Source organism: Gigantopelta aegis, chromosome 6 (assembly GCF_016097555.1).
Source record: "Gigantopelta aegis isolate Gae_Host chromosome 6, Gae_host_genome, whole genome shotgun sequence".
Lineage (NCBI taxonomy): Eukaryota > Metazoa > Mollusca > Gastropoda > Neomphalida > Peltospiridae > Gigantopelta > Gigantopelta aegis.
This window is the reverse complement of record NC_054704.1, coordinates 26,941,091-27,001,919: the sequence shown is the minus strand read 5'-3', so window position 1 is coordinate 27,001,919 and position 60,829 is coordinate 26,941,091. Positions and strand designations below refer to the sequence as shown.

The following is a 60,829-nucleotide window of genomic DNA, read 5'->3' as shown; positions in this document are numbered from 1 at the left end:
GTATTCTTAATTCGATATAAGGACCCCCCCCTCCCCAGCCGATGGTCGCAATAGCGGAGTTTCACTGCCCCCCCCCCCCCCAAACTTTGAAACTGGTGGGTCACAATATGAACAATATGAACTCGCATTTAATAAGTCCCCCCCCCCCCCCCCCCCCCGTTGCTGCCATCTCCCGACGCCTATGCTGTAATACATACCACTGACGCATGTGTGGGTATTTTGGTTCACAAAAATTAGAGGGTACCGATTATGGCCTAACGTCAACGAATTTTTATTTTTATTTTTAGGGTAGTGTCCCTCAAACACTGGTGACAAATGAGTAGTGCATCCCAATTTTTTTCCTGTGACCAGTTAGTTTCAAGGAAATATTAGGGCTTCTAAAAAATATAATGTAGCGTGTGTGCGTGTGCGTGTGTGTGCGTGCGTGCATATATATATATATATATATATATATATATATATATATATATATATATATATATATATATATATATATATAGATATATATAACTGTTATAATAGTTATAAATCAATGTAAAATATTTATAATCAACTCTGTTCGTATTAAAACAGTATGATGTACGAGTTACATTCTCTATACTACCCTTCCGATGCCTATGGTACTTTATAGATGACCCCCTATCTGTCCGTCGTAGCATATCGTTATCGCACCTACACCCATCATGGTCTATTAAACGTTATTAAAAAACGAAACCCAAAAAATCAACAACAACAAAACAAAAACAAACCCGAATCATACTACTCAGAACAGTTATGCGTATATAGATGCATGAACATCTATATCGGGTTTGACATAATGTACAAATTGTCCCTCATACCACTGATAACCATTCAGGCATCAAACCATTAAAACGAATGCTCAATTAACCGATGATATATAATTTATTTATTCCAATAAGCCTCTTTGGGGTATGCCGATATCACCCATGCCATTGGGGTATGCCGATATTATCCATTCCATTGGGGTATGCCGATATCACCCATGCCATTGGGGTATGCCGATATTATCCATGCCATTGGGGTATGCCGATATCACCCATGCCATTGGGGTATGCCGATATCATCCATGCCATTTACAAATGTATACTACCAAGCATTTGGTAGCCATATTGTATTTAAGACTAAAAAAAGGTATAGAGTTTGATGGGCACCAAAAAACAATTGTTCGCGTAACTCGGCAATCTTGGATTTATTAGGTAAAAAATCGCTTACACAAGCTTATCTGGAAAACCAAATATATATTACAGTTTCTTGCTTTAAAAAAAAGAAGAAAAAAAGAAGAAAAAAAAAAAGTACATTTAATGTATTATGAATGTCTAAGAAAGCCGAAGGAAGGAATTGTTTTATTTAATGACGCACTCAACACATTTTATTTACGGTTATATAAGAAAACCGAAGTATCTTAATGTGACCAAGTGGCACACGCCACAATTATGATGATACTGGATTTCTAGAAATACATTTTAGAAATACCGTCATGGTGTATATAACAGATTAAGAACATCTTGCTAACATGAACATTTACCCGTCTCAGATAAGATTTCACAATGTTTAGTTGTGGGATACTGAACCAAAATGCAGATAATTATTATACACTCAGTCATAAATTTAACATGGTTAGAAGTGAAAAGTTTACTATTTCAAACAAGAAACTAAATTTGTAACAAACTCTACACTAGTACCTATAACAAAACAAGCGATTATAACTTTTAAAATTATAGATTACAGGAGTGTTTAACCATTTGGAGAAAAGGTATTTTAATCATACAAAGTACAGTCCAAATTAACGTTGAAACTATACCAAGTTAAGAACAATAATACTTTCCATGGATGTTGTAAGGTGTAGGAAAATGATCCCCAAGGCTGTCACTATTCTAAGGTAAAAGTATGTTCTCTACTGAAAAACTAAATCAGTATTCTACAGAAAAGTGACCGGGGGTCAGTATTGTACGGGGGTCAAAATACCAGGGAGTTTGGGTGGTAGTAATTTTGCTATTTTGTTTTTATAATCAAAACTAAAGTATCTCAATAGGGAAGAGGGTGGGTGGAGATAGTAATTAAAAAAAAAATATATTATATTGTCACAACTGGCAGTAGGATTTTTCTAGGGAGTGAGTGCAACACTTAGAAATGTGTTATATATATATGGTTAAATCTTCCACAGAAATACCAAGCTGACCACTAACAAGAAATAAATACATTATATTCATCTGCTAATCACTGGATTTTTTTTTTTTGGGGGGGGGGGGAGGCACTTCGGATTTTTGGGGGGCCTCCCAATCATGACTCCTCCCTTCCCCCATATTTTATATGTGCCTGTCGCCCCATAATACGACTGTGTGGGTGTCTCTTCCCAATGTGGGTGCCCCACCCCCTCTAATATAAAGTCCTGACTACCCAAATGCCAGCGACCGGCCTTAGTGTAGTGGTTAAATAGGTACTGCGTTCGCATCCTGGTACAGGCTCCTACCCAGAATGACTCAATGGATATAATGCCACTACGCCGACTTCTTTTTTACTAATCACTAACAATTAATCGCTAACCTGCTGTTCTGGATAAGCAGTGATGATAGCTGGAGTGTGTTCCCAGGAAAGCGTGCTAAAACCGTAAGGGGATATAAGCAAGAAAATAACTATAATCAAACAAACAATGCCTTCTCACCAACCCCAACGTTATCGGTCCTGATAAACAAATAATTAAACAAACAAACAAACAAACAAACAAAAACAATCGAACACTTACCTCATTTGATAGGCCTAGGCTATATCCATTCAACATTTGCAGAAAATATTGCAACTGAATAGTAGTAGTAGTAGACATTTGAAATAAATATGCTTATAAATGTCAAAAAGCGATTCTGTTCGCACATTTCTGAAGTTATACTATACTTAGAAGAATGTACGTAGTATCGCTTTGACATCAATAAGAATATTAAAACGTCAACGTATTGTTGACGTCACGTCAAAGGAAGTTGGCGTTTATATGGTAACGTCTTCGGTAATTTTCGTAAAATGGCGAAATACCATAGACGCGCAGCTCCAGCTCCCCACTCCCTGGATCCGCTGCTGACAAAGAATAAAGGTAGCGCAGAACTATGCATGCACAATAATAATCCATTGTTAGTCACCGGCAGGACTGATGATGCAAAAAATATAAAATACATTAAAAAAAAATATTCATGCATTAAAAAAGCCAGTTGTTTGTCAAATCCAACATGTATTAATCTGTGGGTCATCCTTATTGGATGTTTTAATAATATAAATTTGAAGGGAAAAAAATAGGAGTAAATTAAATTATTGAGACGCGTTTTTGTTGTTTTTTTTTTTGGGCGGATTACTTGGGGGGGGGGATTGTGGGTATTTTTATTCAAGGTATAATATTGCACTTCAAAAGTAAAATGACTTGGACATTTTGAGGGCACTTGAACAATTTTTGGGGGGACGCGTCCCCCTGGTCCCCCTTGGATCATTATTTTATTCAAGGTATAATATTGCACTTCAAAAGAAAAATGAATATTTTCATCATTATACAACTTTGAGACGGCCGCTTTAAATGAATGTAGCTTAAAGTTGCAACCTCGGGATGCATATGCATTTTTAACCAATTAGAATAAACAATGCTTTTCGTCGACACCGGCGAGAGTCTGTCATTTTTTAGTAAATATACAACACAATAGAGTAGATTTAGGAAATAAAATAAAAAAAAATAAAAATCGGTCTCTGGTCAGATCAAAGTTCCAGCTATTTTTTATTATTACTTTATTTATTTTTATTTTTTTTACAATTTTTTTTATTTTGTAAAGCATGCAGTTGTACGTCATAGAAAGAAAAGCTCGGCAAAAATCGACTTATTACACGCTGGGATAATAATAATAATAATAATAATAATAATAATAATAAAAAAACATACTTACGCGCGAGGGTCAAATTCGGCGCGCGCGCTGACCAGAGACCACAAATTTATTTTATTTGGCTTTAGTATAATTTTAAAGGAATTCCTAATTTAGATGTTTCCTCAGCTATTTGAGCTTGGAATATCACTCAAAACATTTTATTTACGGTTATATGGCGTCAGACATATGGTTAAGGACCACACAGATTTTGAGAGGAAACCCGCTGTCGCCACTACATGGGCTATTCTTTCCGATTAGCAGCAAGGGATCTTTTATTTGCGCTTCCCACAGGCAGGATAGCACAAACCATGGCCTTTGTTGAACCAGTTATGGATCACTGGTCGGTGCAAGTGATTTACACCTACCCATTGAGCCTTGCGGAGCACTCACTCAGGGTTTGGAGTCGGTATCTGGATTAAAAATTCCATGCCTCGACTGAGATCCGAACCCAGTACCTACCAGCCTGTAGACCGATGGCCTAACCACTATGCCACCGAGGCCGGTGTGTTATGTAACAAAGACGGTGGCTTCCATTACGGTTGTATTTATGGAATTCATATCTGTACGTAATATTTAGATCCTTGCTAAGTGTGGTATCGGAAGTACAAAGAAGGCTGTAGGTAACTACATATCAAAAGGGTAGAAGCGGTCAGAACGATCAGAAACTGTAGAAACGGCCTTGAGTATTATATTATAGGTAGTAGTGCATATTTTACTTACTACAATTTTTATTTGAATGTTGAAGTATATATTTAAGTAAAATACATAATATATTTATAAACATATTTTTACTTTATGTAGGCCTATTTATAAACATATTTTTAATTTATGTAGGCCTATTTATAAACATATTTTTAAATTTATGTAGGCCTATTTATAAACATACTTCAAATCAATGTGCGCAAGAACCGTTTATCCTACTGTCTGTGTTTTGATTTGTTTTAACTGTTCATGTTGCACATACATGTACATGGTATTATATAGTTCTGTCTCTGTGATGTTTATTTGTATCTGTTGTGAAATATATAAATATCAAATTATAAATAAAACAGAACTTTAAGTTTACGTTCAGTTCACGGTCTGTTTCCTTATTCAGACTCATTTTCTAGTGAGAACAGAAGCCGCCAAGGCAGTGCGTTCTCACGTACTTTGACAGTCACTGACACCATTCCCCAAGGTTTATATAGGCCTACCTTTACTGTTTCACGTGAAATGGAACTGAACATATTACACACACCGGGACGACCAGAAATACAGGGGATTTGCACACACACACATACATACACACACACACGCACACACACGCACATGTATATATATATAAAAACCGGGTGAATGGGGTACGGAGTGCATAGCCCCTCCAACTTGAGAATGAAAATGTAGGCCTACGTGGGATGTTTTTCGTTTTGTTATATTATGCGTGTAAGGGTGTGTGTGTGGCGGTGGTTGGGGCACAGATCAAATATTTTTAAAATAACAAATTAATAATTGTAAGTGAAACAATGTGACGCCAAATAGGAGGGCAATTTAAGTGCAATGAGCTTCACATGGGTTTTTTTAACTTACAGTTTTGAATCTGTTTCTATTTTAACAATATTTGACATATGGGCCTAAACTGACATATGGGCAAATATCTATATATAATATAGTAATGGGTGTGAAATATCAAAGAAAGTTACAGTCCGAAGTCGAAGTCTTTTTATTCCATATTCAATAGGGTTATCGTTTTTTATGGGCCACCTGATATGCCATGCACTCGCGCTCACACGCACACAACACACACACACACACACACACACACACACACACACATTTAAATATTTATCATAGCGTTTAAAAAATAAAATCCCGATTTTACGTTTTATTATGCAGAATAAACTAACTCATATGTGAGACCCTTTAACTGTTTACGGGAGACGTAAAACAATTAATTATACAAACAATTGAAATGTTATATTTTAAAATTACATTTATGACACATATTTGTAAATACAGTATGTGTATTTTTTTTTTTATTCCAATATATATTTAATTGTAAATCGCACTGAAGTCGTAAAAGTGGTTGTCATAGTGATGTCGAGGCAATACTTGTGTTCAAGAAGTTTTTATTTCTAGTTTTATTTCTACAGTAAGAAGCCATGACCGAAATATTGGTTAGGTGGCTAAACGATGAACTTTCGTTATCAACTGTTGTTGGTAAGTGATAATGATTAACAGACGGACATATTTTCAGTTACACTTTAAGCCATCGACATTCTGTGTGAGGCAATTATACCTTTTATCGTATAGCACCTAATGGCGCATGCTTGGTTATAATGTGTGGTTACAGGATGATTGCATCCATTTTTTTTTCTGTGCATCCTGCTCACACATCCAAAATAAATATTATTCATAATTGGGCCTCACTACATTCCCATTAAGCCTACTAGTATTTTGCAATTCAGCATATACACATATCGTCAACGTCCCTAACTGCATTATGCTTCCAACTCTTGTTCACTTTGTTTTCTCGTGCACTGTTCGCACAATTAACATTTGATTTGTTGTCTGCTTGTCATTCATTTGTGAGGTTTTTCTTCACAGTTCTAGAACATTTTCAATAACAATAAAGTTCAAACAAGTAAGTATCTAAATACAAAACTTTACAAACCCCCCAAAACATTAATGTTACTAAGTCGTTTTTGTTTATTCCTAAAATTACTGATATTTGGTCCACTTGACTCGTAGAAATTGACTAAAAATGGAGGAAGATAAATTAACATTTGGTTCATGTGACATGACCCACACGTGCCAGATCATCAAAGCCAAATCATTTAACTTGTATGATTTTTAAGCCTCCAGATGTTAGAATTTGTTTTTAATTATTATACAATTCGATCTGCAAAAGGTATGCTACATTTTTGTGCCTCTACTGTAGTGAATAGTATTCATAATCCATTAATAACAATTGTAAATAATTTTGAGTGTATAAATTGTGTTAATTAAGAATTAATTAATTTTAAAAATTATATTTTACATACTATTCACTGGTATGAACGTAATGCCTATCAGTATTGACATCAAGTGTTAGTAAAATGCGGACCGGACCAGAATGCTTGACAAATTGAATTTTTCCTTTTAAAAAAATATTAAATAAAGTGTCCGTTAAGAAACATATTTTTTTATGTAGTGGCCTTAAAAATGGAAAATGACAAATCGCAGATGTGCGGTACGATACTTTTTTGCAAACACATGCGCTTGAACGCAGTTAGAAACGTTGCACTCTTTCATTTACCGGAGGGCGTTTCACTTTAATTTACTATAATGGATTCATTTTACGTCCACATTGTTGATTTTTTTAACGTAAATTGATTGCAATCTATTTTGTTTCATGTATCGTAGCTGAAAAATGTAGAATATTATTTCCGTAAATATCGTATTGATGTTTTGTTGTTAGATAAACACAGTTTGGGACTTCGATGGTAGCTGTTTTGGTAGCAAAGGTATCAAAATATAAGCATATGCATGATGACTGTACATTAAGAACTGCTTACTACATGGATTCACCAATTGCAAGGCTATCTCTGAGTGAACAAAACATTTCACCAAATTAACTATTAAATTTTAAAAATAGCAGAAACAGTTATTTTCCAACAGAGCATCAATCATTACATGTAATTATTTTACCAAATAAAAATAAAATGTGCCAAGTGTTTTTAAAATTCACAACTGACAAACTTAGCAAGTGGTAGTGCTAGCCCTGAATTTAGTAATTGAAGGAATATACATTTATCAAAATGAAATTAGTCTTCCAAAATAATCTTAAAATTATTCCATGTATTTCAGTCAGACTTTAAAGTTTGATACCAAAAAAACAAAACAAAAAAACAACAACAACATTTTCTGTTTACATGAACACAGGAAAATTAAAATATTTAAGCATGTGTATAATATATATTTTTTATATCCTAGACTTCTGCATTGGGTCCAAAATACATAGATTAATTTTATAATTTCAGACCAACAGAATTTTGCCCGACATTTCTCAACTGGTTACTTGATTGGTGAGACCTTGAATAAGTATCAACTGCAAGATGACTTTCATCAGTTCTCTCAGAGCAAGTAAGACTATACTACTGTGAATCCCCTCATTTCTGTCCCTCCATTCATCAATTCATCCATTCTTCCTTCCCTTCTTTTTTCTATGTCTTAACACATAATTTACCACTTCACACCACATGATACTAATTATTATTCATCAGTTGTTGCAATCATCGTGTCAGGTCTTCGATGATGGGGCAAATTTGAAAAATTTACAAGCAATCAGGTGAAGTAATAAAAACATCTTTGCTGTGATCACTCTATCATCGTTTCTGCAGTGAAATAGCAAATTTTAATCTTGAAAATATTTTGCGTATTGTAGAAATGCTAATATTTAACCAAATCCTGTAATGACAGTATTTAATAACTTATAACAACGTAATTGACATAATTGCAATGTAAATTTTAGGACAGCTGATTCGAAGCTCAACAATTTTACGAGAGTGGAGCCAACTTTACATCTGCTGGGTATTCCGTTTGACACAAATCTTGCCCGAGATATTATGACCGAGCGACATGGAGTGGCTACAAGAATTATGTATCAGCTGTATATTGCACTCAACAACAAGAAGAAGTCGAATCTCACAGGGGTGGCTATGGAAACTATGCGACCTGCAGCTCCTGCTAAACTGAATGCAGTGGAAACAGAAATATATCGAGAGGTGATAAATTGTGATCTTAATTCTATACCTGATTAGCAAGGGATCTTTTATATGCACTTCCTGTATTAGGACAGCACATACCATAACCTTTGATGTATCAATTGTGGGGCACTGGTTGGGATGGTAAAATAACTACAGGGTGTATTGAAAATTATTTGTCCTGTTACCCATTTTACTTCAGGAAAGTGCCCTACCACTGAGCTATATCCAAGCTTAAAATATATCTTAGCTTAAAATTCACATTTGAAGTCATCAATGTTAACATCACGTATCAACATTGCATTCTTTGTATCTTATTACTGTACAGTTAAATATCACTGATTTGTTGATGAAAATGATTGATTTGGAAGAGAGGTAATTTTGAAATGTATATCTTTATAAATATTGCCCTACGTAACTTACATATATAAGTTGTTTGTTCATTTAATATTTAAATCTGTGTTTATCAAATAAATAATAAGTTTTGGATTTGATGTTTAAGCTAATCTAAAAATATTATTAATGCTTTGGTGAAAAATTTGGTGAAACATGTCACAATTTATTTATTAGTAGTGTGTGTGTGTGTGTGTGAAGGAAATCTATATGCCATGCATAAATATTTTATTATTTTAGTTTCATTTTCTACCCGTTTCATATGGTGCATACTTATTAAATTGTTCACAGGTATATCTTGGTATATAGAATATTACTATTAGTTATATGAGAGAGAGGGCAGTGGAAGAAGACTCCTTTCTCCGAGGTTGGCTCCATGTCAGATATAACAGAATAGTATATAACATAAAGGAATAATGTTTTAACTCGGCCAATAAAGTTGAAGAGAGAATTTCTTAATGTTATTTACCATATTTATTATCATACATGTATTTATTTGTAGCGATTAAAACAAGCCACTCCAAGACAAACTGATTTGGACCTTGATGCACTAGTGTCAAAATTTCACCAGCGACAAATAGAAATGGAGAAGACGGCTTTCAAGGAACGATTCTTTGAGCAGGAACGTGTATTACAGCAGCAACAGATGCAGAGGAAGTCGCTGCTGGAGAGGTCAAAGTACTTGAGAGAAAAACAGAGTGAGATGGTTGCCAAGATACAGTGAGTTCATATATGTGATGAAAATTAGGAGTTAATTTTTAGTCCCTTACCGATCAAGCCAGAGTGGACTATAGATTTTTGTCACCATCTGACTGTCTGTCCCAAAGTACTTTTCCAGACATTTTTTTTCCACAATGCCATAAGATATTGAGCTGACATTTAGTGTATATATTTATCACATTGAGTTACATACCATGTTTGACTTTCTTGACAGTTGGCCCATTTTTGACAGAGTTATGGCCAGATCAAGTCAAGTTTGACGTTCATGGTCATTTATTCAAGGGATGTAATTGTTGAAAATTAATTGTATCCATTTTTGACAGAGTTGCGGCCCTTGAACTTAAAGAAATATGAAAATATGTGGGGCCTGGTAGAGTGCATGCATTGCTTTAGCAGTATTCTCAAAAAGTTTTAAAAAGTTTTTAATATAAGATATCTGTAAAGTAAAATATAAGGAAGAAGGAAGGAAATGTTTTATTTAACGACGCACTCAACATATTTTATTTATGGTTATATGGCTTCAGACATATGGTTAAGGACCACACAGATATAGAAAGACGAAACCCACTTTTCAATTAGCAGCAAGGGATCTTTTATATGCACCATCCCACAGACAGGATAGTACATACCACAGCCTTTGTTACACCAGCTGTGGAACACTGGCTGGAACGAGAAATAGCCCAATGGGGCCACCACTGGGCTACGTCCTGCCCCTGTGAAATATAAAATCTGCATGTTATGTCTACCTATTTTGGGGGCAATGTTAGGTCAAAATACCTATGAACGAAACAGAGAGATGGTTGCTAAGATAGTGAATTTGAATGAAACAGAAAATGGTCTTTGTATGTTACTGGGGCAAATTTACTTTCACACAGTTAAATATTTAAACTAGTCATAGTGTTTGGAAACTCACAAAACATAATATTAATTAACCATAATAATTTCAAATATATTAACACCAGCTGGGGTTTTTTAAAAACAATTAAGATATTTAGATTGTTGCTTAGATGATTAATTAAAAAATTTTTTTTTAATAATTAATCTATCAATTTGTAATAAAAATGCATAACTTTAAAAAAAACCTATTCTTTGAAATCACTAGCAAGCAATATTTCAGGACTGGTAACATGTATATCAAAGGCTTTTGTATGTCCAATGTCATTCATAGCAAACATAAAAAAAGTTCATGCTGCTAAAAGAAAATAATAATGTCTCTGGCTGCATACTTCAACATTATGAGCATATACGAGCATGAATATGAGCATACTAATATTAAACCATAACACACACCCTTCTAATTACTATGTCGGTTGAATTGAATCGACAACAGTATTTTATTCTATTTTCACTCCATTATTATGTTTCAGGGCAGCTACTGTACACATTCCTTCCCCACCTGCTGACAAGACTGACAAAGCACTACAGAAGAAAAGAAGGGAAAAGAAAAAGAAAGAAGCACAGGTTTGTGTTATGTTGTTTGGGTGGCAGATGGGACCAAAATTCTAAAATGCAAATAATAAACAAACAAACAAATCTCAAATGGAGAATATGTCGTGACACCATAATTCCACAGTTAATTAAAAACTAATTATTTTGTTGACATTGTGATTTGTTTTCATATTCCAGGATGCCATGGAGAATATTGCTAAATTTGAAGAAAAGATGAAAACCATGTTGATTCCTTCAAAGTCCGAGGGAGATATTATGTAAGTTTTTTTAAATTTAAGTAAGATTTACAAATTCATGTCCTTTGTAAAATTTAGTCAGTGGTTTGTGGTTATATAGGTATGTGCATTGTTATCCTCTAAGCACTGTAAAAGATTACAATAGGAAGCACAAACTAATATATATATTTTTTTGAACTGCATAGAAAAACCCCCAAACCTGATGCTTTAGATGTTATTAAAATTAAATACAATATTATTAGAATAATGACAGTATTGTAAGATACTGAAAATAGAAAGCATGAAGTAATAAATATTTTATTAGTTTTATTTTTGTTACTAATTAAATACATGTAATTCTAATAATAAATGTTTGTGAAACTTTCAGATTTATTTCTTTTGCCGTTATAACTATTTAAAAAAAATTATTATGGCATTTATCACAATTTACTCCCAATGTTTTGCTTCTTTGACTTTTCCCATTTTGGGATTTTCTTATAGTGTATTTTTATTTAAATTTTATTTGTACCATGACATGATTGATGATTATTAATGACAAACATTTTTTAAACTTTAAAATATCAGTTTTTATAATTATTTAAAACCTCCAGAAAAAACCCCTATTGTTTTTGCCGCAATTTACTCCCAATGTTTTGTTTCATTAACGTTTCCCATTTTAGGATTTTCTTACAGTATTTTTTATTTAAATTAAATGTTTCAGTGACTATGTTGATTTGAGTTACACCATGACGAAGGATGATGAGGAGAAGCATCGTCAGCTGCTGCGCGAGATCCAGATGTCATCAAACAGCGAGTACATCGGCAAGATCCGCAAACGACTGCAGGAAGACTCGGCTGCCCGTGAGGAGAGAGAGAAACGACGACGGAAAGTTTTAGTTGATCAGATGTTGGCTCACGAGAATCAAGAGGTACATGAAGCATTATGTTTAAATTCTTACTACTTCTTACTACAGGTATATATGGAAAATAGTTTATAACGGTGTGGATCAATTTTGAAAAAGACTAAAATGTTTGCTGGCATGTCTATATATACACAGGTATATCAGCACCTAGAAGTGGCACCTATAGATCCTGACCAATAAAAATCATGAAATTTTACCCATTTTAAAATGTAGTAAAGACCAGATGAAATATGTTTGTGACATCAAAATTGAACTAAAATTAGTTAATTTTATATAAAAAGTATTAGTATAAATAATTAGGACTTTTGTATCATAAAAATTACAAATAGAGATTATTATACGAACTTGTGTGTTGTACTGATTTTACAAAACGAGTGTCAGGATTCTTGTATTGCTCGAGCAAGAGTGAGGTAATACATGAATCCTGACGGGCAATTCCACGGTAACTGACGCAACATTCAGACAATTTTTAACATCTTGATTATTTTATTTCTTTAAAAGTATTCAATAAAATTCTTAAGACACTTTTTGATTGCACTAAATATGACGTGCCAAAGTCATGTCAAAAGAATATTTCATTGCATACAATCCCAATGCAACTATAATCACAAATGAAGTGTGGGTAACAGACAACAAAAAAGTCACTTGTATTTGACATGTCTTTGAACTTGCCAAAATTCTTTGAATCTGAAGCATCAAGTTTTTAGATACATACAGTAATCTCTGATGACAAGAACAAGAGACCAATGTTTTCTACAAGGAATTTTTGACTAACTAAAAAAAAGGGTAACTGATATTTTCTATCAGAGCTAAGACTGTGGAAGCTGCATTATGTTACTATGTGACTTCCTAAAATTACATCATTTGTTGTGTATGTGAAATCATTATGACACACATGTTTCATACTGGTTATATTTCCCTGTATACATGTATCTTGAACTAAGTGAATAATAACGGTCATTATAGCCTTCTAAAATGTGTTAATATTTTATGCTGGTTATTATTTCATGATTTATAGTAATTTAGCAGCAACTATGTTGAAGAGAATCATTAAGATCCAGGATACAGTTTTAGGGTTAAGATAAAAAAAATATATAATGTTTGTTAAAAATTTTTTTATCATCTGTTACTTATCTCAAAGATTAAGGTTAGATGGAAAATTATGCAGTTTTCAGCATTATAAAATGACTAATTTCCTATTATTTTGCAAACACTATTGAATCATCCTCTATAAAACATTTTGACCATTGCCGTAGATTCATCTGATAAATAAGTATGTAATAAAGTTTAATCTGTGACCCAGGAAGCGCACCGTGAGGAGATGATGGTGAACCGGTTGATGCGACAGTCTCAACAAGAGCGGCGGATTGCCGTCCAGCTACTGCAGGTTCGTCGTGAGAAGGAGACCATCTGTCGGAACCGGATGCTCCGGGAGAAACAGTACGAGCAGAGGAGACTGCAGGACTTTGAGGATGCACTCAACAGAGAGGCTGTAAGTTTCTATACCAAAACTACATTCATTCATTTCAATTTATTTTCATGTTTATATCCAATTATGGTTCAAGCATGCTGTCCTGGGCACACACCTCAGCTATCTGGACTGTTTGTTCAGGACAGTGGGTTAGTTGTTAATGGTTAGTGAGAGAGAAGAGGGTGCTCATACACCTACTCACTGAATCATTAAAACTCGCTCTCGGTGGGAGCCGGTCCCAGGCTGCGAACCCTGTACCTACCAGCCTTATGTCTGATGGTTTAACCATGACGCCACCAAGGCTGGTACCAAAACTACAATACAAATATCCTAAAACTGTGCAAATGGCCACTACCGCAGACGAGCCTTCCATAAACCTCTGCATAGGACAGTCATTTCAAGAAGATTTATTTATTTGCTTTTCAGAATCACGAGTTTACTAAAACGTAAAGTTTCACCTGTGAACTGATTCAGAGGTGACATGTGATAAACAATATCTAGTGTTCACATAGAAAAAACAAAAAAAACCCATACAAATAGAAATCTTTTACTTAGCTGGATGATTGTATTTTCCAAACCCCTCATTTGATTTTAATTTGTTTTTAATTGATACAGGAATTGGCTCAGCTGGCGAAGGAGCAGTATCGTCTACAGATTGAGAAGGAACAGCAGCTTCATGATGAGATTGCTGCCCAGAGAGCACAGGCCAAGTACAAAAAACATTATGACAACTGCTACGAGGTTGTCAACGAAATCGTCAATTTTTCTGTCAACGTGGGCGAATACCGGGAACTCACAAACAAGTGTGTTATTTCTCTTCAGTAATATTTATATTCTCTGTATTAATTCAGAATGCTTGAAAAACAAATAATCAGTTATTCCCCATATTTGTCTATTTTCATAATGGTGTAAGTCTGAAGAAAATAATCTTTAGTATTAATTAAGTTACCTATTTGAAAGAATTAGATCTAGCCATTGTAAAATTTCCACTTTACATATTCCAGTTTGTATAAAAATTAATACAGTTGGAGTGCTCGGAGTTTACTTAAATTAATTTAACCCGAATTTTAAAATATTAGGATCATGCAATGCTCTACATCTGGTTTAACAGAAGGTTAGAGTGAAGAAAGGTTAGATATGGGTGCGGCATATGTTTGATGCTAGGAAAATGCACACATATGTTGACAGATGTCCTTTACATAGAGGTACAAAAAGAATATACTGTGAAAGACCTCAAAACCAGACTCCCTATAAACCGAAGTTCCGTCAAAAACTAGATGTTTTTCACTGTCACTTTTGAAATATCGGTACACAACTTAGCCTCTCTAAACCAGGTAGCCCTTAAAAATGGGCTTTTTAATTGGTCCTCTTGGTATTGGTTTTTCAGGGGTTTCAGTGCACCTAATACATAGATTTATAGATGCATGGGTGTTTAATTCAATGGAAATTTTGTTTTCAAAATATTGATGAGCAATATTTCTAGTCAATTGATTATTGATTAGCAACTACAGATTAATGCTTTCAAATTGTGTAGTGATTTCTAAAACTTGTATAGCAAATCACAATGTAATACTGAACAAAATGTTCCCTGTAATTGTGTGTCTTTTATAGAAGATCAAATTGGGGTTTTTAAAAATTGAATACCAAATTTATTTGACTGATATTACAGATTGTTACCACCCAAACTGGTGCGTGAATGGACCGCCCTGTTTGTGAAGGGATTGCCGTTGTATGAACAGGTGAAAGAAGAATCCACTGAGCCGACCCCAGAACAGATCCTGGAGGAAGAAAGACAACAGTTGTTGGATGAAGAAGACTTCATGGAATACAAGGTTTGTGGATTTGTCTTAATTACTAATAGGGAGGTTTTGAGTACATTATGGGTACAGTTGTCTTAATATGGAGGTTTTGAGTACAAAGTGGTTAATATTATAAACATCTTCACAAGGAGATTTTGATTGCAAGATAGAAACAATATTCTTAATAAGGAGATTTTTGAGTACACAGTGAGTATGATTGTCTTAATAGAGAAATGGTTAGTATAAGGTGAGTCTTGATTGTCTTAATAGAGAAATGGTTAATATAAGGTGAGTCTTGATTGTCTTAATAGAGAAATCGTGAGTCCAAGGTCTGTGGTTGTCTTAATAATACAGCTTCCATCTGAGATGCATTGGGTCACATGACTGATTTCTTATCAGTGACTACATTGGGAGTTCTCTTGTTCCATTCAGTTCTATTTGACTGGTATATCAAAGTCTGTGGTGTGTGCTGTCATTTAAAGGACCCATTGCTGTTGAAGTGTTTGTATGCTATAAACTATTTGGCTGATGTTTTGCAATATAGCTGTTGGTTAATTCACTGTAGATGTCTACACAAGGCCTGTGGGCGGGGAGAAGGGGCATGACACTAACTGACTTTTAATAAAGTACATGTGTTATAATTAAAAAACCATAGTTTGATACCAGACCCGCAGTTGTGTGCTTTAATAGTATTGATAATTAAATGTTTTTTATTAAGTATAAAAGTATTTTTAAAAATAAACATGATTGCTAAAGACAAATATGAGCAAGCTGCAGTACTTCAGCAAAAAATAATATTATTGTATGTTTAAAATTGTGTTTTATTTGGTGAAACTCAAAACCTATGATATTGTGTCATGTATTGTGTTGATGATACCTGTATGTTAAATGTTGGTTGTTGTTTTTTAGAACATGACGGGTGAATGGCAGCCTCGAGAAGGCAGTGATATAACCGGTCCTCCTCCTGATAATGCAGTACTAGGACACATCATACAGAGACTGTTTGACTTGGTTCATCCACCTTCGGTGAGTTCGCATATGATTTTCACATATTATTTTGTGATAAACAGGCCAATATGCAGGTTTTGTATTATGGAATGATGATAGCAAAAATTCACAGATTTTATATTGGAAATGGGAAGAGTAGGTATTGTATAAATTAAAACAGTTTTTTTTGTTTTGTTTGACAAAACCATTTTTTAATTTGAGTATTTTAAATTTATGAACATATGTGTATTAAAAGTTTTAATATGTTCAAATAACTGATGGCAATGTATTTTATTGCAGCCTCCACCAGAGCCACCAGAGTTTCCTCCGTTCCCTATTAGAGCATGTATTCTTGGCAAAGTGTTTGGTGGGAAATCACAATGTGCACGGAAACTGGCTGATGGTAATTTAATTATTTATTATTTAAAATTTAGTTACTTCATTAATCTGCCTTAACTTTTATCTGTTGTTATAATTTTATTGTTGACTTTTCCAGATTTTTTTTTTTTTTAAATGGGGTACAATGTTCCCAGTCTGAAGGTAATTTAATTTTTGTATTTGGTTACTTCATTAATCCATCTTAACTTTCCATCTATTGTTATAATTCTATTGTTAACTTTTCCAGATTTTTTTTTTTAAATGGGATACAATGTTCCCAGTCTCAAGTTACCTTTAGAAAATGTTGGTTTGCCTCTTTGATCCATTACAGTATATTTTTTTTAATTTAAAAATCATGATGGAAAAAAAAAAGAGAAGAATATAGTGTCACTAAAAACATGAGTTGGGGCAGATTTATGAGTTGGTTGGGTAACAACAAACACTGTTTTTGACTGTTTGCTCAAATGTTTTAAAGTTTGTTAGTCCCCTACCATCCAACAAGAGGGGCTATAGGTTTCATCTCTGTCTTTCTGTCTGTCTGTCCATCCGTCTGTCTGCCCATCCATCCGTCTGTCCCGCATATATTTTTCCGGATTTAAAAAACAAATACCTTGAGATATTGAGCTGAAATTTTGTGTATACCTTTATCATCTACTGTTACAGATCAAGTTATTGTTGACAGAGTTATGGCCCTTGAACATAGAAGATATGATTTTTTTTTTTTTCAAGACTTGTTTTGCAATGCCTGAAGATACTGAGATGAAATTTTGTATATACCTTTATCATGTACTGTTACTGATCAATTTTAACTTTCATGGTGATTTACCCAGTTTTCACAGAAGTATGGCCCTTGAATTTAGGAGATATGAAAATAAATTGGCTTCAGTAGGGGACATGTATTGCTTTTAAACAGTACTCTCAGAATGCTTGTTCATCTAGGGTTTTTCTTGTTCTTTCAGCTCATCGTCTGGAGGTTCTTATAGTTGATGACCTCATTGATGAAGCCGTGTTGGCACACAAGAATGGGGAAATCGAAGTATGTTTAATCTCATTAACACTTCATATATAATCTTACAGCACTGAAATATGCCTTCAAACTGGTTAAGTATTGGCCATGTCCAGTTCTGCTTTGTTAATATGGTTACAATATACCATAAATCAGGAAAAATTGGGGGTTAAGATGCTCATTTGAGACATAATACGGAAGAATCTTTCACTAACCTAGTTTTACACAGAAATTGTCATCCTATGTTTAGTAGGACCCCACCTTGAACAATTTTGCATTGTTAATATGGTTGCCATATACCAATGGGATTTTTTGGTATTTATATTTATAACCGTAGTTTTGCTATTTATATATTATATATATATATATATTTTTTAATTTATGGAACAAATATGCCTATAATAATAATTTCTTCATAATTTATTAACAGGAAATTAAGCCAGTGGTAGAACAACCCACAGAGAAACCATCAGAGCAGACTGGAGTGGAAGGTATGCTGTGTTATATAGCTTATAGTTTTAGCATGTTAAATAAATTGCAATCTTTGCCCAACTGTTAAAATTCAGTCCCATTACAAGCTATCCTAAAACAGTAATGAATAAGTCAGAGGTATATTAAACAACCCTATTGACTTCTGTCATATAATAATTGTGGGAACTATTTTTTCTCTATCTGAATTTAGTATTTTGTAACCTAACTTTAAAATTTGTCTTCAAGAGTGAATTTTCTTTGTATGAACAAAATTCAGGTTCTTGTACATAGTATTTGATGCTTGAAATATGTACCTTATTATTCTGATAAATATTTTAGTGCTGATAGTACACATGCTGAATATAAATCTGCTTCTGCACCACAAAGAAATAATTGAGACTATAAAGGAATTACATTATATATAATACAGTTTGTTTTGTTTATCGACACCATTAAAGCACATTGGTGTATTAATCATCAGCTGTTGGATGTCAAACATTTGGTAATTCTGACATATAGTTACTACATTTTTCCATCAGCAGCAAGGGATGTTTTATATGCAACTTTACCACAGACAGGACAGTACATACCATGGCCTATTGTATATCAGTCATGGGACACTGTTTGTGATGAGAAAATACCCAGGCAGCGAATGGGTCCACTAAAGGGGTTTGATCCTGTGACTAAAGAACCTCGGTCCAGCACTCTACCAACTGAGCTATATCCCATCCATCACACTGTGTATCTGCTGTTCACACTTAAGAGGCAGTTTCTTACACATTGTAACTGAGCTACTGGAACCTTTCAGTCTGTGACCCTTCATCTTGCTACTTTTGAATGTAAATCTGCTTCTTCTTCACCAGCAGCTCTCATTTCAGACTTAAGTGCTCAATCAACTGTTGCCTGTATGCTTGTTATGGAGTTCACCTGTTCAGATTTATTAATTTAGTAGAGTTCTATAAATTGGTTATTTTGTAATTTCCATTTTCCTATTTACACAATCTACAAATATGAGATCTTTGTTACTTGCTTGTGCACCAGCATCAGTTAACACATTTTATATCAGAGCTCATCTCCTTGCCTATGAAGCATTTGTTTTGTGTATATAACTGAACTGGTGCCTGCTTATGATTCTCGACTTCTTCATACTATTAATATGGCAGTAGCAGACATATTTGTGCTGTTTACAAGCTTTCAATCTAAATCAACAATCTAATATTGTTGTATATATCTGGGACTCTTAGGACTCTTTCTTCTCGGTGTATTACTGCTTCTGTGACTGTTGGACTGTTTGTCTGAGAAATGACACTTGCACACATAAAATATTTGCTGTTTGCACTCTGTAGAAGCTTTTCTTCCAAATTAATAGCAAGCAAAACATTATCCACTGAGACTTCAATGCCATTCACATCACAGTCTAAAACTGCTTCTGCACCAGGAGCACTGTCTCAGACTCTCAAGTCATATCAGTTTTGCCTGCTGCACGTTTCTTCTGGTATAATCAATCACACCTCAGTGGCAATTCTTAACCAGCTACTGAGACTCCTGTGCCTGTTTCACCACAGCCTACAGCTGTTGAAGCTTCTGAAACAACCCCCACACCAACTGCTAATGGTGAGATATGTAACATATGAAGATGGCAATAATGTTTCATGAACATCGGATGATGTTCCAAATAAAATACTATACATGTATTTGTATAGCATTGTATGAGCTACAGAGGCATATAATAATTGTGCTTTTTTGTATTTTGTGGCTTTCCTCTGTTCAAATGCAAACAAAGTATGGCTAGGAGAACATCATGTGGCAACTGTAAAGGCATCATATATCAAAGCAACCATTTAAATTCATTATGGCATACAGATAATCACATATGAGATAAAATTCACATATATCAAATGTAATTTTATGGAACCTATCCATGTGATTAAAAATTTGTTGAATGTTTTTTGTTTTGATAAACCTAAGTTTCATTCAGAGCAATGAATCCAGTACCCACATTTCTCTGCATGAATGGCTACAGTGTATAATGTAGTTTTTGTTTTGGTTGAAGGTAACTTGATTTTCAAATATTTTATTACAATATAATCAGATGTCCTTTAAAGACTTGACTTTGTAAATGATGCTTGACATGAATGACTTGCTTGAGCAGATTTCACTGTGAATATCTTTGTACATTGTCAATCCTTTGTAATTTGTTAATTATATTTATTTCTGTTCATATTTAAACTGGAAATATATATTACTGTCATGACATGTACATATTATGGAGAAGGCCAAGTAAGTTGTATAACTTGTGCCTAATCCATTTGTTTGTTTAAAAAGCAATAAAATATGTTTCAATCAATTTGTTAATTAGTCAAGCAAGATACGTCTGGAGAAGCTGCTGCAGGAGCAGCAGGTGCAGCCAGTGCAGCAGCAGGTGCAGAAGCAACAACAACAACAGCAGCAGCAACAACAGCAGCAGATGGGGCTTCGGGCACTGAGCAACCTGCAGCTGCTCCACCAACAGCAGACGGTTCCCAGGAGGAGACCAAAGTGAAAGATGATGTTGTATCTGTACCATCGGAGGAATCTTCATCCAAGAGAAGTCTCAAAGGGAAGGCTGCTGGACCTCCAAAGCCAGAGGTTTGTAACATTTGGAAGCATCTGTCCAAAACTCTTTTGGCTGAAATAAAGCTGTTTGAGGTCAACTTTAAATTTAAAAAAATTATTTACTGTAATATGAATGACTCAAAAAGCAATGTCATTTATATAAGTTATTCTTTTAATGTTTTTCATGCTTTTTAATAAATTAATATATTATAAAATATTTTTTAAAAAGATCATTTGTTTCAGATGTTTGACTGACCTATTATTGAGGAGTTACAGCCAAATCACATTTGTTTTAAGGATAGCCACACACTGTATGGTTACATAATAAACAATATGCAAGTCTGTCAAATTCTGCCTTCTGGGGGTTTGTGCAACCAGTATCAATTATTATTTTTAAGATATTGCTTCATGCTGTACATTCTTGCTTGTAGCCAACACTGAGAGCAAAACTTGGCCTGAAAGCTATGAGAAATTTGAAGAAAGGCAAACCTGTTGATGATCAAGTAATGGTGGATATTTTGGTTGAGGCAATCAGGTGAGATGATACATCTGTTATCAGTCATTACAGTAAGACATCTACATGTTGCATCATCATATTAGGTTTCAAATTCAATAAAAATCAATTAATTTGGACAAAACTAACGACACAGAGTAGTTTTCCGGTAATAAATTTTTCATTTACTTTGAAGGCAATGTCAGATTATGTTCATATTTAATATGTTTAATTTGTTTAAATAAATCAAAGCAGTTGTTTTTATTTGAATTTTTCTTCATTTCAAAGTGCACACAGAAAAAAATATTAATCCACTTGCTTATATTCAGACTATTCGACCATAACTGCTGTGAGCATAACAACTGGCTTAATAATGTTGGAGACTATTTATAAAATGAGATGTATACATAATTTAAGTGTTTTCTCCTCTTGTTTATTACTAGGAAAATACCAGAAGGCACTGGATGGGTGATTGACGGTTTTCCCCAGACCTACAACCAGGCCAAACTGCTGGAGAAGGCCCTCAGTGGGTTTGACGCGACAGACCGGGAGATGAAGAAGATGTTCAAGAAGGCTTCAAACCTCGTTCCTGACCCACGACCTCCACCTCCACCAGCAGACCCCAAGAGTGGAATCGATATTGTCATTTACTTCGACGTGCCGGACGAACTGTGCTTGAAGCGGGCTGCTGGACGATACCGTATGTGTACCTCTATGTATAGTTTGGTTAATCATGATGCTCTGCCATGGCATACCAAGCATGTCTGTTATCTGCCTTTTATATTCATAAATTTCTCAGACCTTGCCATTAAAAGAAATTGAGGGAGCCATTTAAGATATGACCATATTGATGCCATATAAATTCTCATGCAAAGAGGAGCCAAAAATTACTCTTCTCGAACTAGTCTCGGGTGAGTGATGGGGAGTGAGAATGATAGCTCCCTTTAAACACAGATCTGGTTTCCAACTTGGAACCTTATTTAGGAAATCCTAACTACAATCATGGCACTACCATATATATCTCCATATTGCCATGATTATCTTTTCTCCGAGAGACATTTGCTTGTCAAAGTAATGGATGGTTTGACACCTCCAGAAACTCTGGACCCATGGGTTAATGTAGTCGATTACTGATCCCCTGAAATATCTTACTATAATTGATGTTGATGTTTGAAATCTTGTCTGTCTATGCATTCTTATTGACTTCAGACAACTGTCTCCTCTGATAGTCTTTATATTGGAAACTTCAATGTGACATGCAATTATTACCGTGACTATTTTTGTCTCCCTTGAGAAGGAAGTTACTGAAGATTGTATAAAAGTGTTATTTTCACTGATGATTACTGAATCAAGTTCTTATAGTACTTGTGTAGATGTTTAGTTCTATTTTAGCCAAATTCATGCATACACCATAAATTAAAGAACATCAGTAGTTTCATGCACCACATACATCAGAGGTCAAGGTCCTATTTTCCATGAAACTTAAACTATTCTAAGATTCCCAGAGCATCCTATAATAATTTTACACATTTAATGTAGTCACAGCTATAATATAAAAATACATTTAAATTGGCAATCTTTTATGAGATGATAGCCATCTTTTCATGATTATATTTTACATGTTACAGATACAGTTGTATCAGAAGAGTCTTACCATGAAGAGTTTAAACCGCCACCAGAGGGCAGTGCGACTGGTATTGGTAAGCAGGAGATGGTAGTGCCAGTTCAGGATGTAGCACACGACATGGAACAGATACAACACAGGTATGCGGTAGCTATAGTACTGTCGGAAATAGAATAAAAGTGATTTTCGTCGATTATTTCTTACATATTAAACTGACAAGTAAATATTTTGTAAATATCAATTTAATGATAGTCTACCTAATTTAGCATTTACTTGTTTGGGCTCTCATTGATGTTCGAGGTGGTGTTTACTCTTGAAATTAAAAAACAAATGTCAGTAAACAGGTGATTTGTGCACTTTATTGGAACTTTATTCCATAACACATTTTGGTCAACATGTGTCAATTTCATTGCTGTTACAATATGTGAGGGACTGTTTCTGATGATGTTTTACCCCTATCCCTCTCCAAAACAAAATATGTGTAGTCATTTATAAGTAACTTTTCAGCACAACTGTCAAGAACCATTCTGAGTGATCCATTATACCGGTATTAAAGGTGCCATCTCAATGTTGCACAATGACAGCTATTGCAAATTATTACTTTTTTTTTATAAAATTTCGATTTAACATTTAAAGAAGATACCTTTAACAATATGCCCATAAAAGATTATAGGAAATAATTTTATCTACTGGTAGAAAATACATTTTTATTGGAGAATCTTTATCACAAACAGACGCTCTCATATAACTATGATATAGCACCTTTAAATGGTTGCAAGATTGTGTAAATTTGTAATGTACTTATATTGAATTTATATTCAATAAATATGCTTATCATAATTAATAATTTATGCTGCAATTCAAAATAATCAGTTAACTTGCAGTTTTAAATTAAAAGTTTGTTTAAGGGTAAATGAAATTGACACATATCGATCAAAATGTGTCTATTCCAATAAAGGTCACAAATCACCTGTTTACCGACATCTTTATTTTAATTTCAAGAGTAAACACTACCTTGTACATCAATGAGAACATCAAACAAGTAAATGCTAAATTAGGTAGAGTATCATTAAATAGGTATTTACAAAACATTTACATGTCAGTTTAATATGAAAGAAATAATAGACGAAAATCAGTTTTATTCTATTTCCGACAGTACTTTAGTTCATGAGTTGGTCAACTACACTGCAGTCATTATAAATCACTGATTATAAATCATTATTAATGCTGACACAACACATGTAAATTTGAAGCAACCCTAAACTGTTTAAATATGTTCTATGGATCGCTGATTTGAAAGAAAAATCTATTATCTTTTTTTTTAAAATTGGTTCACTGTAATCTATCCATTTTTGTAAACATTTGTTGAAAAACAGGAAAAAACTTCTAAAAAGAAATTATGACTGAAGAAAATTTAATCTGAATAAATTTTCTTTTAAAATCACAAATCTTAGTACAGAAAGTTAAATAATATAAAATTCACAGTATTAAGTAAAATTATATTCATGTCAGTTATTTTTAACATTATTTGGATCATTTAGAATGTAATATGTTTGGGGCTCTTTTTTCTAGATTGACAGGTTTTCATGATTCCTGGTCGAAGTTAAAGAAATGGTTCACACGTTTTGGCACCTTGACAACTGTTGATGCGACACAAGATACTGATGTTGTTTTTCTTGAAGTAGAAACAATTCTTGAAGAAACAATTCACAAGGTAAACATGATTTGTAAGAGAAAGGAAAATGCTGACCTTATTAGTTGAGGTATTCTGTCACTCTAGCACCCAAATGCTTTCTTGGCTGAGTCATTTATATACCACAAGCAGTGTTAACTCCTTATAACCTCGCAAACTTTTGTTTATCCCAAAGACATATAATATGTAAACTTTTGGTGATGCATTATGGATCTTCTGAGTGTCTGTTGCTATGGTGCCCCATAGTTACTGTGGCTTAGTACACAATGATCAATTTTAAGGAGCACTGGCTTTTGAAACTGTATTTTTATCTTTGGCACAAACATCTTGACACTAGAACAATAATTTATAATTCCGTTATCAGGGTTTCTGCCAGAGGGTATGGAGGGTCAAATTATGTATCCTAAAATCTTAAAAATTAATTAATATATTTTTATAATTTTTAGATAGATGATAGAGACCTGCTATTTAAAATCTGTCAAAGTACATGAAATGTAGTGTCCAATTTTAAAACATTTCAAACCCATAGCCACGTAGTAGGTGCACTTATAGTCTGTTTTGTTTTGGTTATATACCCTCAAATAATTCTTTTGCAGAAAGCCTGGTTATGACTGTTTTGTTAATAAACATTTTCCAAAGTGAAAGTAGTTTGGCAGTATACATGTACATGTACAACTAGATAGTCATATATTATGTTTATTTGGGTGCATACACATTCATGACATTTTTACAAAGCTGAAGTACACTGCATTACAAATGTATTCGGTTCCATATTTACAGCTGCAACATAAGGACGAGGAAAGTGTTCCTGCCACAGAGGAGACTGAAACTCAGCTCATAGAAGAGCCACCACCAGAACCGGTAAGCAAACTCATGTGTTTAGTAAAGAACTGTTTTATGAACCAGGGCTCATATTTTCGAAGCTATCTTAGCCACTACGAAATCATAAAACCATTGTAAGATATGACATCACTATGGTAATGTGTCCTCTAGTGTCATCATAGCCTACAATCGTTTTACTATTTCATAGTGCTAAGATAGCTTCAAAAATCCCTAGCCTGCATTAACTATGTGAAATAGATTGTTTCCCATTCAAAGCAGAACTTCATGGCTGGTCAAACAGGGTGTGACTCATTGGTACACCATCCACCTAATGTGTGATTGGCCAACTGAGACATGGTTATAGTAGGACCAGCGAATGCGACTGCTTACCAGACTAGGTTTTGCACCTAGTGTTAGGTGAACTTGATTTGTTAGAAGTCATTGGTACCAGTCAACTTGTTTGTGAGCGCTTGCCCTCCTGAACATACAACTGAACCCACCTTCGCATTGGAGAGACCCACTGAGATTTTTCCATTCCAAACTGCTCAATTGCTGTAATGCAGGGCCATACCCTCCAGAGGGGCGTGGGGGGGGGGGGGGGGGCAGGGCAGAGGGTGCATTTGCCCCCTGAGAATTTCACTTTTTTTTTTCTCTCCAGAAAACAGCATACACATCTCAGGGTTTAATTTTTATAGTGTTTCATTTGTTTATAAAAAGTAGTGCCCGCTCTAGGATTTTGATCAGGGTACTGCTCTGTAAATGTGGTTGTTCTATTGGACAATGCATATATTAGATCTCATGCTGCTAAATGTAAAGAGCAGCCCATGTTGTGGCAGTGGGTTACCTGTTTTTCCTTTACACCTATAGTCCGTCCCACAGGAATCACTTTTGTTTTCATACTATGTAATTTACTACAAGTTATTTATTTCCAAGCCGATTGATTTGTAAATTGCACACACAAATTGTATTTCTTTGTTATTTCCAAAACACTTTTAATTTTCTATTTACGTCAAACCAAACTGAAATTATTTACAAAAAACATTTTAATAGAATGATGGGATGGTCTATAAAGTGGCATCTTAACGGTTACTGATAAACCAGTAAAACCATTACAGTGTTATAAAGCGAAAAAATATGTTTGGGTTAGATTATTGTTGTATTATAAATGTTCTTTTTAACAAGAATGGCTTATATGGGGGAAAATATGAACTTTTTACTTAGCCTAACCACATTTTTAATTTTTAATATATTAATACTTATGATTAACATATGTTCAAACAAGTGCATCTCATCTTTGATAATATTACTTCAGTTAATTATAGACATTTTACATTAATATTATACCTGTAGTCAAATGGAGCAATGCATGTTGCCAGACATCCATGTTTGGCTGGTAGCCATTTTGTATTTACCATACAAGAGTGGTAGATTAGATCAAGATGCTGGTCCCCATCCACCTGGAGACTGAGTTGCTTACAGATTTTATGTTTCACTTACACAGGTGCCTGAGGTACCAGAGCCACCAAAAGAGGAACCTCCAGCAGAAACAAAATCACCACGAAGTCGTTCTGGTAACTATATAGTTAAAAATAGTTTCATTGAGACCTTCTTAAAGGAAACATGACACGAGACCATATTATAGCTCATTTTAAAAGCAAAATGATATAAAAATAATATACAAATAACTTTATAACAATAAAATATGTGTAGTTAACTTAAAATGAAGAAATTATGCTAATCAGTATCAAAGTACGATTTATGCATATTTATTCGTGAGCGTTCGGAAAAAAAGGGAAGTGACGTCAGAGCCGCTGTACTCTTCCATTGTTGTTAACTGTTTATATATGGAGTAAGGGGCTTACGATCTTTTCAGTCCAACAGTGCCGTACTGCGCGGCCTTTGGGTGTAAAAATAAACAGTTTAAACGATCGGGATTGTCTTTTTATAGTTTTCCAAAGGATTGTATCCGAAGAAAGACCCATGTATTTTATCGCAAAAGAAAGATTGGACACCAACACCGCATAGTACTTTGGTGTCGGCCTATTTACAGCCGGAGCCCGAATGTTACCCGGAGACAAAAACAGTACTCGGTTGCGAATGCCGAGGTGTACATTGTACATATTTGGCACAAAGATACACCTCAGCATGATGTATTTATATATGTTAAAACAAAAATGTAGAAATTTTTATTTATTTATTTTTTGGGGAAAAAAAAGATTTTTCATGTTAGGGCTGTAGGCCTACATAACAAAATCTGTATTCACTGTCCGAAGAAGGAAACTTCAATAAGTAATTAAATATGGCATATACAAACATGGGATTTGGCATGAGGATACATCTCAGTACGATGTATTTAAATATGTTTTTAAAAAAACCGTGTAGAAAACAATAATAATTTTAAATAATGTTTTTAATCACAAAAACGTTCCTCATCGCCCGAAGCCCCAAAGTAACACGAAGTTCAATACAAAATAAACCACTACTGTCGGTGTCGAAATAACTATTATGTTTCATCCACGGGCTGACTTGAGAAGAAAAAAAAAATTATCACTTGGGTATCGTGAGTGGTCGTTTTTACTCTAACGCACCCTACCAATAGGCCTAATAATATGCTACTTTTTTTATGAGAGAAAAATACTATAACCCCATTTCGTTCTATTGATGCAAATAGAAATATATTTAGTTTAAAAGTTGATTATACTCTCAAGTCATTTATGTTGTTTTACAAGTCAGGTTAATGAAAGTGAAGCGCCTTGTCGTAAATTAGAGCGTTTGTTTACACTGTGCATACAGATTTCATTATGTACAGCCCGAACATAAAAAATGCGATATTTTCTAAAAAAAACAAACAAAAAAATGTTTGTCCTACATTTATATTTTTTACATATTTAAATACATCATATCGAGGTGTATCTTTATGCTAAATATGAACAGTATACACCTCGGCATTAGCATCCGAGTTTTGGTTTTGTCTCCGGGTTACTTTCGGGCTCCGGGCTGTAAATTGGTCGACCGGTCTGTTCTGGCACCATCGGTTTCTCCACCCTCCGACTCGCTATCCGTTTTTTCTTGAGTATCACTGTTGTAAGTAAATGTGTGTCTTTCTTCATTTACTAACAGCTCATATTGATACGGCAAAACGGTTTGCGAACGAACACTCATTGTTTTGGTAAGCTGTGCAAGTCTTAGATTCTTTATGAGTGGTACGGACTAATGCTTTTAAGTGTAAGGCTTCAGATCAAGCGACGCATCTCTGACGTCACGGACCTCGTGATTGCCCTGCTTATTAAAGATCGGCAATTTCCGCTAAGAGCTCGTATCTGGGGTTTTCTTATGGAGATATTTTAAGTAATTAATTTTTTTTTTTTTTTTTTTTTAGGTGATTCAATTTATAATTAATTGTACATGGTTGGTGCCAAATATAGGTTACATGACATGTTTCCTTTAAGTTTCAAAGAGATCTGGGCCTTAATAATTATAATAATAATAATAGATATAACAACTTGTCAATGCACCCCAGAACATACTTTATGACCCTGCCCACCCCATAACATACTTATTACCCTGTCCACCCTAGAACATACTTATGACCCTGCCCATCCCAGAACATACTTATGACTCTTGGACATCCCAGAACATATTTATGATCCTGCCCATATCAGAACATACATATGACCCATGGACATCCCAGAACATACATATGACCCATGGACACCCCAGAACATACTTTATGAACCTGCTCACTCCGGAACATACTTATGACCCTGCTTACCCCATAACATACTTATTACCCTGCCCACCCCAGAACATACTTATTACCCTGTCCACCCCAGAACATACTTATTACCCTGTCCACCCTAGAACATACTTATGTCCCTGCTCACCCTATAACATACTTATGACCCTACCCGCCCCAGAACATACTTATTACCCTGTCCATCCCAGAACATACTTATGACTCTTGGACATCCCAGAACATATTTATGATCCTGCCCATATCAGAACATACATATGACCCATGGACATCCCAGAACATACATATGACCCATGGACACCCCAGAACATACTTTATGAACCTGCTCACTCCGGAACATACTTATGACCCTGCTCACCCCATAACATACTTATTACCCTGCCACCCCAGAACATACTTATTACCCTGTCCACCCCAGAACATACTTATTACCCTGTCCACCCTAGAACATACTTATGTCCCTGCTCACCCTATAACATACTTATGACCCTACCCACCCCAGAACATACTTATTACCCTGTCCACCCTAGAACATACTTATGACCCTGCCCACCCCAGAACATACTTATTGCCCTGTCCACCCTAGAACATACTTATGACCCTGCCCATCCCAGAACATACTTATGACTCTTGGACATCCCAGAACATATTTATGACCCTGCCCATACCAGAAAATACATATGACCCTGCCCACCCCAGAACATACTTATTACCCTGTCCACCCTAGAGCATACTTATGACCCTGCTCACCCCATAACATACTTATGACACTGCCCATACCAGAATATACTTATTACCCTGCCAATCCCAGAACATACTTATGATCCTGCTCACTCCAGAACATACTTATGACCCTGCTCACCCCAGAACATGCTTATGACCCTGCTTATCGCAGAGCTTACTTATGATCCTGCTCACCCCAGAACATACATGTACTTAAGACCCTGCTCACCCCAGAACATACTTGTATGTTTAATATTCACAGGTTCAGGAAGGAAAGGTTCTAGAGGGTCATCAAAAGGTGAGAAAGAAAGCAGACGGAAAAGTGAATCCCCTAAACAGGCTGGAAGCAAAAAAGGAGACAAAAAGAGCAGTCGAAGTAATTTTTTTAAATTTTAATTTCACAAGTTTACAATTCAGACAACTGTTCTAATTTGGATTTTCACATTTTTATATCTGCATAAATTAGCTTAGAAAATATTGTAATATCTCAACACAAATGTCTGATGTATTGAAAATGTCTTTAGTATAGGTTTTCCAAAGCTAATGGAAACCCTACTGTAACAGTTACATGTATACTGTATGTTTATAACTCATGTACTATGAATATAAAATAATTTAAAGTCATCTCGTCTTAATTCTATAATGGTTTTGATGGTTTTTTGATACTTATGTTATGTATATTTTGCACATCTCTTTACATTGTGATTTAAATTTTATATTGATGTTGATTGTCAATTCATTTATATTTTCTCCATGTTTGAAACCCAATAGCTGAGATGTTGTTAAACATTCATTCATTCATTCATTCATTCATTCATTCATTCATTCATTCATTCATTCATTCATTCATTCATTCATTCATCCATCCATCCATCCATCCATCCATCCATCCATCCTTTCGTTCGTTCGTTCGTTCGTTCGTTCGTTCGTTCGTTCGTTCGTTCATTCATTCATTCATTCATTCATTCATTCATTCATTCATTCATTCATTCATTCATTCATTCATTCATTCATTCATTCATACTGTAATATTTTTTTAATTATTGCAGGCTCCTCACCTAAGTCACCTAAATCTTCTAAGAGGGGCCGGTCACCTAAGAAATCGAAAACTCCTGAACCAGAACCCGAGCCTGAGCCTGAGGTTCCTGCAGGACCTCCACCTCCAGAACCAGGCTCCGAGGAATGGGAGTTTGTCGATCAGCCTATTGAAGATGTGAGTCTTTACAGACCATTACATACCACACATAAACACAGCCTGTCAGGGGAATAGGCTGGGAGGGCATTATGCATGCACACACATATCCAGCTGCTGAAATATGTAGACATTTAGATAACCATTTTTAAATTTACATTTTAGTAAAGCTTCATCTGTCAAACAGGTTTTAAATTTTTTATAATTTATTTTTTGCTAACCCCTCCCTCTTGTAATAACCCCATATGGTCATATAGATTAGAATTTGTTAATTAGCATGAGATTGGGTCAGGTTTTAGCTATTGCGTCAAGATAATTGGAGTGAAATGCTAACCTATTGAAGAAGTGAATATGTAGCTGCTACTGTGTTTGAAGATTACTTTTTTTTTATTCAGCCTTCCAAAAAGTTACAAGTTAGTAGATTTGGAATTTATCAGTTGGCCTATTGAACAGGTGTATTTGTATTTTTGGTATAAAGGGGCTATATGTAGCCCAGTGGTAAAGCATTCGCTTGATGCACAATTGGTCTAGGAGCGATCCCCATCATTAGGCCCTTTGGGCTATTTCTTGTTGCAGCCAGTGCACCACTTCTGACATATCAAAGGCTATGGTATGTGCTATCTTGTCGGTGGGATGGTGGGATTGCGACTAATGGCAAAAAAAGCAGGTGTCGTCTCTAAGACTATATGTCAAAATTACCAAATGTTTGACATCCAATAGCAGATTATTAATAAATCAATGTGCTATAGTGGTGTCATTAAACAAAACAAACTTTAACTTTGGTATCAAATAGTAGGAATTTATTTATTGATGATGTGTATTATGAGCTATCATGTGATCAACAAATAAAAATTTGTTGATTGGATTATTGAATATTTTTAGTTCCTGAGAAAAAAAAAAAAGCCTGAGAATTTGTCCATCTCTCTAACTATTAAAATATTGTATGTGAAAGTGTTCATTTGGGACTGAATATCAAAGATTTGCAATAAATCTGTTTTTCAGGACTTGTCAAAGATTTTATTATCTTATTGGGAATGCGTAGAAAAGACTTACGTCAACAACAGCAAACATGTATTCCGATCAATCCGACATGAACGGGAGGACATCTATCGCTATTTTTATCAGATCAGGTAATGTACCACAGAAGCAGTAGAATGTTGCAGTTCAGTATTCACGTTAATTTTGTATTTGATCAAATATTACAACATTCAAGCACATTTTAGACTTTATTTCCCAGTAAATAAATATATATGAAACCATTTGAATTACACCCAACTTGGCATCACTACTGATTACAATATGTCATTTAATTTAGCATTTGGTATTTATATGACAGTGCTGGATAAAAAAACACTATGTAATTTGGTGCTTACTTTGTCTACCCCTCCCTTAGCATCTGAAGACAAATGTCTCTTACTCCCCTATACCCTCATGTGCCCATTTAATTTAACACAATGGGTTTTTTTTATATAAAAATGTAATTTATATTTTATTATTTGGAATGTTTGTTTCACAATTAATCTATAGTATATATATAATTTTATGAACTATCATTTTTTTTCAGGAAAGATTTCTTGGGATATCTTAGAAGACCAGACCACAAACAAGAATTTGTTACCCAATGGCAGATGGTAGGCATTCTGTAAAACATTATACCACCAAAAATACGCTCACAAAGATCTTTTATTGGTGTATTTCAGGGGTGGGGAAAAATTAAATTGTCAATCGGTCCCGCTTGATGTTGTCATTAACGGGGGGGGGAGGAGAATAGGGGAGAGGGAGGGGAAAAAAAGATTTTACATTAGTGATTCGAGTGAAAAAAACAAACCCCACAAATTGTATATATTTTACATAATGGAATAAATAATATAAAAAAAGGAATAAAAGTTATGAATTTAAATCCCATATATGTATAAAAAGTACGAGTATTCAGTACTGTGTCCTGAAAATTAATAAAAGATCGCACCGTTGAAGCGTTTGACAGTCTGAGCCAGCACATGTTTAGACAAAGAGATTAATAATGTCATCACTGATTGGACGAAATTTGACCTCTACTGGCTCTTGAGATAACCAGTACATGTAGCTGTTCTGCTTACTCCCACTTTTGGAAACCTTTTGTTAATTTTAAAATCCTTTATAATTATTGGATAGACTACATTGAACAGTCAACAATAAATACATTTATAGATTATTTCAGTATATTTTATGCTATTTCAAGCAGTTTGTATTGCACAAAAGTCTCTTGCTTAGGACAGGGACCCTCGACCCAACAAAGCTCCATACATAGGTGTTGACAGGTGTTGATTGTAACCAGTTGCAAACTCTAGGTCCTTTGTTTTAATTGGAGTGTAATACCTTAATGGCTCTCTCACCAAGAATGGTGTTATTGTTAACGTCCGTTTAATCTCTTGACCGGCTCAGCAACTTTGACAAAATTAATGTCTAGCCTAGTGGCTGTGGATTGACACTACTGTAAATCCGACTTCAGTGACTGACGATATATACTTAGGCACTTTAAAATCACAGACGTCTGAAACACAAGCCATATTGACCACTATTTATTTATTATTTTAAATCATGCATGAGATACCGATGTCTGGGCAGGCCGGTCCACTTGACAGATAAGAATTTGTGCCAATAATAGAAATGGACAGGTGCTTCGGACCGACAAGAATGACAAAAGTGGGACCTGCAAACACACGTTTTTAGAAAATACTTTCAGCCTCAGAGATCGAGAATCGCTCTCAGCCCGGGAGAAAAGGGCTTTTCCCCACCCCTGGTGTATTTATAATGTTCAGTATTTATCAGAAATAGAACCGTAGGTAACATGGTTCCAGTGGTAAAGTGCTAGCTTGGTGTGTGGTCTGTTTGGGATCTATCCCCGTTAGTGGGCCCATTGGGCTATTTCTTGCTCCAGCCAGTGCACCACGACTGGTACATCAAAGGCCGTGGTATATGCTATCTTGTCTATGGGATGGTGTATATAAAAGATCCCTTGCTGCTAATCAAAAAGAGTAGCCCATGAAGTGGCAACAGCGTGTTTCTTCTTTCAATATCTCTCAATATCTATGTGGTCTTAACCATATGTCCGACGCCATATACATGTAACCATAAATAAAATGTGTTGAGTGTGTTGTTTAATAAAACATTTCCTTCCTTTCCTTCGTTACATAAAAATAGAATATAATGTTCAAAAGACCACCTCAATTTAAAGGGACACGCCCTAGTTACGGCTAGTTGTTAACCATTACGGCATTGTTTTTCGCTATTAAACCCATTTTTTCACAAATAAAATTGCACTCTACTTACATTTTATTATTTAGAATACACATTTCCATTCACCTGAAGTGCTTTTTGGTAATCCTGGTAATCCTGATGTTTGTAAAACCACGAAATGCATTTTTTTTATTTCTTAAAAAGCCGCGTGCACTCGAGAAAAAAACGTTAAGCAAGCGAGGTCCAATCTATTTTTAGAGGGAATCTTCCTGTGTAAACATCACAGACGTTGGTATACCACGTGACCGTTATCATTTTGGTTTGGTTTGTTTTCTCGTGCACGGTTCGCGCAATCAACATCCGATTTGTTGTCGTTTGCTTGTTGTTCATTTGTGAGATTTTTCTTCACATTTCGTGAACATTTTCAGTAACAATAAAGTTCAGACAAGTAAGTGTCTCAATACAAAACGTTACAAACCCTTAAAACCAATAATTTTGCTAGGACAGAACAGTTGAAACATGTCCAGGAGAGGTGAAAGGAACGCACCCCAAGTCTGTGCGCACTCTGTGAAATTTGTCGTGATGTAGGCATTGTTGTACTTAGAGCGACATCTACCGGTGATATCAGAATACTAACTTTCAAAATTATTTCAAGCAATTGGGACATGGGGATTCCCATGGTATTTATCGATATAAAACCTGCTTTTTCACTCCATTTGATAAAAACGTGATCTAAGTGTGTTACAGGTTTGTAGATTAACCAAATTATAATTTATTTTCACTGAATGGAACTAGAGTGTGCGGCTTTAAGAAGCCATCCATGTTAGAAAGCCACGTTAATATTCTCTTTAATCATCTAACATGGCTAATATAGTACAAATTAAAATCCAGTCTCTACTTGAATCAGTTTAGACTACTATGAATATGTATTTCTCACCAATGTGGGGTTTTTGTTTTTAGAATTACAACAGTATATCTGATGACATGAGGGATGACGATGAAACGAAGGCGGACCTCCACCAGACCGTGGATGACCTGCGGGAGAAACTCTGGGACATCTGTGATGAGAGGAAAGAGCAGGCAGAGGCCGAGAGGGAGCGGGTGATGAACGACGGCTGGCTCGACGACAGGATGGGAGTCCTTAGTAACCACTACATCACAGTCATGCAGGTTAGTTGTTGTATCATCGTATCATAGTCATGCAGGTCAGTTGCTGTATCATTGTATCATGGTCATGCAGGTCAGTTGCTGTATCATCGTATCACAGTCAATCAGGTCAGTTACTATATCATAGTCATGCAGGTCGGTTGCTGTATCATTGTATCACATTCATGCAGGTCTGTTGCTGTATCGTATCACAGTCATGCAGGTCAGTTGCTGTATCATTGTATCACAGTCATGCAGGTCATTTGCAGTATCATCGTATAACAGTCATGCAGGTCAGTTGCTGTATCATTGTATCATAGTCATGCAGGTCAGTTGCTGTATCATCGTATCAGTCATGCAGGTCAGTTGCTGTATCATTGTATCATAGTCATGCAGGTCAGTTGCTGTATCATCGTATCAGTCATGCAGGTCAGTTGCAGTATCATCGTATAATAGTCATGCAGGTCAGTTGCTGTATCATTGTATCATAGTCATGCAGGTCAGTTGCAGTATCATCGTATCACAATCATGCAGGTCAGTTGCAGTATCATCGTATCACAGTCATGCAGGTCAGTTGCTGTATCATAGTATCACAGTCATGCAGGTCAATTGCTGTATCATCGTATCACAGTCATGCAGGTCAGTTGCTGTATCATTGTATCACAGTCATGCAGGTCAGTTGCTGTATCATCGTATCACAGTCATGCAGGTCAGTTGCTGTATCATCGTATCACAGTCATGCAGGTCAGTTGCAGTATCATCGTATAACAGTCATGCAGGTCAGTTGCTGTATCATAGTATCACAGTCATGCAGGTCAGTTGCTGTATCATCGTATCACATTCATGCAGGTCAGTTGCTGTATCATCGTATCACAGTCATGCAGGTCAGTTGCTGTATCATCGTATCACAGTCATGCAGATCAGTTGCAGTATCATCGTATAACAGTCATGCAGGTCAGTTGCTGTATCATTGTATGACAGTCATGCAGGTCAGTTGCTGTATCATTGTATCACAGTCATGGAGGTCAGTTGCTGTATCATCGTATCACAGTCATAAAGGTCAGTTGCTGTATCATTGTATCACAGTCATAGAGGTCAGTTGCTCTAACATGGTATTACAGCCATGCATGTTCATCACTTTGACACAGTCAGTTGGTGTAATGTGGTGTAACAGCCATGCAAGTCTGCTTTGACATGGTATCACAGTCATGTAGGTTAGTTGCTCTAACATGGTATCACAGTCATGTAGGTTAGTTGCTCTAACATGGTATCACAGTCATGTAGGTTAGTTGCTCTAACATGGTATCACAGTCATGCAGATTAGATCTCTTTTTATGGTTTCTTAGACAAGTAGGTCAGTTTGCTGTAATACTGTATCACAGTGATGCAGGTAATTTGCTTTAACATGATATCACAGTCATGTACTTTAGTTCCTCTAAACATGAAGTCACAGTTATGCCAGTCAGTTGCTCTAATATGGTAGCACAGTCATACAAGTCAGATGTAACATGGTATCACAATCATACAAGTCAGTTGTAACATAGTATCACAGTCATACAAGACAGTTGTAACATGATATCACAGTCAAACAAGTCAGTTGTAACATGGTATCATAGTCATACAAGTCAGTTGTAACATGGTATCAGTGTCATACAGATCAGTTGTAACATGGTATCACAGTCAAACAAGACAGTTGTAACCTGGTATCACAGTCATACAAGTCAGTTGTAACATGGTATCACAGTCATACAAGTCAGTTGTACCAAGGTATCAGTCATACAGGTCAGTTGTAACATGGTATCACAGTCATACAAGTCAGCTGTAACATGGTATCACAGTCAAACAAGTCAGTTGTAACATGGTATCACAGTCATACAGGCCATTGTAACATGGTATCACAGTCATACAAGTCAGTTGTACCAAGGTATCACAGTCATACAGGTCAGTTGTAATATGGTATCACAGTCATACAGGTCAGTTGTAACATGGTATCACAGTCAAACAAGACAGTTGTAACATGGTATCACAGTCATACAAGTCAGTTGTACCGAGGTATCACAGTCATACAAGTCAGTTGTAACATGGTATCACAGTCATACAAGTCAATTGTACCAAGATATCAGTCATACTAGTCAGTTATAACATAATATCAGTCATACAAGTCATTTGTAACATGGTATCACAGTCATACAAGTCAGTTGTACCAAGGTATCACAGTTGTACAAGTCAGTTGTAACATGGTATCACAGTCATACAAGTCAGTTGTAACATGGTATCACAGTCATACAGGTCAGTTGTAACATGGTATCACAGTCATACAGGTCATTGTAACATGGTATCACAGTCATACAAGTCAGTTGTACCAAGGTATCACAGTCATACAGGTCAATTGTAACATGGTATCACAGTCATACAGGTCAGTTGTAACATGGTATCACAGTCATACAAGTCAGTTGTAACATATCAGTCATACAAGTTATTTGTAACATGGTATCACAGTCATACAAGTCAGTTGTACCAAGATATCACAGTCATACAAGTCAGTTGTAACATGGTATCACAGTCATACAGGTCAGTTGTAACATGGTATCACAGTCATACAGGTCATTGTAACATGGTATCACAGTCATACAAGTCAGTTGTACCAAGGTATCACAGTCATACAAGTCAGTTGTAACATGGTATCACAGTCATACAGGTCAGTTGTAACATGGTATCACAGTCATACAGGTCATTGTAACATGGTATCACAGTCATACAAGTCAGTTGTACCAAGGTATCACAGTCATACAGGTCAGTTGTAACATGGTATCACAGGTCAGTTGTAACATAATATCAGTCATACAAGTCAGTTGTAACATGGTATCACAGTCATACAAGTCAGTTGTACCAAGGTATCACAGTCATACAGGTCAGTTGTAACATGGTATCACAGTCAAACAAGTCAGTTGTAACATGGTATCACAGTCATACAAGTCAGTTGTAACATGGTATCACAGTCATACAAGTCAGTTGTAACATGGTATCACAGTCATACAAGTCAGTTGTAACATGGTATCACAGTCATACAGGTCATTGTAACATGGTATCACAGTCATACAAGTCAGTTGTACCAAGGTATCACAGTCATACAGGTCAATTGTAACATGGTATCACAGTCATACAGGTCAGTTGTAACATGGTATCACAGTCATACAAGTCAGTTGTAACATATCAGTCATACAAGTTATTTGTAACATGGTATCACAGTCATACAAGTCAGTTGTACCAAGGTATCACAGTTATACAAGTCAGTTGTAACATGGTATCACAGTCATACAGGTCAGTTGTAACATGGTATCACAGTCATACAGGTCAGTTGTAACATGGTATCACAGTCATACAGGTCATTGTAACATGGTATCACAGTCATGTTGTAACATAATATCAGTCATACAAGTCAGTTGTAACATGGTATCACAGTCATACAAGTCAGTTGTACCAAGGTATCACAGTCATACAGGTCAGTTGTAACATGGTATCACAGTCATACAGGTCAGTTGTAACATGGTATCACAGTCATACAAGTCAGTTGTAACATAATATCAGTCATACAAGTCAGTTGTACCATGGTATCACAGTCAAACAAGTCAGTTGTAACATGGTATCACAGTCAAACAAGTCAGTTGTAACATGGTATCACAGTCATACAAGTCAGTTGTAACATGGTATCACAGTCAAACAAGTCAGTTGTAACATGGTATCACAGTCAAACAAGTCAGTTGTACCATGGTATCACAGTCAAACAAGTCAGTTGTAACATGGTATCACAGTCAAACAAGTCAGTTGTAACATGGTATCACAGTCATACAAGTCAGTTGTACCAAGGTATCATGGTCATACAGGTCAGATGTAACATGGTATCACAGTCATACAGGTCAGTTGTAACATGGTATCACAGTCATACAAGTCAGTTGTAACATAATATCAGTCATACAAGTCGGTTGTAACATGGTATCACAGTCAAACAAGTCAGTTGTAACATGGTATCACAGTCATACAAGTCAGTTGTAGCATGGTATCAGTCATACAGATCAGTTGTAATATAGTATCATAGTCACACAAGTCAGTTGCTCTAACACACTCTTGTTGGACTGTCTTGAAAACTGTTTTATAAAACTGTATTTTTCTTATCCAGTGTGAAGTGGACCGGTTCCAGGATACAGTGCGACTACTAAAGGACTACTACCGTGGTATAGATGGCCAAATACCTGATGAACTGAATGAACATTATGCAAGAATTCCCCTAATAGAGGTTAGTTTTGGAAAAACATTATCCCTTTTTAATGTTTATTTCTTATTTAATTAAATTTTCTTTCGTTCTATACATGTAACAGAAAAACATTAACCTCCACTAAGGAGATTCGAACCACAGACTCAGCATGAGAGTCCAGCACTATTCCAACTGAACTAATAGAGAAATTCCCACTAGCTACTGCCAGTAAGAGCACTTGATACCATCACTTCTACATATTACCCCCTTAAGTGAAGCTACATCCCGGAGCTGTGGGCCACTGGCAGTTGAACTGTTATGGGTCCTGACTGGGTTATAATTGTGTTAAGAACATACCCAGTCCCTATGTTGGCTCCAAATGTTACAGAAAAATATCAACCTCCACTGAGGAGATTCAAACCACAGACTGTGGCAATCTGATCGGTTAAATGGTGCTTAATGTTTGGCATTCATATCTCAGATTAATATCCAAATTTGTTTTAAGTCATACCTTACCCCACGTTCCACTCACACTACTTTTCACTACTTACCTGGATATATGTTTTTGTTTATACTATACAGTCATACAGTGTGTACAAAATATAACTGTAGTCAATTCTTAAACATTTTGCTTTTTCAATAAAAATAGATCAGGGATGTAATTTTCATAAACAGACATTCCTTTTCTTGTGTTTAGAGATATATTTTCTGGCTTTAAGTCATGTTTTTTGTTCTTGTTCCATCAGCTTCCTGTAGAACGACCTGAACCTCCAGAAAAACCAGAAGACTCGGAACCAGAATCGCAGGTCGCTGAAGAGCCACCCAAGTCGCCCAAAGATCAGGCCAAGTCTCCTAGTGGCCGAAGATCCAAGTCACCAAAAGAAAGCCGCAGCAAATCTCCAAAAGAGGCTCGCAGCAAATCTCCAAAAGAGGCTCGCAGCAAGTCGCGTACCCCATCAGGCAAACGCCACAAGAGTCTAGATAAACAGGCAGAACCCACACAGCCACAAGAGACCGGCAAAAAAGAAAGGAAAAAGTGAGCAGCTTGGTACCACTGTATAAAGTGTCTGAAGCCAGAATCATTTTATTTCCAGTTCTTTGAACAGGAGTTGTAGGAATAATATATTATCATGATGAAAAGCGTTAGATTTTTTTTTTATGAGGAATATATAAAAATGTGATTATTTATTATCACAATGCAGTGTTTGGGGTTTTTCATGTTGGAACCGATAGTCTTTCCCATTATTCTATAAAAATGTTTTATGTAAATAATTTCAGTTTGGTTTGACTTGAGAAGAAAAGTAAAAATGTTTGGGAAATACCGGTAATAAAAAAAATACTATTTTTGTGTGCAATTTACAAACCATTCAGGTCAGAAATATATAATGTGTAGCAAATTCCAAACTATGAAAAAAGGCATTCCCTGTAGGACGGACTATAAGTGGTTTTGCCCCATACCCCTGTAACAAGTAGACCTCTGACCTTTTATCCCATTGTTATCCATGGACCCTGCCAGTGTTAGAAGCACTGTTTTATACCAATATATTTCAGCTACCTGACTGTATCCTATAGAACACTTTTGAAAGTTTGTTGCTGGCACCATAATTATCATCATAAACATCCTGTTTATTACAAATAAAAATTAAATTGTAGGCTTTTTATCTTGAATGAATAAATATGAAGGATATTCTAAGAGTTATTGGATGTTAAGCTAGGTTGTATGAATGAACAAAGTTTTGTCTTTTTGTTTCAATTAAATAAATGTTTAAAGACATCCTAACATGAAAAACACTCATAATCTATTGGATGTTAAGCAAAGGTACTGTAGATCCTGAAATTAACACGTCCCTAAATTAGTGCGAGTGATGGTGGGCAAACTAAAATGTGACATGAAATTAATGCGAGTGGCCTTCCTTTGAAATATTAACTTTTCTAACACCACACATCTGTGTACTTTTCGGTTAAATCCTAGTTACAGACGTCTTCAATGAGATCAACTGACTCACATGTCTGAGTACACATCAGTTCACCTGTTTAGTCACTAGTGTTTTTAGTGAGATCAACTCAAAGCATATTTGTGTGGCAGTCATTTACGTAACGTGTTTACCTAAATATGGCTATAAACATTAGCATAGATGTACCATTACAACTGTATGCCAACAAAGTTGCAGGGAACTTGAACAGTAAAGACCAAAAAACGGTTGACCGCAATATTAGCGTGCTAAAACCCATTCACAAATGATGGATCGTGTCGGATTTTGACAGGGTGGCCAAAGACCCTGAAATCGTCACACGTGGCTGGCATCTTGCTGGACTATTGGACAATTAGTCTGTCTCACCTACATTGAATTGTATTTCAGTTCTGTTTTCTAAATATATTAGAATTTTAATATTTTTTGTTGTTGTTTTAATAACATGGGACACGCATACAAAACATAGAAATTAATGCGAATAACACGAACTCACATTTGTCGCATTAATATTTTGATCACATTAATTTCAGGATCTACAGTATATGAATGAATATTTTGAAACAAAGGTATAATTTGATTTTTAAACTATTTTCAGAATTCCCTTGATTCTTTGGTTATGAACGAATGTTTTGAAACAAAGGTATAATGTGATTTTAAAACTATTTTCAGAATTCCCTTGGTTCCGCGGCGCCCTGTATCTCCAGATCCAGATGCCAAGCCAGGAGCAGCAGCAGGAAAAGATAAGAAGGATAAGAAGGGAGCAAAAAAGGGATTGGATGAGGGAGCTGCTGTGGACAGCCCAGTGCCTCCCCTGGACCCGGATGAGAAGCTCCTGTTTGATGCTGCCCATTTTGGCGTCACCGGCATCTCGCACATGGTAAGAAGGTCTTACAAAACAATTCTCTAAGACAATTTTGTGCTTTTAAATTGGATTTGAGGTGGGGGGTGAGGGTTTTTTTTGTGGTTTTTAATAGAATTATGTCATCTAAATACCCAAATTTGTGTGTGTTTTTTTTGTGTAGAATTATGTCATCTAAATACCCAGATGGTAAGAAGTTAAAGGAAAACAAATGCTACAATATTTCATCTTAGAAATATAACTGGCTGTAAAAGGATTTAAGAATTTAAAATTGAATGTGATGTGGGGTTTTTTTAGAGTTATTGTCATCTAAATTATTATGAGGTGTTATATATTTGTGCTTAATATGTCAAATTAAAAATTACTCACACTGCCCTTGACAAACTCAGCTATCCTCTCTGTCCAGGTGGTTGGTTTTTAGTGAGGGAGAAGTCAGTACAGTGGGTTGGAATCTCTACATAGAGCTGTGCACTCATTCTGGCTTGGGTATCGATCCCTGTCGGTGGACCCATTGGGCTATTTCTCGTTCTAGCCAGTGCTCCACAACTGGTGTAACAAAGGCTGTGGTATGCACTATCCTGTCTGTGGGATGGTGCATATAAAAGATCCCTTGCTGCTAATTGAAAAGAATAGCCCATGAAGTGATGACAGTGGGTTTCCTCTCTCAATATCTGTGTGGTCCTTAACCGTATGTCTGATGCATATAACTGTAAATAAAATGTGTTGAGTGCGTTGTTAAATAAAACATTTCCTTCCTTCATTCTGGCTTGCAGTTGGTACTGGGATTCAAACTAAGAACATATATAGAAGAGCACATGTATGAACAAATTAAAACAACAGCACCTTTAGTAAAATAGTTACAGTTTCCAAAATTGTACAATCTATAGTCATAAAAATAACATTGTCACACTTTTCTTCTTTTTAATGTAAAAAAATAAATTAAATAACAATAATAATGTTTAATTAGTAATAAAAGCAAAGACAAACTTGGCTTAGCCTTGCCGTTTGCCACTGAGGACAGTTTCAGTTTGAATTGAGGGGTTTTCATGGGAAATTTCAGGACTTGACTAAAATCAAGACCATTTATATAAGTCCAGACAAATTGGATAAACATCAGTCCATACCAAGGTTTATATTTACGTTCTACCAAGTTGCCAAATAGGACTTAAAGTTAAACATGATGGCTTAGCCTTGCGCTGTGCCATTGAGGACAGTTTAAGTTTGATTTGAGGGGTTTTCACAGGAAATTTCATGAAATTAATTGACTTTCCAGGAAGCATAAAATTAAACCTATATATGATAATTCATTGATCTGTGTGTTAAATTAAAAATGTACTAAATATTAAGATGGCAGCTGAACTAGCAGCAAGAGAGGCTGAGGAGGAAGCAGAAAGACAGAAAGAATTGGAACGAGAGAAGGAACTAGCCAACATGAGCAAGGCAAAGAAAGGCAAGAAGGGCAAGAGTCGCAGCCCTTCACCAAAGAAAGGAAAAGTTAAGGAAGCTGAAGTTGCACCTACTCCCCCACCAAGTAAGTAACACACAAACATATTTACATAACACCATACAAATAGAATACATGTCAGATCATGCCTAGGTTTATCTTTATGTTCACCAAAGAAAGGAAAAGTTAAGGAAGCTGAAGTTGCACCTACTCCCCCACCAAGTAAGTAACACAGAAACATATTTACATAACACCATACAAATAGGATACATGTCAGATCATGCCTAGGTTTATCTTTATGTTCACCAAAGAAAGGAAAAGTTAAGGAAGCTGAAGTTGCACCTACTCCCCCACCAAGTAAGTAACACAGAAACATATTTACATAACACCATACAAATAGAATACATGTCAGATCATGCCTAGGTTTATCTTTATGTTCACCAAAGAAAGGAAAAGTTAAGGAAGCTGAAGTTGCACCTACTCCCCCACCAAGTAAGTAACACAGAAACATATTTACATAACACCATACAAATAGGATACATGTCAGATCATGCCTAGGTTTATCTTTATGTTCACCAAAGAAAGGAAAAGTTAAGGAAGCTGAAGTTGCACCTACTCCCCCACCAAGTAAGTAACACAGAAACATATTTACATAACACCATACAAATAGGATACATGTCAGATCATGCCTAGGTTTATCTTTATGTTCACCAAAGAAAGGAAAAGTTAAGGAAGCTGAAGTTGCACCTACTCCCCCACCAAGTAAGTAACACAGAAACATATTTACATAACACCATACAAATAGGATACATGTCAGATCATGCCTAGGTTTATCTTTATGTTCACCAAAGAAAGGAAAAGTTAAGGAAGCTGAAGTTGCACCTACTCCCCCACCAAGTAAGTAACACAGAAACATATTTACATAACACCATACAAATAGGATACATGTCAGATCATGCCTAGGTTTATCTTTATGTTCACCAAAGAAAGGAAAAGTTAAGGAAGCTGAAGTTGCACCTACTCCCCCACCAAGTAAGTAACACAGAAACATATTTACATAACACCATACAAATAGGATACATGTCAGATCATGCCTAGGTTTATCTTTATGTTCACCAAAAAAAGGAAAAGTTAAGGAAGCTGAAGTTGCATCTACTCCCCCACCAAGTAAGTAACACACAAACATATTTACATAACACCATACAAATCGGATTAGGAATTAAAGTTGAATTTGGCAGATATATTTAATAATAAATTCACCTAAAGGTAATGCAAAATTGACCATATTTTATGGGTCTTTAATTTGTTTTGTAAAGACAAATTAAATTTGCTGCCACATTTTAAAATAAAATTTGCCAGGTTGCTAGCAATAGTTTAGGTTTAGCTACAATTCCCGAATATACATACGGTATATACCAGGTTTGTGATGAATGTACACTTAGTAGACAAAACATCCACACAAACATGGTCCTAGCTCTGTGGTTTGGAAACATGTCTCGTAGATCATGCTCTAGAATAGTTGGTTTGCTGTAACCGACCCACCATTATAGAAGTTGGATATTCAGTAGTGTCGTTCTTTGCTTTTGTTACTATTTAAAAATTCTTATTTATTATTATTTATTTTTTTACATCAAAAAGAAGAAAAAGTGTGTCACTGTTATTTTTATGACTATACATTGTACAATTTTAGAAACTAAATATTTCACTAAAGGTTTTAATATATTCATATGTGTGCTCTTCAATTAATATTATTATTGATCAATTTTAACTTCTGTATGATATAGTTGAGGTGTTTTAAACTAGTGTCTCATAAGCCTGCTAAGGCTGAATGATGTGCTTTTATATAGTGTGACACTTCAATAATAGTCAAATTGATGATCTTAAAAATCCATTGTCTCTGACAAAATGGGGTTTTAAGTACGGTGTATTGATAGGAGAGAGATGTTTACTATTGTTTCTCTACACTTACATGATCGTGCTTACATGTATGTGTTTTTACAGCTGTAGAGCTTAGTGAAGAAGAAAAACAACTGAAGTTGGTCAAAGACAAAATCAGAGCTGAATACTATTTTTCCATTGCACAAGAAGGTATGCATGTTACTGTATATTGCTTTAATATTCATATTTGATTTCACATTTTAAAAATTTGAACATTGTTTTTCTGCTCAATTTGTTTTAATTTAATCTCGGACAAACCATACAGAATAGAAGACATTGCTGTGTGTTGGTACCAGACCATGAACAAATGATTAAGAAATACTGCTCTACACATTGTATAAAACTCATCTCGGAAAAACCATACAGAATAGAAGACATTGCTGTGTGTTGGTACCAGACCATGAACAAATGATTAAGAAATACTGCTCTACACATTGTATAAAACTCATCTCGGAGAAACCATACAGAATAGAAGACATTGCTGTGTGTTGGTACCAGACCATGAACAAATGATTAAGAAATACTGCTCTACACATTGTATAAAACTCATCTCGGAGAAACCATACAGAATAGAAGACATTGCTGTGTGTTGGTACCAGACCATGAACAAATGATTAAGAAATACTGCTCTGCAAATTGTATAAAAATCATCTGAGAATTGTGTTACTCATGTCTTTATTAAGAGGTGTTCTCATTATGCAATTAGTCGCACTGACCTGACACATACAATTTGTCGGCCCTACAAAAATTGGAATGTATCAGACTAAACTCATTCCGATTTAAATATTCTCACAGTACGATTTGTTTGCATGCGAAAAGTTGGTATGACTAATTACATAATGAGAACACCCCTTTATTAATTGCACACTGCTGGCTGTAATTTACATCAGTATATTAACAATATTTGTATATTTAATTTTCAGAAGCAGCAGCCAAACTTCGACTTGAACTGATCAAGACTCTAGGCATTGCGATTCTCCAGGACCTGAAGGCCAAGGCAGACGATGCATTCAAGGATCTCATCGACTGGCTTGGTGCTAGGTTCCTCAAAGAAATGCAGAGGTTTGTGTTACGATCTTCATTATTTTACAGTAATTAAAACCAACAGTCTTTGTCTAACACCATCCACTTTAAAACAACAAAGATAAAGGAAGATAAAACTTGACATTTCATCTATACAACTACAGACTTCTTCAGGAGTATGATGGAAGCAGTAAAATCACAGATATAAAAATTGAGAAAATATTATTTTACAGTAGTTCATATTGGAAATAATGTTAATTTAAAAGCCCATTTTCTTCAGCATTCAGTGAAAAGTCTGTAAATTATGCAACGTTTATTAGCTAAATACAGTTTTGTTAATTTTTCTTTCTTTTTATCAATCTGTATTTTTTTTAAATAGTTGGCTAATTTTGCTACTGATAGAGTGAGATTTGTTTTTGGTGCAACTGATTATTCAGTTTTGTGGTGGATTTATACTTTTTAAATCGGTATATGACAGATAGACATTTGACATATTTTATCTATTTTGTGTCAGCAATTGGTGTATGAAAATTGAATGAGGAGGCAAAAAAATATTTTAGTCTCTACTGACTTATTAAATGGAATAAATATTACTAGACCAATTGGTTGATAATTTTGTTTGAATTGTGTGAGTTTCTTTTGTAAAAATAACATTCAATTCATCCCAACCTACAATGTATATGAAATATTAAAACTGCATGAAGAGTAAAATTGTGTGGAAAATACAATAATGGGTTTCATCAGTTTTATAGCTTCTGTACATTTATATACTTTAAAAAATATTTTGTGTTTAACAACACCACTAGAGCACATTGATTTATTAATCATCAGCTATTGGATGTCAAACATTTTGTTATTTTGACTTATAGTCTTAGAGAGGAAACCTACTACATTTTTCCATTTTTAGCAAGGGATCTTTTATATCCATGTTTTGAAGGAAGAAAGGAAATGTTTTATTTAACAACATACTCAACACATTTTATTATGGTTATATGGCGTCGGTTCCATGGTTTGAAAGTCAGTAGTACTGTGATAGCATTACTGAAATTGATTTCTACATATCTAAGCTTCTTGGCTATTAATTGTAGCCTTTTAACCTGGACATTTAGATTGTTCCTTTAAATTGTTCCTGGACATTTAGATTGTTCATACCAATTAATTCAGAAATACCTACCAACATAGGCACAATTCACTAGCCCTACTTGAAGTAAATACAATTTTACTAATCCAAATAATCAGAAACTTTATCTAAAGATGGGGAACAGGGCTTAAAAACCATTTTAAAACAATTGGGGGAGGGGGAAGGATATTCATATTTACAAAATAGACTTAAATGCAGCATTTAACAACTTGTTTTGTTTCACTAGCTGCCGGGCATGGAGATAGTAATTATTTACTAGCTCAGTGTTGAATATGACTAGCCATGGGAGTGGGGCTACCATAATCTAGAAGCCCTGGTACTAGTATTATGTTATATTCAATATTATTAACTATTCTGGAATTTTTACCAGATGTCAGAGCTAATTGCACCATTCAAAACACTTGATAGACATCACATTTCAATTTTATTCAATGTGATTTAATATCTATACAGTATTGACAAGATTTCAGAGTTAATCCACCATTCAAAACATAACAAGTGCAGTTTGATTAAATTTGCCATGATTGTGTATTTTGATAGCATTGATCAGATGTCAGAGCTGATGCGTTATGCCATTGAAGCCAAAGAGAAAATCAAGACACAGATTATTCTTGAGCAGGAAGACTTCCTACTAGATGAGGTCAGTGTTTGACATGGTGTCCGTTTACTTTTCTCATATTCTTATATTGAATGACCCTGTTATAACCAGTATATTGTCTTCTTTTTCTAGACCACTTCAAGGGTTGCATCACTTAATTAGATAGGCCTATATATGTCAGTAACATAATTTATTTCAGAAACTTGTTTCAATATGTATGACCACCCTTAAAATGTACAATGTAAAGATACTGTGTATTTTCATATTCTGTACCATCCATCAGTTTTGTTTACAGTTAAAAGTGTATCACAGTTTTACTTTTGTATGGCCCAAATTTTTTTTTATTGAACCATGATGGAGGGAAATCCATGTCAACCCTGCCAGCCTTAAATCAATGACTTAATAACTACACTGGTGTTTTGTTATGTCCGAGATGGCTTATTTATCAATGTGGCTTTTGTGTCAAGCGACCATAATTTTATAAAAAATGTGCAGGTAAAAACAAAACCTATACACGTAAAAAAAACTAATTTCAGGACTTGGCAGTACTGAAATCACCTACTCCTCCCCCACCCCCAGATCCGGTGGAGGCTCCCATGCCGGACCAGTTCACTGTGAACCAGCTGATAATGCTGTTTGAACAGGTAAGATCTCACTCCACATTTTCTAGTGTTCAAAGTATTCATTGTACCTTTGTGTTTCCTACATATATCACATTTCTTCAATTTCTTCATCTTTCACTTTGATTAACCTGCTTAAATAATCCCTTTTTTATGTCAGTTGTTTTTATTTCTTCAATTTAGACTTACATTTGAATTACATTTTTGTGTTTTTGGGGTAGTTTGGTTCTCATGAAAAAAGAAAAGGTGATAGCAAATAGTTTATTAAAATTTCCAAAGTGTACGCATAGTAAATATATTGTTCCATGCATTTAAGTATTTATGCATATCACTGATATGAATATGTGAAGATACATTTTGAAGACCTACTTGGTTGTATTTATTTATTTGTTATTTTCCAGTTTTTCGCCACTGCGCCGAGTGGAATCATGTCAACCCGATCATTTGCAGAAACCATAGAGAATCTTGTGTCAGTCACGTATGGCATGGAACACCTGCCTGACATGTGGATGAGGATAACTACAACACAGGTATCACTAGAAAATGTTAAATGGATTTTGTGTTGGTTTTGTCCCACTGTTCACTTTTATGTTTTATTGCAGTGCTTTAGATTTGTGTTGTTTTTACATCCTCTACATCTCGGTCCTTGTCTTTCATGATTGGGTAGATGAGACTGTAGTCATCCAAGTATTAATTATTGGTTTTTCACCAAGTTTACCTCCCATATTTGTGTGCATGACTAATTTTAAATTCTTAAAAGTGATAGTAACTTTTCTCAGAAATTTTAGATTATTAGTTATTGCCCTTTATTTGTTTTGGGTCTCTAGATGTATATAATAACTAAAATTTTCTTTTTGTTTTTTGTTTAACGACATCACTAGAGACAAAAACAAACTTTAGTTAATCTATACACCCAGAGACCCAAAAACTGAAACAAATGTTTATGTAATTAATGGAGAAAAAAAACAACAAATTCTCATAATTCATTAAGATAAAGAATTAACTCTTGATGGTAATGAATCTATTTCATATTAATGAAATCAACAGAACTTTAGCTGGTGACTCAAATGATTACTATAATTAACACAAAAATCTTTCTCTGAATTCATTAAAATAAAGAATTAACTCTTGATGGTAATGCCACTGTTTCAGATTAATGAAATCGTCACAACTCTAGCGGGTGAATCGGAATATGTGGACTGGCGTCGCTTCATGCTGCCCCTCACATCCCCAATGCCAACACCAACCCAAGCCGAGCTGTTGGAGACACTGCACAATTTCAAAGAGATGGATCAGAAGTCTACAGGATTTGTAACCAGAGAGCAATATGACAGGGTAGGTTCATTTAAATAAGACTTTTATTTTTATACATACTAACCTAATGCCTGCATCTCCAAAGTATGTGAGTGAAAGAGAAAGAAGGAAGAGATTGTGGGTATCCCTGACATGATTGGAAGATTCGTACCATTTAATTGTCAGAATTATTATACTTAGGTTGAGAGGTCAGGAAAAGTAGTCTTAAAAAGAGAAAATGTTTTGATCATTTTATTTAGTTTCTATATGCAGGGATGTGAGAGCTATGCAGAAAAGTGTAAATGCAGTTTTCCATTTCGTCTTCAAAAACCCCCCCCAAACCCCCCCCCCAGAAAACCCCCAATGTAAAACTGAAAGTAGTATCGCTCGATCGCAAGTAATATTCGAAATAGTACCTTCCCTTGGCTGGATTTCATCAGGTTTGCTGCGATTGGCCAGTTTTGTCCAATCCAGGATATGTTATTTGAAAGTCTTTATTCGACTGGGGAACAAAGAAGGTGAGCAGTAAGCATTTTGTTCCAGCCCCTCTCACATCCATGTATATGTGTATTTAATAATAATTTCTTTTTGCAGTAATTATTTTGACATCATATTTTTCATGCAATGAATTCTTTTGTGGATGAATAGTTTTTTTTAGATGTGAAGATTAATAAGTCTGTTAAATATCCCATGCTTTTGAAAACTATTTAAAATTGTTTTGACACATCATAAACTTTATGTGTTAAAACATGCTTCAAGACACTTAAATGGGTAATTTTTTACCTTGTTTTTTATTGACATCAATCTCAACTTGGGTATGTGGATGTGGCTGATTCCACACAACTAAACCTTAATAATTTTGAAGAAACTCAGTTGAATATACTGGAGCATTGACCCGTCTTCCTTTAGAACTGGTTGAATGCATTAAACAGAAATCTTGAATTTAGAAAGTCACAGTTTTAATATTTTGATTTCCACTGTATTTGTAGACCAACCTGTGGTTCTCCACCGATGAGGACCTGGATGAACAGACGAACGGCTACAACCGATTGGCTCACCTCAAGAAAGCATTGTTTGACATCTTTGGTCGTCTGGACAAGATGCCCTTGGTACTCGACTACATCTCCATGGTATGTATGTCTCTCTGTCTATATGGGACGGGATTTAGCCTAGTGGTAAAGCAGTCACTTGTTGCACGGTCAATGTGGGATCGATCCCCATCAGTGGGCCATCTGGACTATTTCTTGTTCCGACGGGTGCACCATGACTGGTATCTCAAAGGCTGTGGTATATGCTATCCTGTCTGTGTGCGATGGTACATATAAAAGATCCCTTACTACTAATGGAAAAAAGTAGCAGGTTTCCATTATAAGACTGTATGTCAAAATTACCAAATGTTTGACATCCAATAGCCGATGATTAATAAATCAATGTGGTCTAGTTGTGTCATTAAATAAACCAAATTTTAACTTGGTCTATATATCTGTCCAATATAAGCTAATTTATCTTGTTGTACAATTATGATAAGGCCACTGGTCGGCAATAATTGCATAGATGTAAATGTACCAGAAGAAAAACTGTTATGGTCTTTTAAATGTCTTTTTAACACATTTGGTTTTTCTTTTTTTTCTAGCTGATGTACTATAGTGCAGTGCACAATGCTCACCAAGGCTTCCTTCGTGCCCTGAGTGTGGCAGCCGGCACTCATATGCCCCGTTTAGACAAACCCTCATTCAATGCCCATCAGATATCCATGCCCTTGACCCAGGAGCAGGCAAGGAGCCGTCCAGACAGCACTCTGCCGTGCACTCCTGAGATGGATGACAAGGACCTGAAGCCGGTGGAGGAGCCTCCCATGACGGAGGAAGACATCCCAGAGGACGCAGTCAATGCTCAAGTTACCGTCGATGCACTCTACAGAGTAAGTCAGGTTATTGTCCAGGGCCCCGTTCCACAAAGCAATCTTAGCCCTAAGATTACCTTAAGTGCATAGCTACCCTATGCACTAAAGTTGATCTTAGGGCTAAGATCGCTTCGTGGAACGGAGCCCAGTACCCCATTCCACTAAGCGATCTTAGCCCTATGATCACCGTAACTGTATAGCTAACGTATGCATTTAAAATGATCTTAGCACTAAGATTGCTTTGTGGAACGGGGCCCTGGCTCTGTATTTATAAACATACTTAAATCAATGTATGATACTTAACTACATACTTAAAGTACATAGATAAGACTTAGTATCAATACTTTGACTTATGTACGTTTATAAATACGAAGCCTGGGCCCTGTCCCATGAAGTGATCTTAGCACTTAAGATCACCGTAATGACATACAGTAGTTATGCACTTAAGGTGATCTTAGGGCTAAGATCAATTCGTGGAATGGGGTCCAGGTCATTTCATACAGGAATCTCTCATTTGTTGCATCCAGAATACTCTGTTTATTGCAAATAATTTAAAAACTAAAACAATGATTCAAACTTGTGTAATGTAGTAATTATTGCTACATATACAGCTTTTGGTCTACAATCTATATACATTTAAAAAGTTTTTTGCAATGAACAGTGTTCTGGATGGAACAAAAAGTAGATTATTATATGAAATGACCCATCCATGAAGCTCTCAATAAACAAAGCTGTAGGTATCTTACATGTGTTAATTAGTTTTGGAAGTAAACAGTTACATAAGAAATGTAAGCACAAGCCTTGTATCTATTTGGCACAGTGAGGTGAATAATAATTGAGACTAAACAGCAGCTGGTTAAACAATGTGTTGAGGTGTTTTGAAGGCTTTTTTGTCATGAGAAATTCTTATTTTTATAGGAGGGTTGCATTAAACATGTCTTTCAAACTTGACCTTAAGAAATCATTTTGATTGTTGTGGTTTGTATGACTGACTTTCTTGTTTCCTTCGTTCAGGTTCTTCACCATGGTGATAGTTCCCAAGGTGACAGTCATCGATACAGTGCATTAGCTGAGCCAGATGATGCAATCTCCAAGGCGAGTAGCTAATATTCTTCTGAACTCTTTTTTGTATATGAGTGTAATTAAAGCGGTAACTTTAGATAAGGATTGAATTAAACCCAGTTATTGTAAGATAACACAAATGTTTAAAGCTTTCTATGCTAAAGTTTCTTTAGATTTACAATAAAAAGATTAATAACTGATAAAATGTGAAATATGCGTTGTTGTCATTTTACATATGAATATATTGATTGATGCCACTGCATCATTACTTACAAAATTATCCTTGTATAATTTTAAAATACTGTAATATTTTATCAAAGAATTATCATTTAATTAATTGTTTCAAAAGTGTCCAAAATACACAACTTATGTAAATAAACCAATAAGCAAAACATTTGACAATTGTAACAGACATGAACAATGATTAATTAATTAATTTCAATTATTGAAACTGTTATGATTTTGTCATTAAACTGTACGTCATCTCACTTAATTAAATGTTTCAAAAGTGTTCAAAATACACAACTTATGCAAATATACCAATAAGCAAAACATTTGACTAGTAACAAACATGGACAATGATTAATTAATTAATTTGAATTATTGAAACACTTATGATTTTGTCATTAAACTGCCATCTCACTCCCAATTTTTATTTTTTTTAGGATCGGCTGAATATGGTATTCCATGAACTGGGCTGTGACGGTGAAACTCGAGTCCCATACAAAATACTGATAGAACATCCACTTATTCAGGACATTGTCATTAGATGCAAGTCCTTCAAACTACTGGTGAGTCCATACAAAATACTGATAGAACATCCACTCATTCAGGACATTGTCATTAGATTCAAGTCCTTCAAACTACTGGTGAGTTCATACAAAATACTGATAGAACATCCACTCATTCAGAACATTGTCATTAGATGCAAGTCCTTCAAACTACTGATGAGTCCATACAAAATACTGATAGAACATGCACTCATTCAGGACATTGTCATTAGATGCAGATCCTTCAAACTACTGATGAGTCCCATACAAAATACTGATAGAACATCCACTCATTCAGGACATTGTCATTAGATGCAGGTCCTTCAAACTACTGGTGAGTCCATACAAAATACTGATAGAACATCCACTCATTCAGGACATTGTCATTAGATGCAGATCCTTCAAACTACTGATGAGTCCCATACAAAATACTGATAGAACATCCACTCATTCAGGACATTGTCATTAGATGCAAGTCCTTCAAACTACTGATGAGTCCATACAGAATACTGATAGAACATCCACTCATACAGGACATTGTCATTAGATGCAGGTCCTTCAAACTACTGGTGAGTTCATACAAAATACTGATAGAACATCCACTCATACAGGACATTGTCATTAGATGGAAGTCCTTCAAACTACTGATGAGTCCATACAGAATACTGATAGAACATGCACTCATTCAGGACATTGTCATTAGATGCAGATCCTTCAAACTACTGATGAGTCCCATACAAAATACTGATAGAACATCCACTCATTCAGGACATTGTCATTAGATGCAGGTCCTTCAAACTACTGGTGAGTCCATACAAAATACTGATAGAACATCCACTCATTCAGGACATTGTCATTAGATGCAAGTCCTTCAAACTACTGGTGAGTCCCATACCAAATACTCGCAGGACATCCACTCATTCAGGACATTGTCATTAGTCGTTCAAACTACTGGTGAGTCCCATACAAAATACTGATAGAACATCCACTCATACAGGACATTGTCATTAGATGCAAGTCCTTCAAACTACTGATGAGTCCATACAGAATACTGATAGAACATCCACTCATACAGGACATTGTCATTAGATGCAGGTCCTTCAAACTACTGGTGAGTTCCATACAGAATACTGATAGAACATCCACTCATACAGGACATTGTCATTAGATGCAAGTCCTTCAAACTACTGATGAGTCCATACAGAATACTGATAGAACATCCACTCATACAGGACATTGTCATTAGATGCAGGTCCTTCAAACTACTGGTGAGTTCATACAAAATACTGATAGAACATCCACTCATACAGGACATTGTCATTAGATGGAAGTCCTTCAAACTTCTCGTGAGACTGGTCTTACACGTTGATCTTTAAGATATCTGGTCCAAAATATTTTACTAAAGCATTATTACATTTGTGACTTGTGTTTGAATAATCAAGATGTCATGTAGGACACTGAAATCACACTGAAGGAAAAACTACCCATTAGTAAGCATTTCTTATATGTTGCAGATAATTAACTTTTATCTTGGGATTGATCCAGAAATGATTAATCAAAAGCTCCCAAATCATCACAAGTACAACTTTGGTTACCATTATGATTTAATTTCTGTGAAATCACTTTTGTTTATGGTGGTCTCATTTTTATTTCATTTGTGGAGCAATACATATACACACATAATAAAAAATTATGGTACTACCTTTTTGATTCACAAATTTAAATCCCTTATGAAATGTGTGTGGGTTTTTTGTGGTGATTTTTTATTTTGTTTAGCAAAACCACTCATTAAAGCCCACAAAAATAAAGGATTTAATAGTATTGTGATTTTATTTTTAAACTTTTCTTTAGTGTGATACAGATATACTGAAAACCCCCAGAAGTGTAAATGATATCTATTATATTTAATGAGATTTCCGCTGTATTTGCACTATCCCTCACCTATACAGAAAGATACTACTCTCACAATTGAGAAAAAAGTAGACTGGGAATGGTTAATAAGATATACTGAATCGTTTGTTTTGTCTTTACAGGATATCAAGGGAATCTTGTCTGCTTGTCCCCAGGAGAATATTGATGCTCACAGCACAAAAACTGTGGATTAATTAACAAATTAATTAATGAGTGTTCAAGTAAAGCTGGAAAGATAACTGGAATGTCTTTTACATTTGAACAAGTGTTCTGGCGTAACTAACATCTACATTGGATATTGAATTGAAATATTTTACATTTGAACAAGTGTTCTGGCGTAACTAACATCTACATTGGATATTGAATTGAAATATTTTACATTTGAACAAGTGTTCTGGCGTAACTAACATCTACATTGGATATTGAATTGAAATATTTTACATTTGAACAAGTGTTCTGGCGTAACTAACATCTACATTGGATATTGAATTGAAATATTTTACATTTGAACAAGTGTTCTGGCGTAACTAACATCTACATTGGATATTGAATTGAAATATTTTACATTTGAACAAGTGTTCTGGCGTAACTAACATCTACATTGGATATTGAATTGAAATATTTTACATTTGAACAAGTGTTCTGGCATAACTAACATCTACATTGGATATTGAATTGAAATATTTTATAGACTGTGATATTTTGTTTATTATTATTTTCCATATAGTTGAATTGTTGTATAAAACATTTGTGATAATGATGTTATGCTCAATTCGGTGACATCACACGTGTATTGGACATTCTTATCTGTTGATAATATTGATTTTATCCATGTTTTATTATAACAAAACATCAATGATATTGGATTGGCCAATGTTAAAACTTCGCCAAACTGACCTGATTGTATTATTTTCACATCTGTCACATATTTAAACAAACTGGCATTCTAATACTATTTAGAAAAATTATTACACTTGTGTTGGGTACTAAGTATGAAATTTGTTCCTAGGGAATTTAGAAATTCACAACTAAATTCATCAATTCATACAACACACTCATGTAATACTATTTTAAAGTTTTTTCTCACTATAGAAACAAAATGGGAAAGAACAAAAAAACAAAAAAACATTATTGGAGTAATATTAGTATTACAGATATACTCTGTATTGTTAACTGAAACAAAAACAAAAAGTATTTTATTTCAATTAGTAATAAAACATACTACGATATATTAATGTATTATATCTTCAAATACATGTATTATAACTTGAAGTCATTATTTTTATCTTTAAATATGATGTCTTCACGAATTTACAGCCAAAAGCTATTGAAGAAAATGATGTAATAAATGTTTTAAAGGGACTATTTCATTTATTTCAACTTATTTTCGTGCTTGTATCCAATTACAGTTCAAGCACGCTGTCCTGGGTACACACCTTAGCTATCTGTCCAGGACAGTGGGTTAGTGAGAGAGAAGAGGGTGTAGTGGTCTTAACCTACCCACTGAGTCGTTAAAACTCGTTCTGGGTGGAAGCCAGTACCGGGCTGCGAACCCTGTACCTAACAGCCTTATGCCCAGTGGCTTAACCACGACACCACTGAGGCTGGTTTAAAGGCACCATGCACTGAGCTACATGTAACTTCCATTCAACTTTTGGCATTACAACAAATATGCATTGTAAAGTTTTCAGTCTATGTTCTCACTTAGATGTCTAAAGTTCAGCATTGGAGTAAAATATACATTTGCCATCAGATTTATAATAAATATTATGAACTAAACTTATACCATGGTAACTTAATTAAAAAAATTTAAAATGTCAACAATGATCAAAGGACTTCAAATGATGACATTTTCAAACTGCAAAACAATTGTTTTATAGTTTTCAGTAAAAAGATGAATTTATGAATCCTTGCGACTTCAGGTTTTGTTATTTTTGTGGAGTAAACACATGATAGTTTTGTATATTGGTTTTCAATTCTGATTTCTTTTCAGACAAATATTGTGTTACGTCTTTAGTATGTTATCCCGATTGCTCAATTGCTATAAATACCGAGATTATTTTTCAAAGCAATCTTTTCTCAATTTCCTCACCCACATTAACGTGAATATATGGTATTGTTTTAACTATTTACTCTTTTTAATGTTTTTTGAAAAATGATTAAATTTTAGAAATTAAAACAGGTAGTTTAAAATTTTAAATTATCACTTGTGAAAATAAGATATTGTTATAAATATACTATATATACAAAATAAAATTAAGAATGACAAAAACATTTTATTCTTGTTGGTCAGTTAAATAATGTATGTGTTTTTAAGGAACATAATATTTGACATAGTGTTATTCAACTTACTGTGCTAGCACAACAAATATGTTATTCAACCCGAGTCATACCTTCACACTGCAGAATTCTCTCCATTGCCGGATATGCACAATGCTATTCTTGCACGGGCTACCTGTAACTTCATTCTCAATTCTGCAGTCCACCTGTCAACACTTGTTTAAGCTTTGGCAAAAAGTTTTCTTTACATTGTAACTTTGTGTTTGTTTGTTTTTGGGGTTTTTGTTTTGGTTAACTTAATATATGGTTGGTAGTTGGGAATTCTGTGTTGAATTTACCATGTCTGATGCGAGTTCGATGACAGCTAGCGCATGGAAAGTTTGTGTGCAAGATGGTTGTCTATTTCCATTACAACATAAAGACACACGTGTTGTGTCCGGACTGTCAGTCTTGTTCCCAAGACCGTCAGTGTGAGATCTGCGCCACGTGGTCTCCTGACCAGTGGGTTCGGTTCGGTTCGCAGACTCAGGTTTCGGGTACCAGCAAAATCTTGTCGGCTACTTCGGCAAGTCGGACTTGGTGGGTAGGCCCCATAAATCTGTAGACACTTCAAAGAGTGTCCGGAAAGGGGAGAAACACAAGTGTGTTTCTTCGTTGGTCCGTGTTATGAGTACAGATACCGATACTTCAGGAGCGCGTCTCTCCCCCCCCCCCCCCCCCCCGGCTCCTATTATGATCGTGGTACGTGAGCCGTCTTCGTTGGTGACAGCGCCCTCTTCTGTTTGTGTGGCTTTGACTTTGCCTCAGGCGTCGCCACCGTCTTTACGGTTACTTTTACAAACAGAATGGGGGCAGGGTGGAGTCATCACGGCACCATTGTGCATAGGTCCACTGCTTCGTCCGCAGAGCAGGTGGCCCCGACTTTGCCTTTGATTGCTGACCGTCGCTTCGGCACCCCAGCTTTCTCAAGGCCCGAGGAGATTTCTGCCAGTCCGTCTCTGATGGCATCCCGACCGATATTTACCAATGGGTGGAGGACCCCCAAGGGTCTGGTGACTTAGGTAGCAACGGACATCTCCTCACAGTTTGCACCATCTTTGGTCCCTACCTCTTCGACTTTACTCGATAGAGGATGAGGTTCATGCAGATACCCCTCGACTGGGGGTGGTCTGTGGCTGCAAACTCCAACTGTTCCGCAGGAACGACTGTTAAGCTTTCAGGAAAGTTTCGGAGTTTTGTGGAGTTTTTGAACGTTTCGCCTCAGTTGGGACCATTGATTTCGTAGATGAGACCATCGGTTGTGGCTCACATTCCCCTTCCTCACCCCCCCCCCCCCCCCCCCCCCCCCGGTTTTCTGCCCAAACCAGCAGAAACTGCATCTCGACAGCAGTTTGACGATGCAGTTAGGGATTGTCGTTTGGTTCCTATTGTTTCCGTCTCCAGACGCTGCCCCAGGGGCCTTTCGAGTAGTGGGAGGAGTCCATGTAGATCTTCGGGATCCAATCAATGGACAGTGACTTGGCTTCGGAGGAAGCGTCGGTTGGACCGGATTCTGTCACTGACCCAGCTCTCTCTCTCACTCCGGTTCAGAGGTAGAGGAGGAGTGCGATTATCCCAGCCTAAATTCAAGGGTGTCTCCTTCGGGAACCGTTCCTTGAATTTGGTCACTCCTCGGGAGGAGTCGGGTTTACCACTTGCTCAGGAGGCGCACAGTTCACTTGGTAACATTGATGCGTTGATCACTGGCAGTGATCGTATCCTGGGAGTGGGTGGTGATGAGTACCCAATGGCACAGCCTATGGGGAAAATCTTAACAGGAGCGCGTATTTTCCGTGCCGACTCCTATGACACGTTGGGGGAGGATTTTCTCGAACATCCGGCAATCGTTCCCGCGAGTATGCGAGCCAGTTGTTCCCCATCGCCGCATGCATCATTGCCATTCGCGGATCTAGAATCGTTCGAACAGCTGGCTAAGTTGTTGTTCCAGGTTAATAACCATTTGGGAACGTTCCGATTTGGCTTGGATAAGGCTGTCGAAAGCCTTCCCGCCATGGCGA

At 35.6% G+C, this 60,829-nt stretch overlaps 1 protein-coding gene across 1 annotated transcript; it reads left to right on the top strand.

Annotated features, from left to right (window-relative positions):
• The first annotated feature begins 5,984 nt into the window (after positions 1 to 5,984).
• LOC121375494 (sperm flagellar protein 2-like) lies at positions 5,985 to 57,854 on the top strand. The gene is made up of 41 exons (XM_041502970.1): positions 5,985 to 6,110; positions 7,913 to 8,015; positions 8,404 to 8,656; positions 9,531 to 9,748; positions 11,116 to 11,209; positions 11,375 to 11,454; positions 12,134 to 12,341; positions 13,639 to 13,827; positions 14,422 to 14,609; positions 15,476 to 15,638; positions 16,515 to 16,631; positions 16,893 to 16,995; positions 17,930 to 18,006; positions 18,407 to 18,467; positions 20,807 to 21,075; positions 21,474 to 21,577; positions 21,979 to 22,235; positions 23,164 to 23,299; positions 24,732 to 24,873; positions 25,633 to 25,713; positions 27,176 to 27,245; positions 30,414 to 30,527; positions 31,201 to 31,364; positions 32,346 to 32,473; positions 32,908 to 32,974; positions 35,520 to 35,729; positions 39,883 to 39,999; positions 40,704 to 40,993; positions 42,600 to 42,807; positions 44,137 to 44,320; positions 46,235 to 46,321; positions 47,095 to 47,233; positions 48,876 to 48,975; positions 49,470 to 49,577; positions 49,955 to 50,083; positions 50,706 to 50,888; positions 51,836 to 51,976; positions 52,480 to 52,767; positions 53,764 to 53,844; positions 54,477 to 54,602; positions 56,615 to 57,854. Exons 1-41 carry the CDS (start codon positions 6,053 to 6,055, stop codon positions 56,684 to 56,686), a joined length of 5,907 nt encoding a protein of 1,968 aa, XP_041358904.1. The 5' UTR covers positions 5,985 to 6,052; the 3' UTR covers positions 56,687 to 57,854.
• The last annotated feature ends 2,975 nt before the right edge of the window (positions 57,855 to 60,829 follow it).

Coding starts and splice junctions, on each gene's coding strand:
- LOC121375494 (XM_041502970.1), top strand. CDS start 6,053: ATGACCGAAATATTGGTTAGGTGGCTAAACGATGAACTTTCGTTATCA. Junction 11,455..12,133: donor AAGTCCGAGGGAGATATTAT/GTAAGTTTTTTT, acceptor TAAATGTTTCAG/TGACTATGTTGATTTGAGTT. Junction 13,828..14,421: donor ATGCACTCAACAGAGAGGCT/GTAAGTTTCTAT, acceptor TAATTGATACAG/GAATTGGCTCAGCTGGCGAA.